The 72,089-nt window shown below is 39.2% G+C and overlaps 4 protein-coding genes across 4 annotated transcripts; 1 reads left to right on the top strand and 3 right to left on the bottom strand.

Annotated features, from left to right (window-relative positions):
- Positions 1-33,097: 33,097 nt before the first annotated feature.
- On the bottom strand, positions 33,098-37,393 carry LOC125233299 (alpha-(1,3)-fucosyltransferase C-like). The gene is made up of 3 exons (XM_048139259.1): positions 37,270-37,393; positions 35,120-36,201; positions 33,098-33,833 (listed from the first exon to the last, which is right to left on the bottom strand). The coding sequence occupies exons 2-3, from the start codon at positions 36,058-36,060 to the stop codon at positions 33,560-33,562; spliced, it is 1,215 nt and encodes a 404-aa protein (XP_047995216.1). The 5' UTR covers positions 36,061-36,201; positions 37,270-37,393; the 3' UTR covers positions 33,098-33,559.
- Positions 37,394-45,745: 8,352 nt separating this feature from the next.
- LOC125233511 (dihydrolipoyllysine-residue acetyltransferase component of pyruvate dehydrogenase complex-like) lies at positions 45,746-50,459 on the top strand. The gene is made up of 4 exons (XM_048139555.1): positions 45,746-45,749; positions 46,453-46,881; positions 47,379-47,615; positions 50,446-50,459. The coding sequence occupies exons 1-4, from the start codon at positions 45,746-45,748 to the stop codon at positions 50,457-50,459; spliced, it is 684 nt and encodes a 227-aa protein (XP_047995512.1).
- Positions 50,460-65,177: 14,718 nt separating this feature from the next.
- Positions 65,178-67,673, bottom strand: LOC125233293 (alpha-(1,3)-fucosyltransferase C-like). The gene is made up of 2 exons (XM_048139253.1): positions 66,627-67,673; positions 65,178-66,107 (listed from the first exon to the last, which is right to left on the bottom strand). The coding sequence occupies exons 1-2, from the start codon at positions 67,619-67,621 to the stop codon at positions 65,828-65,830; spliced, it is 1,275 nt and encodes a 424-aa protein (XP_047995210.1). The 5' UTR covers positions 67,622-67,673; the 3' UTR covers positions 65,178-65,827.
- A 305-nt stretch (positions 67,674-67,978) lies between these two features.
- On the bottom strand, positions 67,979-69,492 carry LOC125233512 (alpha-(1,3)-fucosyltransferase C-like). Its single transcript, XM_048139556.1, has 2 exons — positions 68,780-69,492; positions 67,979-68,258 (listed from the first exon to the last, which is right to left on the bottom strand). Exons 1-2 carry the CDS (start codon positions 69,490-69,492, stop codon positions 67,979-67,981), a joined length of 993 nt encoding a protein of 330 aa, XP_047995513.1.
- Positions 69,493-72,089: the final 2,597 nt, after the last annotated feature.

Below are 72,089 nucleotides of genomic sequence, written 5' to 3' on the forward strand. Positions count from 1 at the left end.
ACCATTATTCCACAGTTCTGTGATATAAAAGAGTAATTGTGACGTATACGGCGATGAGATATAAAAGGCATTAGACGACCGACTATTAACGCTTTTCAAAGCTATATAAACGTATCCTGAAAACTTCATTATACAGCAAAATAGCTCTATAATGGTATTCATATCACTACTACAGTGTTAAATACTGTAGCAGTGTTTTCCAAAGCCACTATATCCCAAAATAGTGGTATAGTTAGGTTTTAATTTCTGTTAAAATACGACTACTAAAAATACTATAAGCGGCTTGTTGGGAACCTTAATAGCGCAAATTTATAGCATAACAGTGATTCCTAACACTATTATACAATAATATTGTTCTTTAGTAGGTTATTTGATCCTGTTATAGACCAGGCCTATAGCGGCTCTATAAAATGGTGATATAAACGTTTACATCACTTCCTAATAACACCTTTTAGCTGTATAACACAACAACTATAGCGGCTTGTCGGGAACCTTAATAGCGCAAATTGATTGCATAACAGTGATTTCTAACACCATTATATAATAATATTGTTATATAGTAGTCATATTTGATCCTGTTATAAACCAGGCCTATAGCGGCTCTATAAAATGGTGATATAAACGTTTACATCACTTCCTAATAACACCTTTTAGCTGTATAACGCAACAACTATAGCGGCTTGTCGGGAACCTTAATAGCGCAAATTGATTGCATAACAGTGATTTCTAACACCATTATATAATAATATTGTTCTATAGTAGTCATATTTGATCCCGTTATAGACCAGGCCTATAGCAGCTTTATAAAATGGTGATATAAACGTTTACATCACTTCCTAATAACACCTTTTAGCTGTATAACGCAACAACTATAGCGGCTTGTCGGGAACCTTAATAGCGCAAATTGATTGCATAGCAGTGATTCCTAACACCATTATACAATAATATAGATCTATAGTAGTCATATTTGATCCTGTTATAGACCAGGCCTATAGCGGCTCTATAAAATGGTGATATAAACGTTTACATCACTTCCTAATAACACCTTTTAGCGGTATAAGCTTATAGAGCTAAAAGGTGTTACTGGAGGCTTTTATACGACAAGCGGTCACGCCGAAAACCTTTATACGACATCTATAGTAGCTTTTGGCGTCGAAAACCAAAATTATAGCACTAAAATGTTACTTGGGGAGTGAGTACCTACCTATTAAGACTAAACAAAAACATACCTACACCAATAATTGAGGTAACTTCGAATCGCAGGAAAACACTTTTTCCTCAGGGTAGCTAGCCTACGTCACAATCGCTTACGCTCCATAGAGTATCGTAGCTATAGCTCTCTCTCTCTCTCTCTCTCTCTATCGCTAGTCTGTACTGGCGCGATAGAGCCAGTTGTGTTTCTATTGTCTCGCAGCGTCAACGATCATTGTCACTTCGGCTAGGCCAGGCCCCGTAGCCGAATGGCATTTCTGTGACGTGAAACGCTACCGACGTTTCGGTAGCGTTTCAGCTCTGTCGCGCCAATACGCAAGAGCGATAGAAATAGATAGCTACAAAAGAAATTTTATCGTGAGCGTTGCGTGAGCGTTTGTGCATTTGGCTACGCACAGGGTGTGTCGCAATTTAGGGATTGGTACTTGGTACATAATAGTAAAAGTTGATCAATACCACCTTCATATACCTGCATAACAATATAATCACATCGTAGCAAGTAGTATTTATTTAGTTTTTCTGAATATTTGTCGACACATACTTTAGATAAGTAGGTACCTACATCAAGCAAGCTTGTGCCATCGCTCAAAATGAACCCAGATTGAGTATACCGGTAAATCCAGAAGCGAATCTCAAATGGTGATCCATCCATAATATATTATGTACTTTCATAACAGATACGGCCTGATTCGAACTGCTATACATACTGTAATTTTTATAACCGGCAATATTTTCGGGACATCGGAGGATGGGTATTTGGTTATAATTTATTTCTGGCCTTTAATTCTGCAATTTTGTCTATCATACCTATATTAATGTTCCTCTCATCTACTCTAAGGTTAGCTGGAAGAGATACCTTATAGGTATAAATTCACCTCTGTTCCTGTCAATTGCATGTAAATCTGTTGTACGCAATAGTGATTAGTTACCTACTACTACGACTATTTCGTTACTTTCAGTATAATCTTTTAATAATGCCCCAAAAAAGCTCGAACACGTACTTCCTCGCCGCCGCACAGCGGTGAGTGGTGACGTCACGCGCGGACCAAGTTCATCGGGTGATTCAATGCATATGGAAATTTTTGAATTAAGGGTAGGTACCTCCTTATATTTTTCCGGTTATAAAAATTACAACCTGTATTGTTTACGTCAAATATTAGATCTAAATACTGTCAAAGTAAAATGTGTAGTCACTGTACTATCACCGTACATAGACTGCCATATCTCGACACAGGATTTGACCTGTTTTGACAATTTGACTCATATTCTTAACTCAAAATTGTCAAATATTAGTCTTAATATTACCGCTATCTAGCCGAAAAAGCCGAGAATCAAACAAGGTGTAGCGCCATAATTTTCCTCAGTAGTTCAGTGGAATATTTTACAATTGTGACAATTGTCGCCTGACAGTGGCACTTCGCTGTTCATTACCAGTTCAACAAGGAAATATTGACTGAGTAACAATGTTACACACACAACAACCGAGAAATAAGTAGGTAGGCACAGAATTTTATTGTCATTTTGTTAAAAAGTGTTATTAATCAAGAGTTTTTTTTTTTAATCTAGCCAAGCAGCAATGTACGCCGTCCAACTTAATTTGACATGACATAAACGTCATGTCGTAATGACGTTTAGGGTATCTTCTTAGTAGTTTGTGCGTTTAGGGAGGTGCGCTAATCGATGTGAACATAATACATTGCGTGCTGAATTATTATATACCTATGAAAAAGAAATCTCATATATTTAAAAAAAACCAAGCGCTGGTGGCTTAGCGACTTTCGATCCGGAGGTCGCGGTTCGAACCCTGGCTCGTACCAATGAAATGTCATTTGATATTTGCCAGTCGCATTTCGGTGAAGGAAAACATCGTGAGGAAACCGGACCAATCCCAATAAGGCCTAGGTACCCTCCGGGTTGAAAGGTCAGATGGCAGTCGCTTTCGTAAAACTAGTGCCTGCGCCAAATCTAGGTAGGTACCCCAGGCTCCCATGAACCGTGGCAAATGCCGGGATAACGTAATAAGGAGGATGATGATGATGATTTTAAAAAAAACCATGTAGTTAGCAATGGCGGCTAGTGAAAATTTCTGCTAGGCAACACTGATTAAAAAGAAACCTACCTTAACATTAGGACTTTACTAGTAAACAATTTTAGGCAAGCCGGTGGGAATCGGCTTGTATGGACCAGCCGCTGCAGCGCTGCTAGTTAGGCTCCTTAGGTCCGATACTAATCGTTACCTATTAAGATATTAATGCTCATATGGAATACACACGCTGTATACCGAGTTACATATGTATTTGCAGATAGTCATAACTCTGATTATATGAGTTGGTTGGACTTATGCCAATTGGTTCCTGTTTGCAGTACGCTTATTTAACAATAATTTTATTGTTATTACCCATAAGTCACAGTTTACTATTAACCTGTTTTGAAAACCGTTGTTGAGTAATCTTTTATTATTTTAGCCCTAAAGTAAACTGACACGTATTAGGTTTTATGTTACTAATGCGTTTTGACGACCGGTCTGCCGCAGTCGGTAGTGACCACAAACTACTAAGAAGATACTAGTAGTGACCCTGCCTGCTACGCCGCGGTCCCGGGTTCGAATCCCGGTAAAGGCATTTATTTGTGTAATGAGCACAGATATTTGTTCCTTACGCCGTGGCTTGCGTGGGCGACGGTCGCGCGATGGTCGCGCGACGGCGATGCGACCCATACGAAACCAAACCTTATCGATATGGAAGTAGACGATGCGATGAGACGCGACGGCGACGGTCGCGCGACGGTCGCGTGACCGTCGCCACGCAAGACACAGCGTTAGTCATGGATGTTTTCTATTATATATTATATTATCGTAGTCTAAGTACCCACAACACAGGCCTTCTTGAGCTTACAGTCAATCGTACTATAATATTTATATAAAAAAGGTACAGTGTGTAATATTTACATATTTAAAACTAAAGTACCATAAGTAAGTATGAAAAGAACTTGCGTACAAAATGTGGTCCCATTTCTTCTCTATGGGTAATTGGTTATTAAGATTATTAAAAATATAAAGCAACAAAGATATGAATACATCCAACTTGCGTACGTACACCGTGGAAAAATATATATACACGACCTTATTACTATACCTACAGGCAACAAAATCGCGCATTTGGCACATTGGATGTGTTCATATTATTTGTTTTGTTGGTGACTGTACCTCCAACAGGATGTGTTCTCGAATTGCTAGACATGATTGCCCACCGCCACTTTTTATCACAGGTCATCTTCAGCAGGATATCTATTCATCCTGGCACCCTGGAGCCTAACTGGTCGAGCCGAGCCAACGTACAGTCAAGAACACAGCTGTGTATAATACAGTCATACATACATACAATCACGCCTGTATCCCATGAAAGGGTAGGCAGAGCACATGAAACTACCCAAGTTTCAGTGCCGCTCTTGACGAATAAGGGGTTGACAGAAAAACGAAACTGTGACATTGCAGTGACAGGTTGCCAGCCTCTCGCCTACGCCACAATTTAACCCATATCCCACACGCCTTCTACGACACCCACGGGAAGAAAGGGGGTGGTGAAATGTTTAACCCGTCACCACACGGAATACAGACAAAGTGACAAAAATATGCATACAACAGCACACACAGTCACACACACAGAGCAAAAAACACAAACAAAAAGCAAAAACGGGCTTTTTCGTGAGAACAGTCACCAACATTTTTTTTTCTAAGGTACAGGTAAGGTACATTTTATATTTTTCCTACTCAGAATCACGAGCCCTTTCAGTCTAGGGCAAAAAACCAAGAGACAAAAAATGGTCTAAAAAAATATTCTATTATTTTGCATTTTTTCCACTTTGTTACCGTTTTAAGTGTTTGAAAAATGGTGGAAAGTGGAAAAATTAAATTTGGAACACTTTTTTTTTTACCTAGTAGGATTGAAAGGGCTCTTGATTCCGAGTAAGAAAAACATTAAATTTACCTATTTTAGAAAAAATGTTTTTGAATCTTTTTTCGTGAAAATGCCCAAACAAGACACAAAAAGTTCACAAGTTCCAGGCAAAAAGTTCTTTATACATATTGTTGGCACTTTGTCTGTATTCACAGCTGTGCTGTTGACTGTACTTTGTTCGTAAGTATGGAAGAACTAAGCGGAATTTCCTCCCGGTGAATGGAATGGGCTCCCTGCCGAGTGTAAAGATTACTACAGATTTCAGAATGGTCGACAATGCGTATGATCCTCTTCATCTGCCTGCGTCCATAGGCGACGGTGATTGTTTACTATCTGTCGGACCGTTTTCCACCGTGTGGTATAAAAAATAAATCTAATTTTTAGCAAGCGATTTCCGTTGTTGAGATCCGCTCAGAATTCATACATATAATGCACAGATGTAGTAGGCCTCGCCTAGTGTGGGACCACAGATATGGTTGTAAAATTTTATGTCTCTTTTTCTAATAAACACATTTTTTTTTTTTATATTAAAGGAAAAAATGGAAAAATGTACGCTTCCGGCGGGACTTGAACCCGCATCATTTCCATTTTTTCCTTTAATATAAAAATGTTTAGAATCGTTAGCAGACGTTTCTGCTTGTTAAAAATAAAACACATTTTTTTTTTATTTATAGTGCGAAAAGGGTTTCCTTCGTATTTTTCCGCAAACGTTCGTATTTGTCATGCTAGTTCAGTCAACGTCAGTACATCTGACTGCAATAGCATGACACGTTCGTACGTTTCCGTAACGCCGTGGCTTGCGTGGCCGACGGTCGCGCGACGGCGATGCGACGCATACGAAATCAAACCTTATCGATATGGAAATATGAGACGCGACGGCGACCGTCGCCCACGCAAGACACGGCGTAACAATACGAAGGCAAATCTTTTCGCACTACATCTGTATCTTCTACTTGTAGATATACTACCTACATAACAGACTTCCCGAGAATAAACATATGAGTCATTTCGGATAAACCCCAACTTATGAATGTTATTTGAGAAGTCTCAGCCAACTCAGAATTTCCTGGAACATTGAATCCATTACAATAATAATTTTTAAGAAAAAAAAACCGCCTTCCTTTGGGGTTCTGGTGATAAATACTTTCAAATGTTGGATTTTGTTATCTATTCGTCTGTATATTTTTTAATGTTTGTTATTCGATATCTCCGTCATTTCTGAACCAATTTTGAAATTTGGATGATTCTGAAGTACTTACAGATGACAATGATTATCAGAACGGAACTCTAACCAGGGGCACAGTATAATAATGAGTACTATCGTACAGTATGGCCACTCCCGCTCCCCGCTGAAAGTGCCGCCCACCCCCTCTCGGTTACCTCACAGTTACCACCTGTCAAAAACGCGAACAGTCGACCTGTCATATGTCACTCATACAAGCATAGTACGTGTTCACCTACACGAGCTTAGACTGTACGCTAGGAACGCGCCTCTTTCATATATTTGATCGCTTGTGTCCGAGATGTGCCAGGGGCGGCTCACTCTTCATCAACAGTTCCACTGCACCAAATGTCACTGTTCTGGACGTAAGTAAGTGCATGCTGTTCTTATAAAAATACCAAAGTCACTATAAGGTCTATAATAAGTGTGCCGTTCAGATTTGAGGAGTTCCGTTCTGACCATCATCAGCAGTTCCACTGCACCAAATGTCACTGTTCTGGACGTAAGTGCATGCTGTTCTTATAAAAATACCAAAGTCACTATATAATAAGTGTGCCGTTCAGATTTGAGGAGTTCCATTCTGACCACCATCAGGAGTTCCACTGCACCAAATGTCACTGTTCCGTACGTAAATGTATGCTTTTCCTTTAAAAACACAAAAATCACCATATGTATGCCTTTCAGATTTGAGGAGTTCCCTCGATTTCTCCAGGGTTCCACCACCAGAACTGGGTTCTGAGAAAAATGGGACCAATCTGTAGGTATGCATAAAAAAATAAAAAAATTCAAAATCGGTCCAGTAACGACGGAGATATCGAGGAACAAACATTAAAAAAAAAATACAGACGAATTGAGAACCCCTTCCCTTGAGATTTGGAAGGCGGTTAAAAATAACTACTGTCTATAAAGATAAATTCATAGAAAAATGTCTAAAATTAAAACAATCACAATTCTCTTACATAATGCTTAAAAACTATAAATATAGGAAATAAATTGTATAAATGCTCCGTTCAGATTTGAACAATTCCCTTGGTTCCTCATGAATAAATAAATAAATATTGGGGACATCTTACACAGATCAACTTAGCCCCAAACTAAGCAAAGCTTGTACTATGGGTGCTAAGCGACGATATACATACTTAAATAGATAAATAGGTAAGTACATACTTATATACATAAAAAGCATCCATGACTCAGAACAAATATCTGTGCTCATCACACAAATAAATGCCCTTACCGGGATTCGAACCCAGGATCGCGGCATAGCACCAAATGTCACTGTTCTGGACGAAAATGCATGCTGTTCTTATAAAAATACCAAAGTCACTATAAGCGTGCCGTTCAGATTTGAAGAGTTCCGTTCTGGCCATCATCAGCAGTTCCACTGCACCAAATGTCACTGTTCCGTACCTAAATGCATGCTGTTCCCTTACAAACACAAAAATCACCATATGTATGCCTTTCAGATTCGAGGAGTTCCCTCAATTTCTCCAGGATTCCATCATCAGAACTGGGTTCTGAGAAAAATGGGACCAATCTGTATGCATATACATTCAATCAAAAAAAATTTTTTCAAATCCGGTCCAGTAACGACGGAGATATCGAGGAACAAACATTAAAAAAAATAAAATAAAAAACCATACAGACGACTTGATAACCGTCCTTCTTGAGAGATATGAAACGAAAAAACCGCCTTCCTTTGGGGTTCTGGTGATAAATACTTTCAAATGTTGGATTATGTTATCAATTCGTCTGTATATTTTTTAATGTTTGTTATTCGATATCTCCGTCATTTCTGAACCAATTTTGAAATTGGGATGATTCTGAAGTACTTACAGATGAGAATGATTATCAGAACGGAACTCTAACCAGGGGCGGCTCACTCTTCATCAGCAGTTCCACTGCACCAAATGTCACTGTTCTGGACGTAAGTGCATGCTGTTCTTATAAAAATACCAAAGTCTCTATAAGTGTGCCGTTCAGATTTGAGGAGTTCCGTTCTGACCATCATCAGCAGTTCCACTGCACCAAATGTCACTGTTCTGGACGTAAGTGCATGCTGTTCTTATAAAAACACAAAAATCACCATATATATATGCCTTTCAGATTTGAGGAGTTCCCTCGATTGCTCTAGGATCCCACCACCAGAACTGGGTTCTGAGAAAAATGGGACCAATCTGTATGCATATACATTCAATCAAAAAAATAATTTTCAAAATCGGTCCAGTAACGACGGAGATATCGAGGAACAAACATTAAAAAAAAAATACAGACGAATTGAGAACCCCTTCCCTTGAGATTTGGAAGGCGGTTAAAAATACCAAATTCACTATAAGTGTGCCGTTCAGATTTGAGGAGTTCCGTTCTGATCTTCATCAGCAGTTCCACTGCACCAAATGTCACTGTTCTGGACGTAAGTGCATGCTGTTCTTATAAAAATACTAAAGTCACTATAAGTGTGCCGTTCAGATTTGAGGAGTTCCGTTCTGATCTTCATCAGCAGTTCCACTGCACCAAATGTCACTGTTCTGGACGTAAGTGCATGCTGTTCTTATAAAAATACCAAAGTCACTATAAGTGTGCCGTTCAGATTTGAGAATGTTCCGTTCTGACCATCATCAGCAGTTCCACTGCACCAAATTTCGCTGTCCCGTACGTAAATGCATGCTGTTTCTTTAAAAACACAAAAATCACCATATATATGCCTTTAAGATTTGAGGAGTTCCCTCGATTTCTCCAGGATCCCATCATCAGAACTGGGTTTTGATAAAAATGGGACCAATCTGTATATATATACATTCAATAAAAAAAAAACATTTTTAAAATCGGTCCAGTAATGAGGGAGATAATCGAGGAACAAACATAAAAAAAAAACATAGACGAATTGAGAACCCCTTCCCTTGAGATTTGGAAGGCGGTTAAAAATAAGAAGACATTCAACTCTTTTTAATGGCCGAATGCTATACAGTGTGTTACCATTACCACCAGGCATGCGCGGATCAAGCTAAATTTTAAGCCAATAACACTGAGGGGTCAATGAGGGTCATGACCCCCCCGGACCTAAGTTGGCCTTTACCACGTGACGCCCCCCCCCCTGGGCACGAAGCTGGAACCGCGCTTGCCACCAGGCGGGCATTTATTTAAACCGATAATACGATTTATAATGATCAATTAAAAATTGTTTGCGTATTATATCACATTATATTCAGCAAGTATTACTTATTCACATAAATGATGCGAGTGTGCACGGGAAAACGTCCCACTTTGTCGAATTGCTATAAAGCCGCTTTATCAGTTTATTTAATTCATATAAAGATATAATTAAATCTCGCGAAAATGGTAACCGACAAAGTGGGACGTTTTATTTACTAACAACACTCACAAATAATCTTTCTGTACATAAACATAATAGATTTATATAAATATAAAAGAAACTAAGATTAAACTTAAAAGCTAGCTGATGTCTAAAATAGGCCCTTAAGTAGTGATGTGCAAGTTGCGGAAACTTTCCAAAAAAATCTTAAATTTCTTGAAAATTTCACGAAACTTTCACGAAAAATAAGGGGAATTTAAATTTATGAAATGGAAAGTTACCATCCATACAATTGTCCATACAAGGTATGGAAAGTTTCCGAAGTTTTAATATGTGAAAATTTCAGAATTATGGAAACTTTCCGTCGGCACATCAGTATCCTTCAGGCATTGTACCAAGGATCCTGGCGACATTTTCTCGCTGTATCTCAATGCAGATACGCAATGTTGTACTTATTTAAATTAAATGCTAAATATTTTTTTTCGAAATCTACTTACATATCTTTAAGTACTTACTTAGGTAAGTGCTTACTTATTCAGCTCTGATTTCAAATAATGTTAAATTGGATCAGAGTTGCATTTATTTGTTTCACCCGTTTTCAAACAAAATAATATGAACACTATTCTACCCACTACTGGTTAAAATATCAGTGTCAAAAAATATCTTTTACATTTACATGGCTGGACTTTATAAGGATCGAATAACGAGTGGTTTAATTTCTATACCCTTAAATGCATGACCTTGACAATGATATGTTCAAATTTGAGTTTTGACATGCTGCCAATAGAGTCAAAAATATGTGATGCATATACATATACATCAGTACATCATGCATCACTATGCATTTAAGGATTAAGACTAAAATGATTCCTTAATTTAACCAATAAGTAAGTATTTAATGAATGTGGAAGTGCAGACTTAGTGTAGTTATTTATTATATAATATATATTATATATGTCACCGTAAAATTGTAAAAACCGTTAGTTTATAATTTCACTAGCGAGATTATGAACTAACGAAATATTGTGAACCGTAACGTACAGTTCACAATTTGACGGATTATTTTTACGTTAGATTATAATCTAACGAAGCGAACCCGTCAAATTGTAAACTGTCATGGCGTCGGAACGAAGCTAGCTCTCTGATTGGTCGGTTTTATAGTAGATCGTTCTGTGCCCATAGAGTGATACAAATTAGACAGTTAGACACTGCAATTGCAAGCTTCTATTATTCCCACACATTCAGCTTGGAATACCGTGCTATGTTCACCTAAGGGCTTGGATATGTGTATGTTTAAGTCCTCTGAGAAGACTCCACACCCTGTTCCCTCCTTTGTTTTTGATCCGTCTGTGAATATTCTTAGGTTTGTTTGGTGTAGTCCTTCCTTTGGATCTTCTGTTAGCAATGTTGTATAATTTTTGCAGAAGATCGTGGTTTTGGGTAGTTTGTCCACTGGCGCTTCTAGCATCGGCAGTTTTGAGATCATATCGCCATATATTCTTTTGTGCGTTGAGTTGAGTTTTGTCCATAGGGTTAGGTCTTTCAGTCGGAGGGCTGTGGCTGCAGCTTCCTTTTGTATATATATGTGTAGGGGTAGGAGGTTAGACACTGCAATGACAGATGCCAATCAAAAACCTTAATTAAACTTTTATTATCAAAATTCGATATATTGTTTAAGGAAACGGTCGAACTTGGCAAAGGAACAAAATTGACATTTATTTTGCTTGTTATGTGGCGGCTTAATTCGTATATTTCTTGTGGTTTAATATTCAGTTTTAGAAAAAAAGTCGTAAGTATATAATCTGACTAGTAAGATTATGAATTCACGAGTTATTGTCAACCGTAACGTTCACAATTTAACGGATTATTTTTCGTTAGATTATAATCTGACGTAGTGAAACCGTCAAATTGTAAACTGTCATATGTGTCAGAAGCTAGCACTCTGAATGATCAGTTTATTGTTAGATCGTTCTGTGCCCATAGAGTACTTAACATAAATAGACACGAAAAGGAAATTCGTAACTCGCGTGTCGATTTAAAGCACTCCCTTCGGTCGTGTTTTAATTTATCGCCACTCGTTTCGAACTTTCTTTTTTACGCACGTGTATCGTACGACGTTTTTCAGAACAGATGGCCCTGCGAAGTTTCGACCTGACAAGAAATGAACCACTTCTCGCACTAGTGCGTAAAAAAAACACCATCTGTACTGAAATAGTATATTTCAGTACTGATGGTGCGATTTTATGGCACAAGTCCGAAATGTGGTTCATTATGTGCCTATGTTGAAACTTTAAAGGGCCATATGTAAGTACTGAAAAACGTCGAACAATACAAGTGCGAAAAAGTGGAAGTTTGAAACGAGTGTCGATGAATCAAAACAATACCGAAAGAAGAGTAATGTACTTATTAATTGACATCTGTAATTGTAGTGTCTGTTTATGTAAAGTACCTACTCTATGGCAACAGAACGATCTAACCTTACGGTTCACAATAACTCGTAAATTCATAATCTCACTAGTCAGATTATAAACTAACGACTTTTTTTCTAAAACTGAATATTAAACCACAAGAAATATACGAATTAAGCCGCCACATAACAATCAAAGTAGCTGACAATTTTGTTTCTTTGGAAAGTTCGACCGTTTCCTTAAACAAAATATCGAATTTTGATGATAAAAGTTTAATTAAGGTTTTAGATTGACATCTGTGATTGCAGTGTCTATTTGTATCACTCTATGGCCACAGGACGATCTACTATAAAACCCATCAATCAGAGCGCTAGCTTCGTTCCGACGCCATGACAGTTTACAATTTGACGGGTTCGCTTCGTTAGAACTTCGTGAACTGTACATTTACGGTTCACAATATTTCGTTAGTTCATAATCTCGCTAGTGAAATTATAAACTAACGGTTTTTACAATTTTACGGTGACATATATAAATGAGAAATTGTAAATTTTAATTGAAATAACGTTTTCAAAAACGAAACTATTATTTACGAAACTAGAATAAAATATTGTTTTGCGGTAAGGTACTTACTCTCGACTGGGGGACCATTGTAACTTATCCATTTTTCCATTATTACACTATGATGTCGAGTTCTACATGTAGCCTTGTACACTGAACACGCCTACCATATATATAACCGGTGAACACTCTATTTAATAATGCAAACATTGTAAAACATGGAAAAAATGGACCAGTTACATTTGCCCCATTTGCAGTCGAGATTTGCCCCGCTGTACCTTATAAGTCAAAGCATTTATTAATAGTAGAGGAGATATAGCGTTGGGGGTCATAATAATTCCCACAGAACCGATGTTTGGTTTTTTTAGTTCTTTGTGTGTGTCTTTATGACATACTAAAAATATAGTAAAATATATTTCTGCAAAATATTTTTTTTCGACCGCCAAAAGTTGTATGAAAAATTACTAGGTATGAAAAAAAATCCTAAAATTTAAACATCGTCTCTGGTATCAACTTATGGGGAATTAGGCTGCAAAAAAGTTTTTAACGTTGATGTTTATCAAAAATATAACAATTTTCCATTATTTTGATAAAATAAAAACAAATAAAAATAATACGTTTGATGAAGGGAAGTGATTCAAACATAACTTTCAGCAATATTATTTTTTTCATAGGTTTCACCATGGTAAATACGGGTACGATCCGCCTGGTGATAAGCGGTCACGGTATCCTATGACGTCTGCCACACTAGAGCCTCCACATGCGCGCTGCTGGCCCTTAAGGATACCTTTCCACCAGAGATGCGCTACGTGGATGTGTTTGATATCCACCAATCATGTTCACTGTTCCACAAAGCATAGCGCTAGACGGAACGGGTTCAACTAAGCTGATGGTGGGTATCAGACGCATCCATAACACATCTCTGGTGGAAAGACACCCTTAAGAGTCCTCAGCTAGCTCGCAGGATAAGCAGCGTCCGCGGGAGAAAATTCCTCCTAAGCCTACATCGGAAACAGATGCCTTAATCTCACTTTTTAAGGCCCTAAGTCACGCGGCCCCGGTAGGCCAAAGAAGCGCTGGCTGGACGTCGTGGGAGCGGACATGCAAGAGAACAATCTCAAGCCTGAGGATGTCGAAGACCGGTCAAAGTGGAGGAGACTGAGCAGAAAAGCGGACCCTGGCGCTAGGCGGGGAAAACGCTAGATTGAAGAAGCCGCAGTGTGCGACCATATAATTACGGGTCCATTAGGGTGTGAGGATGCGCAGATTTATGACTAGAAAAACCGATGATTATTAGGTTTTGGTTTTCTCTCGTGTTTGATATAATACTTTATCGAGAGTTTTTATTTAGGATGCGACAATTTATGTTCTTATATTAAACCTCACTAAAATTCAAGTTTATGGCAAATACGGTTACCGCTAAAACTGCAAAAATCCGGAGCTTTCTCGGGAGAAAATTCCTCCTAAACCCCACAGTGTGTGGTCATTTACGGGTGAAGGGTGGTGTGAGGATGTTTAACATTTTCTCAGAGCACAAGCCACTGTACAAAGCGGAAGAACGTATAACTCACACAGGGAGGCAATTTCACTTTAAACTACTTAAGTTCTCATTCACAGTCAAAGGAGCATTTTTGCGGTAACCGTATTTATTATCTCATAAACTTGTATTTTGGTGAGGTTCAATGTAAGTACATAAATTATCGCATCCCAAACAAAAACTCTCGATAAAGTATTATATCGAACACGAGAAAAAACCAAAATCTAATAATCATCGGTTTTTCTAGTCAGAAATCTGCCATCTGCACACCCTGGACCCGTATATGGTCGCACGCTGCGGCTTAGGAGGATTTTTCTCCCGCGGACGCTCCTTATCCTGGGAGCTAGCTGAAGACTGTTAAGGGTGTCTTTCCACCAGAGATGTGTTATGGGTGCGTCTGATATCCACAATTAGCTTAGTTGAACCCGTTCCCACTAGCGCTATGCTTTGTGGAACAATGAACATGATTGGTGGATATCAAACACATCCACGTAGCGCACCTCTGGTGGAAAGGTACCCTAAAGGCCCAGCAGCGCGCACGTGGAGGCTCTAGTGTGGCAGACGTCATAGGATACCGTGACTGCTTATCACCAGGCGGATCGTACCCTTATTTACCATGGATTAGATTAGATTAGATTTCTTTATTTCATGATAAAAATTACAGTATAAATTTGTTACATGCCAAAGTTATGTTTATCTTCTCATCATGATCGTCGAAAATTACATTATAAATTGAAAATAATAAAACGAATATTTTCTCCCAATAAGGATCGTCATTTACAAATAGAAATACACAAAACACAATAAAATTAAGAAATGAAATAAAATCCGAAGTCAGTGTAATCAAATGCATGCTATCACAAATTCAATTCCATGTACTCATTTACAGAGTACAGAGGGTTATCTAACAAAAGGTTTCTCAATTTGCGCTTAAATGCTTCGTCATATGGCTCATTCCTAAGATCGGCAGGTAAGTGTTCGTAGTAAGTAGGGCCGATGACACGCGGGTTCTTTCTTGAAAGTGCCATGCGACGGGGGACTGTTCTCAGACGGCCTGTAGCTCGAAGCTGTTTGCCCGGACAGGCAACGCGAGCAAATTGAGATATGTTTTGCCTAACAAATAACAGTATATCAAACATATATTGTACGTAGTGCGTCATTATACGTTGAGAAATAAAGAGCTCTCTGCAAGGGTGCCTGTCTCTTACTCCAGCAAGTATACGTATTGCACGTTTCTGCATTATAAGGACTCTTTTTGTATCTGATGAGTTTCCCCAGAGCAGCGATCCGTATGCCATGATAGAGTGGAAATGCGCAAAGTACACCTGCTTTAAGGCTTCTGCGGAGATAAGAGGCTTCAGTTTCCTCAACGCAAACGACGCACCACCCAATCGATCATAAAGATTGTCAACATGGCACTTCCAATTCAGAGTGTTGTCTATCAGGAACCCTAAAAACCAGGGACCGGACAACCCCTTCCGCGCTACAAGCCTTTCATTGGGAATCCCTAACGTAAGGATGACCCAATCGAGAGACTCTCCCTTTCGAACTGCAAGCCCATTCATTTGACTAGCCCTTACAAAAAACTAAGCAAAACAATAAAGCTAGCCCTGTGCATTGGCTTAGCGCTATCCGATACGGCTTACAAGCCTTTAATAAGGGTTACCCTTATTTTAAGCGCTATTTATAAGGCTTTCCCTTTTGTTAAAGCGTAGTCGAGCCTTGCGTAAAAGAGACAGGATTATGAATATAAGCTATTGTAAGAACAGGAAGGAAAATGCGCTGTTGCCACTCCGCACTATGCGCCCCATTTTTAGGGTTCCGTAGTCAACTAGGAACCCTTATAGTTTCGCCATGTCTGTCTGTCCGTCCGTCCGTCCGTCCGTCCGTCCGTCCGTCCGTCCGTCCGTCCGTCCGTCCGTCCGTCCGCGGATAATCTCAGTAACCGTTAGCACTAGAAAGCTGAAATTTGGTACCAATATGTATATCAATCACGCCAACAAAGTGCAAAAATAAAAAATGGAAAAAAATGTTTTATTAGGGTACCCCCCCTACATGTAAAGTGGGGACTGATTTTTTTTTTCATTCCAACCCCAACGTGTGATATATTGTTGGATAGGTATTTAAAAATTAATAAGGGTTTACTAAGATCGTTTTTTGATAATATTAATATTTTCGGAAATAATCGCTCCTAAAGGAAAAAAAAGTGCGTCCCCCCCCCTCTAACTTTTGAACCATATGTTTAAAAAATATGAAAAAAATCACAAAAGTAGAACTTTATAAATACTTTCTAGGAAAATTGTTTTGAACTTGATAGATTCAGTAGTTTTTGAGAAAAATACGGAAAACTACGGAACCCTACACTGAGCGTGGCCCGACACGCTCTTGGCCGGTTTTTAATTTTGCAACGAAACATGTTTTCGTTGGATAAAAGTAGAACACGGCTAGAAATTATTTTTAATGAACTGGGAGACAAGGAAGTGATGGATCGCCTGATGGTAAATGATCATCGCCGCCCATAGATCAGTATGTACGTTCGTACGTATGAATGTATGTAGGTATGTATGAATGTATGTAGGTATGTATGTATGAATATAATTATGTAAATATGTATGTATGCATGTATATCTTATCTTTTTTTTTTCGTGTGGGTAGCCAAACAAACAACACGTCAAATTTGGTAGAGCTAAAATTTAATTTTCGGAAAAATAGTAATTTACATTGTATGAATGTAAAAACTGCTTACATGTGATACATAGATCCTCGTTTGCACCCACAGCAGTTATCAACACTCACATACAAAATTTCAACATCTCACAGTTTCATACACCAAAGTTCAAAGTTCGCAGTTAGTGGTGTACTCCCGAGACACACAATGGATCGCCTGGTGAAGCTCCAGAATAGCATTGATGGGATGAGGGCCATGTTCGAGTCCCGTATGACCTGCTTCGAGAACACCGTGGCCCCCCAGGGGAAAGAAGCGCTGCCAGATGAGTACACTGCCTTTAAAAGCTTTGTGTGGAATGCTCTTTCTAGTCTTCAAGAGCAAATGGAAGTTGTGATGAGCACCCTTGAAGAGATGGAGTCCCGCTCAAGATCCAATATACTTCTTCTGCATGGTGTACCCGAAGAACAGGGAGAAAACACCTCAGCTGCAGCAGCGGCAATTGTCCAACAGACTCTTAAGGTGGAGGGGGTCGCTCTCATTGCATGCTATCGGCTGGGTAAGAAGTTGATACCAACGAAGCCACGGCCTATTCTACTCAAGTTCAGCTGTCAGCGGACTAGAGATGCAGTCTGGGCTAGTAAGAAGCTGCTGAAGGGCTCAGGACAAACTCTGTCGGAGTTTCTTACTAGCACTCGGCATGCGGTATTTCTGGAGGCCCGCAAGCGGTATGGTGTCAAGGACAGCTGGACCAGTGATGGGCGCATAGTGGTGCAGTGCCACGACGGAGTACGCCGCAGAGTTGTTACGATGGCCGAGTTGGAGGCATTGCCGGCCCCGCCAAATGCTGCTGATGTCGTGGGAGGTGTACAGGCAGGGGCAGGAGCGGCAGAAGGGAAAGTATCCCCGGCGGTTGTAGCACCAAGACCAGTTCGCCAGGCAAGGTCTGGGGCGGGCTCCGGTGCCGGCAAGCGTTGAGGACGTCTCCAGTGTGTGTTCGGTGGTTCTACGTCTGACAATTTCACTTTAATTTAGTTTCACCTTTAGCCGTGACGTCACAAGCCTCACTTGCATTTTATTTTTACTACGGTACATTATGGAATCATTTCAGTTTTTGCAGCGGTACCTTTAAAATAAGTCTTTTTTCGATTTGTTATTATACTACCGTGCAGTACTGTCACCTGTCACACTGAACTGACATTAGATTTGACGTCTTCAACGTTTTGTTTCTGCACTGCTAAGGTGTATTTTTCTGATTATTTCAACTTCCAATAATTTTGTGCGTTTTATAACTTAAACTTATTTTTTCATGATGGATGGCGCAGCTCTCTGTGCCTATTTTCCTATTACTATTATTTTCTGTATCTTTGTTCTAAGTTTAAAATGTCTTCAAATTGTACGATTTGTAAAAGCTGCTGGCGAGCAGATGAGGAGGTTTACTATTAAGTTACTCTTAATAGTACTTAATATATATTTTATTTATTCTTATAATACTTTATATATTATAGACAATTTTATATATACATAAAATAGTACAAAACCATACACAATGTCAGATATTTCTAATACTAGTGTGGAAAGCGAGTTCTTCTCTCTTTCTTCTTCAAGCTTTTACGATTCTTTGAGTGATGTTTCAGATATAACTGATTTGGGAGACCGTTTGCAATGTACGTTTGACTCTTCGTATAAAAACTTTAATGTCGTTCACATCAATGCACAGAGCGTGCCAGCACATTACACTGAACTGCTATCAGCCTTCAGCTGGAATAAGAATATCCATGCAATCTTAATTTCTGAGTCTTGGTTAAAACCTTCTCTACCTTCAACACTTTACCCATTGCCGGGGTACTGTTTGATACGGAACGACCGGACAGGCACTAGTGGAAGTGGAGCGGGAGCCATCCGAGGTGGGGGTGTAGCTATTTATATTAGGAGTAATATTGCTTGTCGGATAGTCGCGCAATCACCATCGGTCTACTCGAGTTCTGCAGAGTATCTTTTTTTAGAGGTTATATTACATCACACTAAAGTTCTTTTAGGCGTTTTTTACAGTCCATCTTCCAGTATTAATTATTTTGACACATTACACAATACTTTAATTGACATAACCCCCCAGTTTGACCATAGTATTATCATGGGTGATTTTAACACCTGCCTTCTTAAAAATGACCTTCGCTCTTCAAAGCTACACTCTCTTGCTACTTCTCTAAACCTTAGTATCTTACCTCTCACAGCCACCCATTTTTCGCATAACGGGCCTCCTTCCCTATTAGACCTCATTCTAACTTCTTCACCAGACCTGGTTTCTTCTCACGGCCAATTTAATGCGGCTGGTTTCTCCAACCATGATTTAATATACGCTGCTTTCAGAATCCGTCCTCCAAAACGTAAACACAAAATTATAATGCGTCGCAACCTGCGTGACATGGATCTGCAGGCCTTTTATGCCGATTTATCGAGTGCGGATTGGCAAGGCCTGGAAAGTCTCGCTGATATCGATATGAAGGTGAGGACTTTCAATGACATATTGCTTAGGACCTATGACAATCACGCACCGTTGAAGCCCACACGCGTTAAGCACTTCCCTGCTCCGTGGCTCACACCGGAAATTAAGCTGCTGATGGCGAAGCGAGATCGTGCTCGTGTGAAGTTCCGACAAACTCCTTCTGACAGTAATCGTGAAAAGTATTTATCATTACGTAACCGCTGCAACAAGGTCTGTAGAGAGTCAAAGCGTCGGTACATACACCAATCTATTGAGGAGTGTCCTCCTGATAAGTTGTGGAAATTTTTAAAAACACTTGGAGTGGGTAAAACTCAATCGTTTGGTTCTAATTTCCTAGATATAAATGGCCTTAACATTTTTTTCAGTACTTCGCCGGTTATTCTTGATCCTATAGTTAAATGTTCCACTTTATCACTTCTTGCGGGTACCACTAATAACTTTAATTTAGTCCCCTTTGAAATCGGCCTTATCACCCCACAAGAAACACTTAAAATTCTGAAATCTATTAAAACGAAAGCCGTCGGTGACGATAACCTCAGTGTGGACATGCTTATGCTTGCGGCAGATTTCATTTCACCCATCATCTCCAACATCATCAATTTCTCCCTATCCACTGGAACATTTCCAGCATCCTGGAAGTATGCCCATGTCATCCCTCTTCCGAAAACTTCAAATCCTGCTTCTTTCTCCCAATACCGTCCTATCTCTATTCTCCCTGTATTATCCAAAATTATTGAACATTATGTGAACCGTCGTCTCCTATCTTATCTTAATCAAAACTCACTTTTTAATCCCTTCCAATCAGGATTTCGCCCCGGGCATAGCACAGTTACTGCTTTGGTTAAAGTCACCGACGATATTCGTTTCAATATAGAATCCAAAAAACTTACTGTCCTTGTACTCCTTGATTTCAGTAGCGCCTTCAACACGGTAGACTTCGACATCCTTTTAGGTATATTGAGGAGCCTTAACATTTCCGAAACTTCTTTAGCCTGGTTTCGTAATTATCTTTATGGCAGACGCCAGCGTGTGAGAGTGGATGACAATATGTCCAACTGGTGCGAGCTTTCCGCCGGTGTTCCGCAAGGTGGGATCCTTTCACCACTCTTATTTTCAATTTTTATTAATGGTATCACCACCGCGCTTACGTCTTCGTATCATCTTTATGCAGACGACCTACAGATCTATGCAGCGGCCTGTATAGACGATATTTCCTCATTGATTGCTCAGGTTAATTGTGACTTAGAGTCGATACGGGATTGGGCGAGTAAATTTGGCCTTAAGATTAATGCTCAGAAGTCACAGGCAATTGTCATTGGTAGCCCTTACTATGTGGGCAGGCTCTCAGACATGGTGATACCTGACATTTTGTTTGATGGGACTACTATCCCCCTTTCCTCTACTGTCCGAAATTTGGGTATCACCATGGATCAGACGCTTTCTTGGGCTCCTCACGTTACTCAAGTGAGTAAAAATATCTTTGGCTCCCTCCACTCTCTACGGCGACTGCAGAATTTCCTTCCTTTTCATACTAAGGTTACTCTTGCTCGTTCTCTTTTGCTTCCTCTTATTGACTATGGTGACGTTGCGTTTGTAGATCTTACCGAGGAATTGCTGGACAAACTGGAACGGTTGCAGAATGTCTGTATCAGGTATATATTTGGCCTCCGCAAATACGATCACATCTCTGAGTTTCGTTCCCGGCTTGGGTGGTTACCGATCCGCCGACGTAGAGATGTGCGTGTCCTGTCGTTGCTGTACAACGTACTCTATAACCCCTGTTCGCCAACTTACCTATCTGAGAGATTTAACTATCTGGCTGAAGGCAGTGAACACCGCTTACGTTCAAGCACTAATCTTACGCTTGCCATTCCGACAAATAATACACGTACATATGCAAAGTCTTTCACGGTGCGCGCGGTGAAATTGTGGAATGAACTGCCCCGGTCTCTCAAACAGTCTCAGTCTGTGGCATCACTCAAGACTAATTTGAAGAAGCTTTGGCTTTCCAACCAAGCGTGATCTGGTTATGTGTATTCCTTCTGAACCTACTCCTATTTGAGAAGTACATATTTCTTGCGATATTCATATTTATGTATATATACATTTATATATCGTATTTTATTTGTGTATTCGTGTATGTAGTTTATTTCATAATATTATTTAGTATTTATGTAGTTTATTTACTTGTGGACATTTTGGTTTATTTCTGACCTTTATTGTACTTCTGTAAGTTTGTCTATCTTGCCTACTTTAATGTTCCTCTCATCTAATCTAAGGTTAGCTGGAAGAGATCCCTTATAGGGATAAGTTCGCCTTTGTACCTCTGTTCCTGTAAACTGTATATGAATCTGTTGTACACAATAAAGTGATTACTACTACTACTACTACTACTATATACAGTGTTGGCCGAAAATCAATACAATTAACCATTAACATTACACATTGAAAACGTTAATTGCCAACATAAAAACAAGCCGTTTTCGTCATCCAACTCGCCTTGGGTGAGCAGTTCCTAAGATAGAGCTGATGCTGAACCCTGGCTTTTCCCAGGGGAACGCGGGTTTGGTTTAACATAGGCAAGCGCTGTTTTCGTCATCGGACTTGTTTTGATGAGTACTTGAGTGAGCAGTAACCAAGGTAGAGCTGATGCTGAACCCTGGCTATTCCTAGGGGAACGCGGGTTTGGAGTAACATAGGCAAGCGCTGTTTTCGTCATCGGACTTGTCTTGATGAGTACTTGTGTGAGCAGTAACCAAGGTAGAGCTGATGCTGAACCCTGGCTACTCCTAAGGGAACTCGGGTTTCGTTGAACATAGGCAAACGCTGTTTTCTTCATCGGACTTGTATTGATGAGTACTTGAGTGAGCAGTAACCAAGGTAGAGCTGATGCTGAACCCTGGCTACTCCTAAGGGAACTCGGGTTTCGTGCAACATAGGCAAACGCTGTTTTCTTCATCGGACTTGTATTGATGAGTACTTGAGTGAGCAGTAACCAAGGTAGAGCTGATGCTGAACCCTGGCTTTTCCCAGGGGAACGCGGGTTTGGAGTAACATAGGCAAGCGCTGTTTTCTTCACCGGACTTGTCTTGGTGAGTACTTGAGTGAGCAGTAACCAAGGTAGAGCTGATGCTGAACCCTGGCTTTTCCCAGGGGAACGCGGGTTTGGAGTAACATAGGCAAGCGCTCTTTTCTTCACCGGACTTGTCTTGGTGAGTACTTGTGTGAGCAGTAACCAAGGTAGAGCTGATGCTGAACCCTGGCTATTCCTAGGGGAACGCGGGTTTGGAGTAACATAGGCAAGCGCTGTTTTCGTCATCGGACTTGTCTTGATGAGTACTTGAGTGAGCAGTAACCAAGGTAGAGCTGATGCTGAACCCTGGCTTTTCCCAGGGGAACGCGGGTTTGGTGTAACATAGGCAAGCGCTGTTTTCGTCATCGGACTTGTTTTGATGAGTACTTGAGTGAGCAGTAACCAGGGTAGAGCTGATGCTGAACCCTGGCTATTCCTAGGGGAACTCGGGTTTCGTGCAACATAGGCAAACGCTGTTTTCGTCATCGGATTTGTCTTGATGAGTACTTGAGTGAGCAGTAACCAAGGTAGAGCTGATGCTGAACCCTGGCTTTTCCCAGGGGAACGCGGGTTTGGTGTAACATAGGCAAGCGCTGTTTTCGTCATCGGACTTGTTTTGATGAGTACTTGAGTGAGCAGTAACCAGGGTAGAGCTGATGCTGAACCCTGGCTATTCCTAGGGGAACTCGGGTTTCGTGCAACATAGGCAAACGCTGTTTTCGTCATCGGATTTGTCTTGATGAGTACTTGAGTGAGCAGTAACCAAGGTAGAGCTGATGCTGAACCCTGGCTTTTCCCAGGGGAACGCGGGTTTGGTGTAACATAGGCAAGCGCTGTTTTCGTCATCGGACTTGTTTTGATGAGTACTTGAGTGAGCAGTAACCAGGGTAGAGCTGATGCTGAACCCTGGCTATTCCTAGGGGAACTCGGGTTTCGTGCAACATAGGTAAACGCTGTTTTTGTCAGCGGACTTGTCTTGATGAGTACTGATAAAGCTGATATTGAACTCTGGCTGTACCTAGGGGAACTTAGGTTTGGTGCAACATAGACAAACCCGGTTTCCGTTATAGGCCCTGCCTTTATGAGGACTTGGGTGCGCAGTACCCAAGCCACTGCTGTAGCTGAGACCTGGTGGTACCTAGGGGAACTCAGGTTCGGTGCAATATAAATAAACGCTGTTTTTTGTTCATAGTATGTTTCGTGTGAAATATCTTAGACTCGTCTTTATGACTGGTACTGGTGACTTTTGAGTAGTACCATAGAATCTGTCAAACTATTTCTGTTGATTGTTGTGAATTCTATGAAGATCGTTTGAAACCACAGACCAGCCCCTATAGACATCCATTACAAGACGACTCGCGGTCGCCAGCCTTCCTAGTATTTGCACTGATATAAGCGCGGGCGCTCGCCGTGCCCGATCAGTAGCGACCAAGTAACAGACCCGAAAGCAGTGCGTGTTTTTCGCAGTAAAAAAATTGAAAAAGGGTATTTTGATGTCTTAAAGATGTCCACCTGTAGTGTGAAATGGTGTGGAAAGGTAACAAGAAGCTCAAATTTAAAAACAGACGTCATTACATTCCACATAAAAGTCATATTTATAATTTATTCAGAGCCGGCATAGGTCAACTTACATTGGCCACTTACGCGTCAGTAGAGGGACAGTCCCTTTCATCTGGCGCGACTGCCCGCCGTCCTTGAAACGGCCAATCACAGCGCGCTTAACACATTCCCCGCCCGCTCCTCGCACCCCTGGCACTGGTGACTCGTATCGCGAACAAAATATACAAGAATGCTACTCTATAGGAGGTTCTCTGTGTTTGAAACAGAAATACTTTTCTGGTGGCAATCAAGCATACAGCCCGTCTGATAGTAAATAGTTACCGCAGTCTATGGACGCTTGGAACTCCAGTATTCTCTTTATTCCCTGTGTTACTATTAGTGAAATCGACTGTACTTAATTTTCATATTCAAATGGATATACATACGTATTTTTTTAGACATAAATAAAGTGTTTTATGTATGGAAAATTAATAAATTTGTTCTAACTACTTGATGTTAATATTAACTTCTGGTAGGATTTTTGTTCAGTTAATATTATGTTTTATGCCTAACTTGACATTGCATGAAATATTTCTATATTATAATGCACCGAAACCAGAGTTGCCCTAGATACCGCCAGGGCTCAGCTACAACGCTGTCTTGGCTATTGCGCACCCAAGTACTCATCAAGACAAGTCCAATGACGAAAACAGCGTTTGCCTGTGTTACACTAAACCCGAGTTCCCCTAGATGCAGCCAGGGTTCAGCATCAGCTGGACTTCGGGTACTGCTCACTCGAGTACTCATCAAGACAAGTCCGATGACGAAAACAGCGTTTGCCTGTGTTTCACTAAACCCGAGTTCCCCTAGGTGCAGCCAAGGTTCAGCATCAGCCGGAATTCGGGTACTACTCACTCGAGTACTCATCAAGACAAGTCCGATGACGAAAACAGCGTTTGCCTGTGTTACACTAAACTCGAGTTCCCCTAGGTGCATCCAGGGTTCAGCATCAGCTGGACTTCGGGTACTGCTCACTAGAGTACTCATCAAGACAAGTCCGATGTCGAAACCAGCGTTTGCCTGTGTTACACTAAACCCGAGTTCCCCTAGGTACAGCCAGGGTTCAGCATCAGCTGGACTTCGGGTACTGCTCACTCGAGTACTCATCAAGACAAGTCCGATGACGAAAACAGCGTTTGCCTGTGTTACACTAAACCCGAGTTCCCCTAGGTGCAGCCAGAGTTCAGCAACAGCTGGACTTTGGGTACTGCTTGCTCGAGTACTCATCAAGACAAGTCCGATGACGAAAACAGCGGTTGCCTGGGTTACACTAAACCCGAGTTCCCCTAGGTGCAGCCAGGGTTCAACATCAGCTGGATTTCGGGTACTGCTCACTCGAGTACTCATCAAGACAAGTCCGATGACGAAAACAGCGTTTGCCTGTGTTACACTAAACCCGAGTCCCCTAGGTGCAGCCAGGGTTCAGCATCAGCTGGACTTTGGGTATTGCTCACTCGAGTAGTCATCAAGACAAGTCCGATGACGAAAACAGCGTTTGCCTGTGTTACACTAAACCCGAGTTCCCCTAGGTGCAGCCAGGGTTCTGCATCAGCTGGACTTTGGGTATTGCTCACTCGAGTACTGATCAAGACAAGTCCGATGACGAAAACAGCGTTTGCCTGTGTTACACTAAACCCGATTTCCCCTAGGTGCAGCCAGGGTTCAGCATCAACTGGACTTCGGGTACTGCTCACTCGAGTACTCATCAAGACAAGTCCGATGACGAAAACAGCGTTTGCCTGTGTTACACTAAACCCGAGTTCCCATAGGTGCAGCCAGGGTTCAGCATCCGCTGGAATTTGGGTACTGCTCACTCGAGTACTCATCAAGACAAGTCCGATGACGAAAACAGCGTTTGCCTGTGTTACACTAAACCCGAGTTCCCCTAGATGCAGCCAGGGTTCAGCATCAGCTGGACTTCGGGTACTGCTCACTCGAGTACTCATCAAGACAAGTCCGATGACGAAAACAGCGTTTGCCTGTGTTTCACTAAACCCGAGTTCCCCTAGGTGCAGCCAAGGTTCAGCATCAGCTGGAATTCGGGTACTGCTCACTCGAGTACTCATCAAGACAAGTCCGATGACGAAAACAGCGTTTGCCTGTGTTACACTAAACTCGAGTTCCCCTAGGTGCATCCAGGGTTCAGCATCAGCTGGACTTCGGGTACTGCTCACTAGAGTACTCATCAAGACAAGTCCGATGTCGAAACCAGCGTTTGCCTGTGTTACACTAAACCCGAGTTCCCCTAGGTACAGCCAGGGTTCAGCATCAGCTGGACTTCGGGTACTGCTCACTCGAGTACTCATCAAGACAAGTCCGATGACGAAAACAGCGTTTGCCTGTATTACACTAAACCCGAGTTCCCCTAGGTGCAGCCAGGGTTCAGCATCAGCTAGACTTCGGGTACTCATCAAGACAAGTCCGATAAAAAAAACCGGCCAAGAGCGTGTCGGGCCATGCTCAGTGTAGGGTTCCGAAGTTTTCCATGTTTCTCAAAAACTACTGAACCTATCAAGTTCAAAACAATTTTCCTAGAAAGTCTTTACAAAGTTCTACTTTTGTGATTTTTTTCATATTTTTTAAACTTGTGGTTCAAAAGTTAGAGGGGGGGCGCACTTTTTTTTCCTTTAGGAGCGATTATTTCCGAAAATATTAATATTATCAAAAAGCAATCTTAGTAAACCCTTTATTCATTCTTAAATACCTATCCAACAATATATCACACGTTGGGGTTGGAATGAAAAATATTATCAGCCCCCATTTTACATGTAGGGGGGGTACCCTAATAATTTTTTTTTCCATTTTTTATTTTTACACTGTTGGCGTGATTGATATACATATTGGGACCAAATTTCAGCTTTCTAGTGCTAACGGTTACTGTGATTATCCGCGGACGGACGGACGGACGGACAGACAGACATGGCGAAACTATAAGGGTTCCTAGTTGACTACGGAACCCTAAAAAGCAGCGTTTGCCTGTGTTACACCTGAGCAAAGAAGGAGCCTATCATAACTATAAGTATTTGGTATTGAAAATTGAACCTTATTTTATCTACAGCCGTTTCCATCAAACAGAAACGCGCAAATATCACACACAGTGCCGCCGTAGGTAACGATCGTATGTTATTTCGTTCGGAGTAATGTGTGCTTTATGAGCGAGGTACAGGATTTAAACTCGCACGATATGCTATAAGGGAAAGCAAATAAAACCCAATATAAGGCTCACCCTTATGGCGTTAGGCTGAGCCGATGATAAGGGTTTTGAAAGGGTATTGGGCTATTTTAGGTAAGCGCTTTCGTTAGGGCTTTAAAAGCAAAATGAAAGGGTATCGCGTCAAAAGGGTAGGGTAAGTTAAGCCTAACGAAATACCCATACAAAACCCCGTATAAGGGATAGCGGGCCGGTCCCTGCAAAAACTTACTCTGTTCGCACACGGGCATCGGAAAATTAGCCATGCATGATGGTGGTTATACCTTTCGACCGGAAAATAACATTATTCTACATAACATTATTACATTCTGTATTCTGTACATATAACATGTAAAATGGTGCAATAAAGAATATTTACTTACTTACTTACTTACTTATATTTGATTTAGAAAAATTGAGTAAGAGACCATTTGCTGAAAACCATGCCTGCAATTGCCGGCAAGCATCATTAATTTTTAAAGCCAACTGGTCATAAGTACTTGCACCAACTAATACATTCGTGTCATCCGCAAACAATACAGAGGTTATTATGACCCCTCCCATACAAATACTCGTACAACTCCTCTACTATAAAAAGACAAGTGAATTTTGATTGCCATTGTTCTAATGAAAAAATAGTGTCGAATCCATTGTACATTAGACCGTCAACCAAATCTTGTCACTAAAAAAAAAAAAAATTCAGTCGAATTGAGAACCTCCTCCTTTTTTGAAGTCGGAAAAATCGCGGGCTAGCAACAAAAAAGGCGGCAAATTTGAAATGACTAGCATATATCCGTCCCTTTTTAATACATTATCTAATTCGTAAGGAAGTAATGGATGAGTATACACGTTTCATACGCTTTTTTTTATTAGGGCCCCTTGGTGGAAACCGCCATTGTTTACATTTATATTTTGATTGAAAGTTTGTGATTACGGTTTTTATAGAAAACTGTAAAAAATCTTAATGTGGCTACTGAAAAATATACTAATACGGTTGTGCGTCTTGTTTTTGACAAAGTTTAGCTAAAAACTGATGCCGTGGCAGGCATAATAATGTTTCAGCGATGTGTAGAGGTTATAATAGTTATTTGTTATACAAGGGGGCAAAGTTGTATTTTAACGCCGAGTGTGGAATTGAAAAACGAGCAAGTGAAAGGATTCTACAGTTGAACCACGAGCGAAGCGAGTGGTTCGAGAATAGAATCCTGAACTTGCGAGTTTTTTAACACACGAGAAGTAAAATACATTTGCACCCGAGTGTAACACAAAACTTTTCCTCTCACTATAGCGAGGAAACTACAACGCAAAAAATGCGTTTATCACTGCTTCCAGTAGTTCCATAGGTGGTAAATCATCGTTATTACTAGATTCACCTAATTTTATCAATTTTAAAGCAGTTAATTTGACTTTATTCAAGGTCAAACTACTTTACCCACTAGTGGATAAAATGCGTTTTTACCCGCTGGTATTGACGGACAAAATACGTGTTTCCGAGCTAGTGAGAGGAAAATTTTATTATTGTATGCAAAGTGAAGCGAATTATTCCTTTGTGTTAAACCTTTAAGAGAGAAATGGATGTCAAGAAATCTATTTATAAACTATAGAAATAATGTTTTACATAGCTGGAACCTAATAATACGTTTATTCAGGAACATAATATTGATGCGTATAACATTTTCCCGCCAAAGGATCTTGAAATATTTTAAAGGTACGTACCTACTTAAACATCTAGCAATTATATTAAACATGATCATTATAACTTACTTTATATTGTATATAGACGGAATATTCCCTAAATTCTTACGTACCTACCCTTATTGTTACAGGTTTACAAGAACCTCGTCCAAGAAGAAGCAAAAAGCAAAGAATGAAGAGTACCTAGCCTCTGATGTTAATCTGCAAATTTGTACAGTTACCTATTCTTAAAACATCAACAGCGTGTACAAAAGAAATAAACAACAAATTAAAATATATAATTTGTTTAATTTATTAAGAATTGTACAAGTCACATAATGTTTAACCTGGTTACCTTATATAAAATTAAGGAAATTATATCTTGTTTTCATCCTTAAAGTACGTACGCACAAAATTATTGGATATAAAGTAAATTAAACTAAATTAACACACATAAATAATATAATGAATCACATTTCTGTCGACAAAAATAAAACTCCTACAAGGTGTGGTGTAGAATTTCTCACGTTTTTATTTGTACACTCTTCCACTAGAATCCAATATTTATTGGCCGCATAATCAGCTTCTATGTTGTAATTGTTTAACATCATAACGAAATCTCTAAAAAACATCAAAAACGAATACTTAATTTTGATTCGACTACTATTTCAATTTTAATACTGCAGGCCGAGCGAGCCCCTTAAAAAAATATCTGTGGCTGTTCGACGTTCATTGCTGGTTTTTGTTCATTTCATAGGGATACCATACTTTAGTTTGATGTACATTGCTACTGCCAAAATTTGGTTGACAGGCTATAGTTATCGGTTATCGATAAGGCATGTCTTGACGTATTCAACTTTTTTCTGAGCAGTGTGAGTAATCTTCATTGGATACTGGCAGCTCATAATTCTACAGCCTGACAAAAAAGAGTAAAAAATAATAGGGGCGCTACCGTCTAAGATATAGGGAATGCAATTATAACCATAGCTGAAAAAACCGGTTGTAACCGGTTATTATTGTATGCCTGAAATTTGATGAATTTGACCTTTTTGTGACTAGAAAATACTGTATTTTTGCCTGTGGCTGTCATCTTTGTTATTCTTGTACTTTAGTAATGACAATATAACAAATTTCTTCTCAACAACAAGGGTAGGAAGTTGAATATTACTAACGAAATTCAAAATATCGGGAACTGGTAAAAAAGGACAATAGTAAAGGGCACTTACAACTACAAAAACAAACCCACGGTTCATAAAAAGTATTTGACTTTAACTACGTAAAAGCACAGATTACTTATAACTAAACTATAGTTTATTACATAATACCTCTTCATTATGGTACATGTACATTACTTAGTAAGTAATAGCATGTACTGAAAACTCCATTTATATTATGATTTCCAATTGTATTTTAATTACACTATGATGTCGAGTTCTACATGTAGCCACTGAACAGGCCTACCATATATAACCGGTGGACATTCTATTTAATAATGCAAACATTGTAAAACATGGAAAAAATGGACCAGTTACATTGGCCCCCCAGTCGAGATTTGCCCCGCTGTACCTTATAAGTCAAAGCATTTATTAAAAAGACAAGTGAATTTTGATTGCCATTGTTCTAATGAAAAAATAGTGTCGAACCTATTGTACTAGTTATCGGTTATCGATAAGGCATGTCTTGACGTATTCAACTTTTTTCAGAGCAGTGTGAGTAATCTTCAGACCGGTAGACTACGTCGGAAACAGATGCCTCAACCTCACCGTCCAAGGCCCTAGGTCACGCGGCCGCGGTAGGCCTAAGAAGCGCTGGCTGGACGTCGTGACAGCGGACATGGAAGAGAACAATCTCACCTCAGGATGCCGAAGACCGGGCAAAGTGGAGAAGGCTGAGCAGGAAAGCGGACCCTGGCGCTAGGCCGGGAAAACGCTAGGTTGAAGAAGAAGAGTGTGAGTAATCTTCATTGGATACTGGCAGCTCATAATTCTACAGCCTGACAAAAAAGAGTAAAAAATAATAGGGGCGCTACCGTCTAAGATATAGGGAATGCAATTATAACCATAGCTGAAATAACCGGTTGTAACCGGTTATTATTGTATGCCTGAAATTTGATGAATTTGACCTTTTTGTGACTAGAAAATACTGTATTTTTGCCTGTGGCTATCGTCTTTGTTATTCTTGTACTTTAGTAATGACAATATAACAAATTTCTTCTCAACAACAAGGGTAGGAAGTTGAATATTACTAACGAAATTCAAAATATCGGGAACTAGTAAAAAATGACAATAGTAAAGGGCACTTACAACTACAAAAACAAACCCACGGTTCATAAAAAGTATTTGACTTTAACTACGTAAAAGCACAGATTACTTATAACTAAACTATACTTTATTGCATAATACCTCTTCATTATGGTACATGTACATTACTTAGTAAGTAATAGCATGTACTGAAAACTCCATTTATATTATGATTTCCAATTTTATTTTAATTACACTATGATGTCGAGTTCTACATGTAGCCACTGAACAGGCCTACCATATATAACCGGTGGACATTCTATTTAATAATGCAAACATTGTAAAACATGGAAAAAATGGACCAGTTACATTGGCCCCCCAGTCGAGATTTGCCCCGCTGTACCTTATAAGTCAAAGCATTTATTAAAAAGACAAGTGAATTTTGATTGCCATTGTTCTAATGAAAAAATAGTGTCGAACCCATTGTACTAGTTATCGGTTATCGATAAGGCATGTCTTGACGTATTCAACTTTTTTCTGAGCAGTGTGAGTAATCTTCAGACCGGTAGACTACGTGGGAAACAGATGCCTCAACCTCACCGTCCAAGGCCCTAGGTCACGCGGCCGCCGTAGGCCTAAGAAGCGCTGGCTGGACGTCGTGACAGCGGACATGGAAGAGAACAATCTCTCACCTCAGGATTCCGAAGACCGGGCAAAGTGGAGAAGGCTGAGCAGGAAAGCGGACCCTGGCGCAAGGCCGGGAAAACGCTAGGTTGAAGAAGAAGAGTGTGAGTAATCTTCATTGGATACTGGCAGCTCATAATTCTACAGCCTGACAAAAAAGAGTAAAAAATATATAGGGGCGTCTAAGATATAGGGAATGCAATTATAACCATAGCTGAAATAACCGGTTGTAACCGGTTATTATCGGTTATTATTGTATGCCTGAAATATGATGAATTTGACCTTTTTGTGACTAGAAAATACTGTATTTTTGCCTGTGGCTATCGTCTTTGTTATTCTTGTACTTTAGTAATGACAATATAACAAATTTCTCAACAAGGGTAGGAAGTTGAATATTACTAACGAGGATAATTTTTTGCATTTTTTAATCTTATTTATTGCATAAATGAATAAAACAAATAAAAACATAATAAAACTACTTAAAACTAAATACCTAACCTACTTATAAATAAAAAATTTGCCCTAAATCGCCGTCAATGGGCAAGGTAACTAACGAAATTCAAAATATCGGGAACTGGTGGTAAAAAAAGGACAATAGTGAAGGGCACTTACAACTACAAAAACAAACCCACGGTTCATAAAAAGTATTTGACTTTAACTACGTAAAAGCACAGATTACTTCTAACTAAACTACTTTATTACATAATACCTCTTCATTATGGTACATGTACATTACTTAGTAAGTAATAGCATGTACTGAAAACTCCATTTATATTATGATTTCCAATTTTATTTCAAATTATTTAATTGAATTTTGCCCATTAATCGATAGAACTACAATTTCAGTGTGTAGAAATTCTCTCAATATACCATACTAGCATTTGCCCGCGGCTTCGCTCGCGTTAGAAAGAGACAAAAAGTAGGTACCCAATGTCACTCTCCATCTCTTAAACTATCTCCACTTAAAAAATCACGTGAATTCGTCTCTCCGTTTTGCCGTGAAAGACGGACAAACAAAGACACTCGAATCACACTTTCCCATTTATAATATTATTAGTATGGATTTAATATTAGACAAGTTCACATCTCTATAACACCCACACATTCTCATTTTTACGCTCACATAAGTACAGAGTTTGGCCACTCTCTGTTTTCCGCACAGAGAATACAATCCCACAATATAAATACAATACATGCAAAGCTTTCAAATGGTTCATATCATTTCGACTGAACAATCTTAACGCAGTCGAACATTGAACATTGTCGTTTGAGTCGTCTTAGTGGAACGCTGCGATTGGTTCATGAGCTCGACATGCTCGCATTCGTGCACAACGGAGTCAATGACGACGCTATATTGACACCATTTTTCGTGCCCGTATGCCCTTCTATATAGCCTTATATTGTTGTAGTTCTAAGGCACCCCAGAGGTGCAAAGGGCCTTCACAAGCTCGCGCCGCGCCTTCCTAATGTCTTTAGCGACCCTCGTGGCCTCGTTCCAGCTCAAACAAGCCGATCAAAGCTCATTTTCGACGGAGCACTTCCATGAGTAAACATGACGCCCGGGGCTAGATACGGCTTGCATTTTGCGGTTTCCAACCGAAAGCAATGCTCACGTTATTTCTTTCCCCTCTCCGAATAGTGTGACTAATCCATCTCCATTTTTGTAAAACGTTTCGTATCCGTTTAAATGAATATTAAATCAATGAAGACAGTTTATTAGTATTAAAAACATCGACCATTTGGGTCATTCCACCAGTATTTAAACTTCTCATATATAGACGTTCTTTTCACCATCTCGTCGTTGTTCAGAAGAGCACAGAAGCCACAGTAATCGTCCGTCTCTGGATTGTCATTTCTTCTATAGTAAGAATAATGGTTTTTCCATCGGAAATATTGTTCATATTGGTCGGGATTGTCTATTAGGTATTTCATTTCCCTTGCCAAAGCTGCGGGTCCCAGCTTTCGTGCGTCCAAGTAAATTCCGTCTGGCATGAATCTGAAAAAATATAAAATGGTTTTAAATTTCATGTCATGGTAAAGTATGTTTTTTTTTTCTAATATTTTTTGCATCTCCTAAAAACACAGGCCGGTCGATCAGATCTATTTTGCTTGTGGGCAACCAACTAACCACATCAAAACTCGGTAGTTATTGCTTCGGTTACATACTTGTTACCTAAGGCCCACTTGCACCAACCACTTAACTCAGGGTTAGTGAGCTGTCAACTGTCAAATTCCATATAAAATGGTGGGTTAACCCTCGGGTTAAGCCTCCATTTTCTTTGGTGCAAGTGGCCCTTACAGTACCAAATCATCAGGCCCACAAAATTTGATCGTAAGTTCCACGATTTAAGGGTACCTAAATCGATTTTTAAATTGTATGTTCCTTTAGTATTTTAAATAGTAAGGTGGCTCATGTCTCCTGCATAATAATTCTTTTTGATAAGTAATACACTGTATAGTACATCAGTAGGTACTACTTAGGCTAAATGGTAAATTATCTGATTTAAGGGTTCCATGGTCAGTTCGTCTGTAGCTCAATGATCGATGGTCATTAGTATACATATTACCTACTTCAAAGCTGATTTTTGATTTGGCACGGTTTAATAGTTAAACATACAGGGACATGAAGGGAAAGTGGAAATATTTTTTTTATACTATGTTGGCGGCAAACGAAGTATACGGCCCGCCTGATGGAAAGCGGTCACCGCAACCTATGGACGGCTGCAACTCAAGGAGCATCACATGCGCGTTGCCAACCCATTAGAAACTTGTACACTCCCTTTTGCTGTGTTAAGTACACTGCAAAAAGGAGTGTACAAGGCCAAGAAGGGTTCGGGTGTAAATAAGGAATTTTGCTGAAATAACACTACGTTATGATTGACTGACCGCACAACGAAACACAACTTGGATTGAAATTTAAATTTTAAAGTGAAACCAATCAAATTAACTTTCATTAGCGCGAATGTCCCATTAGGACACTGCACGGACACTGTCACTTTCTGAATAAACGAGACAAACAGCACGCCCCTTGTGGCGCCATTCAATTTCGACGTAGTTACATGTTGTATCAATGGAGGGCCTACCGCGAACCACGTTCGACGTGTTGCCTCTCTTACTTACTTGCAACAAGTGCGACAGAGAACCAAAACGTCGAAAATTGTTCACAGTAGGCCCTCTGATGCGAAAAGTAAAACGCTAATAGAATAAAATTCACAGGAAGCCAAACGGTTGCATGCTGACCAACTAATTTAAATGCGTAAACACAATGAATACGCAACTTACCTAGTATAATTAGCACCTCCGTAGACAATAGGTATTGCATTGTACTTCAATGCAGATAGCAGTTTTTCAGTCACATAGTCTTCACTTAATGAATTTTCGAAAGAAAGATAGAAATAATAATCTGTTTTTATTTTTTGAAAACAAGCTTCCTCGTTGTCTCGGCTGCAATTGTAAGGTCCGCATAATCCGTACACGTCAACCGACAGGTTGTAAACTCGTAGCTCCTTCTGCAGATTCATTACATACTTCTCCCTACCACTTCGCGTGTGACAGTTGGACACAAACCATGCTGCTGCCCTCGATTTATTTTTCAACTCCATGCTTAATTCTTCACTCACTGAGTCCATATCTTCTAACCTCATCCAATGCATATTTTTCTTCGGACCTATTACATTATTATTAGCATCTCTTACTATTATGTATCCCCATTTAGTCTCCGAGTCTAATCTGTACGTCCATGTCCAGTTGAAGAAGTTATCCAAAAAGTATGAGCAGACAGGGTAGTTGTCAGCTGATTCAATGTTAGTAAAAGCATATTTTTGATGCGGCGATCTTATTTTAGGTTTTACTTCGGCAAAAGGCAACCTGATGATGTCAGTTCCCGAAAACGCAATCACGTCGAACTTAGAAACGTCCCCAAGGAAACTTCTATCGCTAGTGACGTAGCAGTTGGTAAACTGGCATTTCCTCTCGATGAACGTTTGCTGGCCCACACCCATATACACAAATGGAACCATTCTCGGATTAGTCCATTGTAAAATATACTTCAGTTTGGGTTCACTATTTCCAGGTTTTTCAGCATGTTTTGTCCAATTTTCTCCTATTTGGAAAAGTTTGTCTAACCGTTGTTCTGAATGTGTCCATTCTCTCAAGGTTACATAAAGGAATAGTATAACGAAAAGGAAGGATGCTAAGATGAGTACTTTCACTAGGTGTTTCATTGCGGAGATCCCAGATGCACATGGTTACTATGTGCGGGAGTGAGACGCGCGCGCCGCGACGCTCAGACTGGCTCAGACTGAAGAAATAACACCGAAGTAAACATGGGGTATCTATAATCACCAAGCCAATCATGACGTAAGCTGAAATGTGCCGAAAATATTAGCCTAACGGTTTACTATAGTTATATGTATTTGGGTGCTGAAGCGCGCTTGTCACAATACGAAAGGTCATCTATTCGTTTGCATTTTTAGGAATAGTGCAGTAAAAAATAAAAAGCAGTAAATCATACGTTTGCATTCAGTAGGTACGTGCTTGCATTGTTCTGTAGATTACATACAAACTGATATTTTTTCTTTATTTTCCTTTCGTCTAGCGTGAAATGGTCAGCAAAATAATTTGCTGTAGTGACGTCACGCACTGAGTCATCGCCCTGCTATTGCGGGTCCAAGGTCAACACACCAGAACCGCTTAATTTGCGAAAAAGCCGCTGTGCGTTTCCTCCCGACCTACGGAGTGAACTATATAGTTCAATAGATACCACGCATTGTATATCAAGCGGGAGGCTTATAAAAACGATCGTCACGCAACTTTCAACAGTGAATACTGGGTGCCTAATTTGTACGCATTGCGAATGGTTTGTTTATTCGACTGTGACCTTTAAAGCTTAGACGTTATGGACTAGTAAAACATACCCGCTAGAACTATCAAGTTTGTAGTTGCCAGACATCGTGGAACCATAGGAGTAGGTATCTACTTATACAGACGGAAGAACGTCCTAAAAATGAGTCTTTCCAAATTACGGTAATATTTTAGAAGTCAAAATTTTGGCCCGGTATTTTGTGCATTTTTCATATGCTGGGTGTCACTAAAACCAACACCAAAACAAAAAGGGGTGCTAGGACATCTCATTAGCTATCACATTAAGCGAATTTGATGGAGCCACCGACCGCCGCGGGGCGGTACGTTAGTAGGAAGGTCAAAAGCGTTTTCCAGAGACACGATCCCTGTGGCATTCTCCAGATCCACGGAGGTCACACGTCCTGAATGGAGATTATGGTGAGCGTACCACCATTTGAATCTTGTTGGTCATAAATGAGGAGACCAAAGAGAGAACTGGGCCCCAAATCCTGTGGAACTGGAGTTTGACGACGGTGATGGCATGATCGGCGGTATCGAAAGCGCGAGAGCAGTCGCAGCACGGTACGTACTTCACGCGCGAACTCTGCAGGCGCCACACGACTTCTCGAGCCAGATGGTCTAACATAATATTCCTGCTTACTACCTCAGCATTAATTGTAATATTAATTTGAGCAGGCTTGTAGATGGGTCGTAGCAAACGATGCTGCTTTTGGCTACGATGTGTATTAATGCATAGTAGCACACCGTCAGCATTGCAATTGTGATTGATTTTTTATGACTTCGTTCCAGTCAACAGACTCAATCGCGGATAAGAAATTAATTTTATTAGTGAATGGACGGTGAGGGAAGGGTAATGAATCATATGAATGGATTAGGTGAAAAAGGATATGAGAAAAAAAGGAGTGAGTGTTGAGATGACGAAAAATAAAGGAGAATGAAACAGGAAGATAAGTTGTACCGGCCCCACGTCATATCGTGGGAATCACCGTAGAATAAGGGTAAGAAGAAGAATGTGGTAAAAAGAGCGTTTTGCGCGCACACAAGTACCCTCAGGGTCGCCTGGCGCCAGGCGCGGGTAAAATTGCAATAATATCAAATTAAGGCAGCAAGTCATATAATATGTTGAAATTTTGCCTAGAGTCGATATACTAGACGAAAACTAGCACAATGACCCCGTGTGGTTTTCACAATGTAAAACATAAAACAGTATCTAGGTCTTCCCAACATGTTGACTAGTAATTTACATATATTAATTAATTATTTAGATAATTAGGTACACTATAAATTATAGGTACCTATATACACTATAACTTAGGTACCTCATGACCTTGGACGCCAAAGTCTTTCTGCAATTTCGGGTATGATATGGAACATTGCCAATTTATTTATTTTAAAATAATTCAAGAGTAGCTGGCAACATGAATGCAATACATTACCACTTTGATCTCGTTTAACATAACAAGTGGCGATATCATGACGCGCACTGCAAAAGAGAGGAAATTCTTGCTAGCCTGCCATCCATACTAATATTATAAATAGGAAAGTGTGTGTGTCTGTTTGTTTGTCCGTCTTTCAGGGCAAATCAGAGCGACAAATTGACGTGATTTTTTAAGTAGAGATAGTTGAAGAGATTGAGAGTGACATAGGCTACATTTTGTCCCTTTCTAAAGTGAGCGGAGTCGCGGGCCGGAGCTAGTCGTCTATATTTCCCAGTTCATACAACCCAGCAACCATCAAATCAAGGGCGAACAGGCACCCGAGCTCCATAGCACACCTCGGACACTGGCGATCAAATATATGAAAGAGGCGCGTTCCTAGCACACAGTATAAACTCGTGTAGGTGAACACGTCCTAATATGCTTGTATGAGAGAAATATGACAGGTCGACTGTTCGCGTTTTTGACAAGTGGTAACTGTGAGGTAACCGAGAGGGGTGGGCGGGACTGGCCATACTGTACGATAGTACTCTTTATTATAATTATTATACTGTGTTCATCCATAGTAGGCCACTTTTTCGCCTCTATTAATCTGTGTGCATGAATTTATAAAAAAAGTCTTATAAAGTTATACTCCGTTTCTTCATGTCAAATGTCTTCGCTGTTTCATCAAATAGAACTTCAGTCAGAATCTCTAGTGCATATATTTATGCAAGCTATTGACAATAACAACTCGGACAGGTAGAAAGCTGAATGGTCTATTTACTGCTAGGCATGAAAAAGAGAACAACTATGTTCCAGAAAAATCCATGTGGATTTTATACACCGTGTTTTTATTGAATTCCGTTAACTTCAGCATATATTTAGGTCCATTATAGGAAACATAATGGCATAGTTAGTTTTCTTAGATTCGTATTTTTTTTGCTAAAAAACATACACCTGCGATAGATGTTACTTCAATTTGTTGTTGAGAAACGGGCTTTACAATTAACTCACACTAAGTAAGTGTCAAAACATGTCAATCGTTTAGCGAACATACAAAGCCCGTTTTTTAACAGCAATTGATGTAACATCTATCGCATGTGTATGGTATTTTTCAGAATAAAAGTTACGAATTAAAAAAAAACTAACTCTGCTATTCTGTTTTCTATAATGGACCTAACTATATTTTTTTTTATACTACGTCGGTGGCAAACAAGCATACGGTCCGCCTGATGGAAAGCGGTCACCGTAACCTATGAACGCATGCAACGCAAACAGTGTCACATGCGCGTTGCCACCCCATTAGAAACTTGTACATTCCTTTTTGCTGTGTTAAATACACAGCAAGAAGGAGTGTACAAGTTCCAAGGAGGGTTCGGGTTGCCGACGACTCTAAAGGACAATATACGGAACAAGTTAGTTCCGTAAGTCCTCCCGTCATCAGCACCGCACCCTCGTTGAGCTCTGGCAGCCTTACTCACCGGCAGGAACACAACACTATGAGTAGGGTCTAGTGCTATTTGGCTGCGGTCTTCTGTAAGGCGGAGGTACTACCCCAGTTGGGCTCTGCTCTAGATTCGAGCGAGACGATATCCGCTGTGCTGTGCCCTACCACACAAGCGGAATATCATTCGCTATGCCCTACCTCCTACAGAATGCCGAAGTTAACGGAACTCAATAAAAACACGGTGTATACCTTGAAAGATCTGTACTATCTGGTATACCATCTAATCGCGTGTGGAACTAAAAATATTATGTAACAATTGATTGTTTCAGGGGCAAAGTAATAAATAGTATTAAAAAATAGGCTTAAATTGATCTAAATGGCGGCACATTGTAACCACTTACGTGACTTCTGAGTATTTTATGAGAATAAATAAATAGGTTTAGCAACCTCACACGGGTCTGACCTAGCGGGTAACCCGCGGTTCTGGGTTCGAATCCCGGTAAGGGCATTTATTTGTTTAATGAGCACAGATATTTGTTGTGTTGTCATGGATGTTTTCTATGTATAATTACTAGCCTTTGCCCGCGGCTTCGCTCGCGTTAGAAAGAGACAAAAAGTAGCCTATGTCACTCTCCATCCCTTCAACTATCTCCACTTAAAAAATCACGTCAAGTCGTCGCTCCGTTTTGCCGTGAAAGACGGACAAACAAACAAACACACACACTTTCCCATTTAGGCCCACTTGCACCAACCACTTAACTCAGGGTTAGTGGGCTGTCATCTGTCAAATTCCATATTAAATGGTGGGTTAACCCTCGATTTAACCCTCCACTAGGCTTGTGTCGTTCACGAACTATGAACTGTTAGGAATAAAATCCCATCAATGACCGAAATGAACTGAATCTTTCCGTGGTCTGAGAATCGGTCTTTGCTCATTTAGTTCAGTATAGGATCGGCGAGCGCGAGCGGTTTGGATCGAGAACGAATGTGTGACTGCGCCGACCGAGAGCGAGAGCTACTTAGCAGAGCAACAAAAAAAGTCAAGTTTTCATATTATACTTCGGTCACTTACAACCTTTGGGCCCGGAATGTTACTATCTGTGGACTATTCGTATAATTTTGACACTATTCGGTCCCATTCGTTCTGATCTTTCCGACCGCAGTGGTCGCTGGTCTGGCTGAACTAAATGAGCAAAAGACCTAAAAGAGCGAACTAGTTCATGGGAGCGATTGAACGAGATCGGAGCGCTCCGATCAACGAACGAAACGGCACAAGCCTACCCTCCACTTTCGTTGGTGCAAGTGGCCCTTATAATATTAGTATGGATTGTCTGCATACTCACGTCACAAGCCTTCTTGAGCTTACCGTGAGACTAAGAGAAAAATGTCCTATAGCTAATATCTATTTTTTACTTACTTAGGTACAGGTATGGACGCTTTTCGCTACATTGCGCATTTCCCCTTGTAATCGGCTACGTTCGTAGCGCGTAGCACGAGCTGGCACTGAATCTATAACGGCCCAGCCACGACATTGGTCTAAGCGCGACAGCGGTGAGCGGCAGCCATACGTGCGAATGAAAAGTCCTATCGCTGTGTCTCGCTCCAATGTATGGCCGCCGCTCACCGCTGTCGCGTTTAGACCAATGTCGTGGCTGAGCCGTAACACCGTGCCTTGCGGACGACGGCGACGCGACGCGACGCGGCGCGACGGTAATATAATAAATAATAATAGTTATTTGTTATACAAGGGGGCAAAGTTGTATTTTAACGCCGAGTGTGGAATTGAAAAACGAAAAGGATTCTATAGTTGAAAATAGAATCCTGAACTTGCGAGTTTTTTAACACACGAGAAGTAATAGTTATTTGTTCTTCTCGTGTGTTAAAAAACTCGCAAGTTCAGGATTCTATTCTCGAACCACTCGCTTCGCTCGTGGTTCAACTATAGAATCCTTTCACTTGCTCGTTTTTCAATTCCACACTCGGCGTTAAAATACAACTTTGCCCCCGAGTGTAACACAAAACTTTTCCCCTCAATATAGCGAGGAAACTACAACGCAAAAAAAGCGTTTATCACTGCTTCCAGTAGTTCCACAGGGTGGTAAATCATCTTTATTACTAGATTTACCTACTTTTATCAATTTTACAGCAGTAAATTTGTCTTTATTCAAGGCCAAATTACTTTACCCACTAGTGGATAAAATGCGTTTTTACCCGCTGGTATTAAAGGACAAAACACGTGTTTCCGAGCTAGTGAGGGGAAAAATACATTTGCACCCGAGTGTAACACAAAACTTTTCCCCTCACTATAGCGAGGAAACTACAACGCAAAAAATGCGTTTATCACTGCTTCCAGTAGTTCCACAGGTGGTAAATCATCTTTATTACTAGATTCACCTACTTTTATCAATTTTAAAGCAGTTAATTTGGCTTTATTCAAGTACAAATTACTTTACCCACTAGTGGATAAAATGCGTGTTTACCCGCTGGTATTAAAGGACAAAAACGTGTTTCCGAGCTAGTGAGGGGAAAAATATAATAAATATTGGGGACACCTTACACAGATCAACTTAACCACAACTAAGCAAAACTGGTACTATGGGTGCTAAGCTACGGTATACATACTTAAATAGATAAGTACATCCATACTAATATTATAAATGGGAAAATGTGTGTGTCTGTTTCTTTGTCCGTCTTTCACGCCAAAACGGAGCGACAAATTGACGTGACTTTTTAAGTGGAGATAGTTGAAGGGATGGAGAGTGACATAGGCTACTTTTTGTCTCTTTCTAACGCGAGCAAAGCCTCGGGCAAAAGCTAGTACTTATATACATAGAAAAGATCCATGACTCAGGAACATATATCTGTGCTCATCACACAAATAAATGCCCTTATAGGTGAAAAACTTAAGAAAGTCACCTGTTGTATGTGTGAGTGACGTGTTCGAATAGGACTTTTGTTTTGTTTGTGTTACTAATTTTAAATGTGTTCTCTATTCGAACACGTCACTCACACATACAACAGGGTGACTTTCTTAAGTTTTTCACCTATACCATGCTTAGCAGGCAGGGTCTACCGACTGAGCCAGACCGGTCGTCAAAATATCAACCTTTGATCTCTTTGGAAGGCCTATGATGATGGCGATGCGATGCGTGGACGATGGAACGACTGTATAATAAATCAGTGAACCTACCAGCAGCGGCTGGTCCATACAAGCCGATTCCCACCGGTTTGCCTAAAATTGATTAGTAGTAAAGTACCTAATGTTAAGGTAGGTTTCTTTTTGCTCAGTGTTGTCTAACAGAAATTTTCACCAGCCGCCACTGGAACCTACCTGCCGTTTCACTTGTGTGTCTTCACGACCTAAATCAGTCTTTAGTCTTATATTGACCGGGATGAAGACCGTGATTACCTTTTTGATTTTTGTCAAGCTCCCGATATTCCTTTCCGCGAAGGGAGGTAGATCGCGCGCTGTATGCGCAACTTTGACATCCACCCGCCTTTTTCAGTTTTCCGTCATCATGATGCATGCAACTGCGTCGGGAGCTGCAACCGGGAGCTCGACAAAAATCTAAAAGGTAATCGCGGTCTATATCCCGGTCAATATAAGACTTTTTTTTAATACCACGTCGGTGGCAAACAGGTATACGGCCCGCCTGATGGAAAGCGGTCACCGTAATCTATGGACGCCTGCAACTCAAGGGGTGTTACGTGCGCGTTGCCGACCCATTAGAAACTTGTACACTCCTTTTTTGAAGAACCCCATACTGTAGTTCATCGGGAATACCTCGACAGGGAGCACATTCCACAGCCGGAGCGTTCGTGGGAGGAAATTCCTCTGAAACCGCACGGTGCGCGACCATTTAGGTTGTAAGGTGTGTGGATGAAATTTAAGACTAATGAAAATAACCGTGAATCATTCAACTCTAAATCAGCCTTGTTTAAAGATATCACTTGTATCGTAAACACAGTAGGTATGTATGTAAATTCGACAACCATTTAATGAAATCCGTTAATTATGGTCATTCTGCGCAGCTTTTACTTTAATCACAAAATCAGGAAAATATCTTCTGATAGTTTCATATGTTATTACTTAGTTATAGTTAGGTTTATATTTCCTAACAGAAAATTTTTATTTCGCTAGATCTACCTAGATATTTATCATCACAGGTGCTTTGCTTACATGTAACGCCTGTTAAAAACGATTAGCAAAAATCCATTGTAGTATGGCAGGTTTCCAATCTTCGGAAAGCGCAGTGGTGAAGTGAAAACGTTCCGAACCCAGTGCCACAGTATAATAAAGAGTACTATCGTACAGTATGGCCACCGCTAAAAAAAAAATTAAAATTAAAAAAAAAATTGAACTGTTTATTGCTTTCAAATACATTAATCATCATCGCTGAAAGTGCCGCCCACCCCTCTCGGTTACCTCACAGTGACCGCCTGTCAAAAACGTGAACAGTTGATCTGTCATATCTCACTCATACAAGCATGGTACGCGTTCATCTACACGAGCTTAGAATGTGTGCTAGGAACGCGCCTCTTTCATATATTTGATCGCCAGTGTCCAAGATGTGCCAGTGCGCTCTCAGCTCTTACAACGGAAATGAGGGAATAAAACGCCGGAGTGGGTTTAGTGCGTAGGACCGTTTCTCCTAGAGATGGGCCGAATATTCGGTATTCGGCATATTCGGCAAGATTTTTAATGTACGTATTCGGCCGAATATTTCGGTAACATTGCCGAATATTTACGGAATAAACAAAGTAAAGAAATAGCGTAAGTTGTTTCGTAATTCATCGGATAATGACATCCTATTTCAGCATTCTAAGGAACTACCAAAGGGAGTTAAAAATGCGTTGAAATACAAATACAATAACATTGTAAAAAAAATAAAAATAACGTAGTTTAAAAAACAAAATTCAAAATTTTCTTATGCACTAAATTATAAGAACATTAAGAGCCTTTAGTAAGATAAGTATACCCCTTACCAATAAATAAAATAAATAAATAAATAAATATTATAGGACATTCTTACACAGATTGACTGAGTCCCACGGTAAGCTCAAGAAGGCTTGTGTTGCAGGTACTCAGACAACGATATATATAATATATAAATACTTAAATACATAGAAAACATGCTCATCACACAAATAAATGCCCTTACCGGGATTCGAACCCGGGACCGCGGCGTAGCAGGCAGGGTCACTACCGACTGCGCCAGACCGGTCGTCGAATCATTGAAAAGTTTTTAACTGTAAGCCAGAATCTATTAATATGGCGCAACCGAATATTCGGCCGAAAGTTCGGTTCGGTAACAGCTGAACCGAATGTTCGGCCGAATATTCGTATTCGGCTAAGTCCGTATTCGGCCCTATCTCTATTTCTCCCCTTCTCGCCAGGAGACGGGAAAGTGCCGACGAGTCCCACACAGCGTGCGCAACTGCATTCCCACTCCGTAAAAAAAAAAGGTTTCCAATCATTTTTCACCATAACATTTAATTCACCGGCGTTGCAGGTTGTGAGCAGTAATCGTGCAGTTACAGTTTGGCTGCAGTCCATCTGTTAGCCTTAATTTAAGCACACCTCAGACACTGGCGATCAAATAATACGTATATGAAAGAGGCGCGTTCCTAGCACACAGTCTAAGCTCGTGAAGGTGAACGCGTACGATGCTTGTATGAGTGAAATATGACATGTCGACTCGCGTTTTTGACAGGCGGTAACTGTGAGGTAACAGAGAGGGGGTGAGCGGCACTTTCAGTGGGGAGCATGAGTGGCCATACTGTGCGATAGTACTCTTTATTAAACTTCTGTGATTCGCCCTTCGTGATTACACTGTACTTTACATGTAGTAGCACGCGAATGTGCTGCCATCGTACACAATTTTAGAGTAACATTTTTAACAAAAAAATATCTCGCCTAAATTGGGGGTATTTCATACACGTTTTGTGTGGCGGCCATCGTGCACGTACTTTTCCTTTGTTAGTGAAATAATTGTGTTTTTACTAAGTTTAGTGTAGTGTTTTGTGTTTGCGGATAAAATGGGAAAACGCAAACATCGTGAGGAAGATGAGGAAGATTACTTGGAAAGAAAAATCCGAAGTCTCGAGAGGAAAAGATTGAAGATTCGTCGCAGGCGCCGTCATCGTAGTTATAGGCCTAGTACGAATAAGATAATGAATATGAGTATGCGGACCAAGATATCGGTGAACCCGATCCCTTGCTAGAGGATTCGCAATATGAAGGTAAGATTTTCAGCTATCTTCGTCTAATCATTTGATAGAATGTGTCTTATGTACATGCCAGCTTTGTTTTATTAAATAGATACATTGTGCAATGAGTATAGTCTGTAAGGCTATTACCGACCCTAATTTATACCTTCAGTTCAATCCGAGAGGTTGATCGCTGTGTAAAAGGGAAGCACATATATTCCTAGAGCATAAGTCCGTGAGGCTATGCCGGAATACTATAGGTAAAATACCTGGTTGCGGCGAATTGTCAATGCTATCAGTCTAGACTACAGTCCGCGAGACTGTAGCACGACTGCCTAAGATATGTTTAAGAACATTAATTACGTTAATTACAACGGCTTATATGTACTATTTTATACGTAAGTATATAGATATGTAGATACGTATGTAGATACGTACGTAGTTATAGTATAACATCCAACATCGAGGAAGTAGGCGGTAGAAACACTACCTATTACCCTACCAAATGGGCAATTCACAAAGATCACCGAGCCGCTTATGATGTCTGACCAGTATAAGCGTTGGTCTCTGATTGAAAACATCATGTCTAGAGATAAGGGTCAAAGATAATGGACACTTATTTTTTGTTGCTGAAATTAGAGCAGCATTGTGAAGGCTATTTGACCGTATTGTTATAGAATCCCCATTGACCAACAATACTGTATACGACTTAACTGATGATGAGGCCGGTGCTTCAACGTCGGGTGCGCTGCCTGCTGCTGGCGGGCTGCGATCGGTGGTCATACAGAATGGAAGCGCCGCCGGGCCCCGCGCGGTGGACGCGCCGGCCCCCGCGCCCCCTCCCGCACCCGCCGCCGCCGCGCCGGCGTGCGCGCCCGCGGCCGCGACCACCACGCCGGCTGCGCCCGCTCCCGCGCCTACATCCGCAGCTACCACCACACAGGTGACCGGTGAACAAATTGGTTTACAAGAATCTACGCCGATTGTGACCGTGCTTGATCCCGGTTTATTATGTTTGTTGGGCGATGAGCCCGAAAAAGAAGAAACATTTGGTCCTTGCATTCACGACGATATCTCAACGAGATGGTCCGACATTCTAGTTAATGGTATGAAGGACGATATTAAGAATGATATTTTAAAACGTTACGAAATACCAGAAAATTTAAAATTAGCGCAAGCTCCTATACTCAATCCCGAGATTAAGGTCGCGTGTAATGATAATGTTTTAAAACGGGATAATATTCTAAGTGACAAGCAAAGGTTGCTCTCGACTATTATAACAGGAGTTGCCAATACATTGTCGAATATCTTGACAACAGATTCAACTTTAGACTACAACAAACAGGGGATTATAAAGTCACTGAGCGATACAGGTAGACTATTATGTCACTTACATTTTTCAGAGACTCAGAGCAGGCGTAATTTCTTGGTGCCTAGTTTAAATAAGGAGATCAAGGATAATATTAAGGACTTAAAGCGCGATAGTTTGCTTTTTGGTAAAGACTTACAAGAAAGTCTGAAGTCAATAAAAGCAATGACTAAAACCGGAGCAGAATTGAGACCGACTGTCACAAAGCCTAAATGGACGCCCAAGCACCAACAGGCAGGAGCAGGACCGTCGACATCGAGGGCTTTAAACTGGAGGGGGCAGCCGTCGTCGGCGTCGCGGCCGCCGCTTCGCCAGAGTCGCCAGACGCCAGCGAGGACGAGCTACACGCGTGGCGGGCGCAGACCGCCGCCGCCGTCCCGCCGCGCGAGCGACCGCCGAGCGCCGCCGCCGCGGCCGCACGCCCGGACCTCGCGCCGCTAGCATCGGATGCCGATACACAACCTCAGGCTGGTAGACTTCAATTCTTTTATAAAGTATGGTTAGGCATTACCAAGGATCCCACCGTATTGTCTTGGGTCCGTGGTGTGCGTATTCCAATATCGGATTGTATATCTCAATCGAATATTCCTGTTAACAAACCCGAGTCGGTTGCACACGAGACGATTATGAACGAGGAAGTCAAAAAACTTATTAGTGCTGGTGCCATACAAGAATGTGATCCGTGTCAGGATCAATTCTTGTCCAGTATTTGTCTTATTAAAAAGAGTAATGGAAAAAATAGATTCCTTCTAAATTTACAATCATTGAATAAGTTTATATGTACCTCGCACTTCAAACTCGAAGATTATAGGACAGCAATGAGACTTTTATCACAAAATGCTTACATGTGTTCAATAGATTTGAAAGACGCCTATTTTTCGATAAATATTGATCCTGATTACAGAAAATATTTACGATTTCTTTGGAAAAACAAAACATACGAATTCTTGGTATGTCCATTCGGCCTAAATATTGCTCCGTACATATTCACGAAGTTAATGCGTCCTGTTGTGCAGTTTTTGCGCAATCAAGGTTTTTTATCAGTCATTTACTTAGACGACTTGTTACTCTTCGGTGACACGTATTCTAACTGCTTACATAACTTTAATGTAACGAAAGACTTGTTAGAATCATTAGGATTTACAATAAATGCTGCTAAATCAATAGGTACACCAAGTCGAACGGCAAATTTTCTTGGGTTTAGTTTCAATTCTGCAAATTTGACAATTAATATTCCATGAGAAAAACGAGAGAGGATTAAAGACGAACTTTTATACTTTAAATCCATTCGAAGATGTAAACTTCGTAATTTCGCACATTTGATAGGATTATTAGTTTCTGTTTGTCCGGCAGTACCATACGGCTGGTTGTATACTAAGAGATTGGAAAGAATCAAATTTCTTTATTTAAGTAAAAATGATGACTATGATCAATACATTAGCATTCCGGGTAGCTTAGATGATGATCTAGATTGGTGGATATATAATATAGAAACATGTAGTAATCCGATCAAGACAGGAAATTATCAATTAGAGATATTTTCTGATGCGTCGCAAGCAAGTTGCTCAGATATGACAGCCAGTGGTCAGTGGTCCAGTCATGAGCTTGGGCAACACATTAATTGTCTAGAGTTAACTGCCGCGTTTTTTGGTTTAAAAATATTTGCTAAAGATTACAAAAATTGTGAGATTTTGCTAAGGATAGACAATACCACTGCGATTTCATATATCAATCACATGGGTGGTGTTCGATTCCCACATCTGAGTGAATTAAGCCGACAGATCTGATATGGCAATGGTGCGAGGAACGCGACATACATATATTTGCTTCGTATGTTCGTTCAGAAAACAACGATATAGCAGATGCAGAATCACGCCGGAAACATGCAGACATTGAGTGGGAGCTAGCCGACAGTGCCTTTCGGAAAATTTGTAATTTTTTAAACAAAAGTCCAGAGATTGACCTCTTTGCGAGTCGAATAAACAAAAAATGTACTAGATTTGTTTCGTGGCATCGTGATCCTGACGCGTACAATATCGACGCGTTTACCATATCTTGGTCGTCGTATTTATTTTACGCTTTTCCACCATTTTGTCTAATACTTAGGATGTTGCAAAAGATAATAACAGATAAAGCGGAGGGCATTGTTGTTGTGCCACTATGGCCTACACAACCCTGGTTTCCTCTTTTTGAGAGATTATTGATTTCTGAACGAATAGAACTCCCACCTAAACCAAATTTATTGTCCTCCCCTTACAGTGTCGAACACAAGCTGCACAGGAGCCTTACCCTGGTTGCCGGAGTGTTGTCCGGGCGGCGTTCATGAGGCAAGGCACTCCTGCAGAAGCGGCAGACATCATGCTAGCGTCACTTACAGAAACCACACTTAAGCAATATAATTGTTATTTAAAGAAATGGTATATATTTTGTAAGGAAAAATGTTATGATATTTTTGATGTCGGCGTAGCAGAAGTATTAGATTATTTCACATTACTTTTTAATCAAGGTTGTCAATTTGGATCATTAATACTGCGAAAGCAGTTTTGTCATTAATATTGAATAAAAATGTTATAAATAATCCAACCGTGAAACGTTTTATGACGGGAGTATACAAACTGCGGTCTCCAAATCCACGATATGATTTTACTTGGGACCCTTCAATCGTTCTTAATCATTTAAGTTGTTGGTATGAAAGTCAAATGAAAGCCTTTCTTACGAGCATCTTTCTAGGAAGTTAATAACTATTTTGGCATTAGTTACGGCACACCGTGTGCAAACCTTATCGTTAATCACGCTAAGTAATATTCATAAATGTAATAAAAAATATATTATTAACATTACAGATAAGATTAAGACATCCACAGTTAATCGCATGCAGCCAAAACTGATTCTGCCTTATTTCGATGAAAATCAGTCAATTTGTCCTGCAAGGACTTTAGAATGTTATTTGGTTGTCTCATCTACCAATCGCCCAAGCGATTGTGATTTTCTTTTTACAAGTTTTAAAAAACCATTTAGAAAAGTGTGTTCACAGACCTTGAGTCGATGGATCAAAACCACTTTGCTCGAGAGTGGTATTGATACATCGATCTTCAAATCGCATAGTACGAGACACGCAAGTACGTCAGCAGCCAACCGGCTCGGGGTTAATATAGAACTGATTAAGAAGACCGCCGGTTGGTCAGATAATTCCTTGACGTTCGCTAGGTTCTATAATAGAGATGTTCTAGCGGACTCGTCCGAAGTATTTGCTCGTACAATATTACATGGTAATAATAATTGAAGTGTCTGTTGATTACAGTTAAACTGACGTAAACGTTTGTTTTATTTACATTTTTCAAACATACATGTTTCATTTAATCTGCTATTTCGTGTAACTCTAAACATCTACATGTAAAGTACAGTGTAATCACGAAGGGCGAATCACAGAAGTTTAATAGATAATCAAACGAACTTACCTGTAAGTGATGTTCGATGACTATTAAACGATGTGATTCGCCCGAGTGATTACAACCCTCCCTGACCCGAACTGGTCAAGCTCCAGATTCTACCCAATTGGTCACGAAATAGCACACGTATTTGATGGCCTTTTTTATAAGAAACGTGTATGAAATACCCCCAATTTAGGCGAGATATTTTTTTGTTAAAAATGTTACTCTAAAATTGTGTACGATGGCAGCACATTCGCGTGCTACTACATGTAAAGTACAGTGTAATCACTCGGGCGAATCACATCGTTTAATAGTCATCGAACATCACTTACAGGTAAGTTCGTTTGATTATCTATTATACTGTGATATAAGGCGACCAAAATAAATAGTGACTAAGTTTTTGATGAGGCGAATGCGAACTTTAAGATGGGTAGGATAAGGTAAGCTAGGGGAAAAGTGAAGGTAGTTTCTTGAGGGGCAAGATGAAATATGTTCTGTATAACGAAGCCTTACCGAAACCGAGGGTTCGGTTCGATTCTACATACAAACATTAAATAGTACATTACGATACAAGTGCGTAAAAAAGGAAGTTCGAAACGAGTGGCGATAAATTAAAACACGACTGAAGGGGCACGAAGGGGGACCGAATCGACACGAGTTACGAATTTCCTTTTCGCACGTATATCGTACGACGTTTTTCAGTACAGAATACAGATACCTCCGAAGTTTCGACCTGGTATATAACTTTGAAGGCTCATCTGTACTGAAAAACGTCGTACGATACACGTGCAAATAGGAAATTCGTAACTCACACTTGTATCGTAATGTACTATTATCTTTGTTCCTATCGTGTTATAATTTATCGCCACTCGTTTCGGACTTCCTCTTTTCCGCACATGTATCGTAATGTACTATTACGAATAAAGTGTGTCGTATCTTTATAACTATAACCCCATTGATAAGTAAGTTATTATCCTTCATATATCGATTTATTATCCTTCATTATAAAACGCGTTATCGATAAACATTCTGTTTGAATTGAGTTATACGTGCTAACAGACAAGTATAATGTACACAATAATTAATTACACAGTATTGTCGTTATCTGTGTAAATATCAGCAGGTGCCTTCATATGTTTTTCTACTCCCGAACTGTTAATCGTCATTTACAGGGTCGTGCACAGATATTTAAAACCCTATATAAAAGTCTATTCCCCAAAGCCAGCGACCGTCGGCTCCCGCGCATGCGCGCAGTAACGAAAAAATCGAAAACGCATTGTTTGGCTCTGTAACCATGGCAGCTCATTGTTATAACGATACTGCGCGAGTGCGCGGGAAGCTGGCGGGGAATGGCTTTGGGCAGCTACGCTGGCAGTGCAAACCTTTGCGTCAAAATACAGGAAACAGTGTGAGTTTCACGAAAGTTATAGAAAAAGTATTGTATGCGATGGTGTTTAACTGAGTCAAAAAATACTCGTGACGTCTTTTTTAACAATTTTCGGCGTCGCCTCAAATTTTCCCTCAAAACCCACGCCACTCATCTTTTTTCAATCCAAGAAACGCAAAGGCCTCCCATCTTTTCCTCCACTCAACCCTGTCATTTGCACTTTCCACGGCGCCCCGCTGATCGGAAGGGAGTGTTCTGAATCCACGCGACTTACAAATTTCCCCTTTGCATGTCTATCGTACGACGTTTTTTTTAGTTAGTACTTATTTTGGACCTGATCAGAAATATTCTAGTTTGCGAAGTGGTGCCGGAAAAAAAACACCATAATTGCAAAACTACCGCGAGACAATGACATATTAAGACGATACGGTAGGGGTCAATTTTCCATACAAATGCTCTCGACTATTTCCTCCCTGGTTTTTGAAGATAGAGCAATGATTTTTTCAACACAGTCGGACCGTTTTAATTTTTTTGATATCCTGCTTTTTAAAGATTCTAGAGCCAATCAAAAAATTCCAAAAACGGCCTTTTTCATTGTGGCGCAAAAAAAGGTGTGATACTCAAGATTGGTAACAATTAACCAAAAAAGCTAAACGGTCCGACATAGATTATTTCATTGTTATTCAGATTCTCAAATTTCGTTCCGATTGATTAAGTTTTGAAGGAGGAAAGAGTCGAGAGCGGAACCTCGATTTTAAAGAATTTTTTGAAATATCTTTTGACTGAGCTGTTCTTAATGGACATTTTTTTTTCGATAAATCTAGTTAACAACACTTGTATATTTAACTAAAATTCCCAAGTTGAAAGGGGGGCTCATTTCCATTTTAGCATTTTCGCTACCGTATCCTCTTAAACATGTAAAATCGAATCACTCACCAGCATCAGCGATCTTCGACAATTTCACGTGAGTGACCCGATGTTACATGCTTAATAAACACCATAATGTCCATAATTGTTTGCATGCACCATTATGACATGCCATGCATTTCTGTCCGTCTTATGTACTCCAAGGACATTTCATGAATTGCTTAGGTACTTCATACAATGTTAGTGCTGGTAAATAGCTGCTGACCATAATAATAACTCATGTATAATAATAACTCATGACCATAATAACTCATAATATTAAGACGCGAGTTGGTGCAGTGGCTTAACAGCCACTGGGCAGAAAGCGGTGTACACCTCTCGACACCCTTGAGTACTCACACCGGTGTTGCCCTTGAGCCATCTTGGATGTCGCTTTTTGTGGAGGCCCATCTTGTGGGGACGAGTCACCGTCTGCCGGAAATAAAATTGGATACCGTTTTATTAGGCAGGCGTCCGGTTTGTATCCATAGCCCATTTAGTCCATCACTTTCATCAAAATAGACCAGTTCATTTTAGATTCCATTAACTCTTAAATAGACCTTACACCCTGGCGGGTGTTGCCTCTGCGTGTGTCCCGTGATATGGGCAAGGGCAACATCCGCTCGGTGTACCCCTTACATTTCATTAAAGTGTCGAAAGGGCCTCTACGCGTTGGCTTCGGCCCCGCGCACGCCTCCCAAAGGTCCGGAATACCATTGTTCCGTGATGGGAAAGACTCATGTATTATTTATTTGCATACCCATCACTCGATTCGGATTAGTTAAGCGTAATTTTGAAGCTAAATACCGGAAACATATTATTGTAACATTTGTAACATATTATCACAGCATACATTATGTCATAAACATCATCATTAATTTAATAGGCTGTTTTAACACGTTTTCATCACATTTGCTGTTTAAAGGTCTCATTGCGTCTATGTGTACTGAAGAATAATGTACTAATTTTATTCCCAAGGGAGTAATGGATTTAGTTTTAAAAATTAATACAATCCGTACAATACTTCAGGCAAAGGATGTATCAATCAGCCAAGGATTTTTTGTGGACAACTAAAATTTGACTATTACCTATTAAGCTATAAAAAAATATGATACGGTATGAAAAATGCATTTTATTCATGTTTTACGATTATTTCAGTGTATTTTACATTTAATTTGTAAATTTCATGTAGATAAATAGTTATAATTTGCAATCTGGCAGGAAATTGTGACGGCCATCTCGATTTGCGCTTGATCGCATTGCCATAGCAACGGGCAGTACGACACCGCCATTCATTGAAGGTTTTGCCTTATAATTTTTTTCTCTGTGTTTTCCTCTCAAATGTGATGAAAAAAACTCAGGAGGTAAGGATTTTGTAAACTCGTGTCTATAACTCTCTCCAGCCTGCGGCTGTTGCGAGTTACTAACACTCGTCTACAAAATCCCCCTTACCTCCCTTGTTGCACAATATACTATTTCGCTTAGCCCGTACAAATGATTTATAGACATGCCACTCATTATGCACCAGTCATATACAGGGTTGGGCAGATTAACTGTCCTATTGTAATACATGTCGTTATCTATTTAAATATACACATACACATCACACATACAATCACGCCTGTATCCCATGAAGGGGTAGGCAGAGCACATGAAACTAATGTTTCAGTGCCACTCTTGGCAAATAAAGGGTAAATAAATATAACTGATTAAATATAACTGATTTTTATTGCCTGTGTATCATTTTAAATCAACAATTTCATCCCCTTCACGGATCCTAAAAGACACTTCCATTACAGCCTGTTTAATTATTTTTTTATAACAAAATTGAAAAGTATTACAGTTAGAAAATTTGACAGCGAACATTGCGGATTAGGCGAAATATTCAACTAACTGAAAAAAGTTAATATCCAGTGTTGCTTTGATATTGCATACCAAAAATCGTTTATAGGAGTCTTTTTCTTCTGAAATCAAGTAAAGATTTTGTAGGAATTGGATGGTTTGTGCCAGTAAAGTAGCTACAAATAACCATGGGCGATTCATACAAAATTGTGCTTAAAATTCTAAAATATTCAATAATAACATAATATAATTGAAGAGGGGACAACATTTTGCATACTGCAAAATAACCATGAACTAAGGAACCTAAACATAAAGAATAATTTATGTATGTACGCTGTATCTTTAAAAAATATGAGGGCTAGATACAAAATGCTATTTACGCGGCACGATGGCCATTTTGCAAAGAAAATGCATTTTAATTTCAGGAGTTCAACAAATGTCAGACTGATGTTGAGTTTTTTTTTTTTTTTTTATACTACGTCGGTGGCAAACAAGTATACGGCCCGCCTGATGTAAAGCGGTCACCGTAACCTATGAGTATGATGTTATATTAAGGAATAGAAACGAAGATATTTTAGCCATAAATTTATTCAAAAGAGAAACTCAGTCAGACCACATCTTCATGAGGAATAGTGGCATTTTCGTACGTTTAAACGTACGCTACGCATCTTGAAGTAACTGATAACTATTAATATTTTCATATAAAAATAAATTCAAAGTTTTATTGAGATGGCAAAAGGCTAAAACTGGCATTTATTTTGGGGTCGGGTAGTCAAGTATTGCAATCCTTAGCAGATGAGGTCGTGCGTGCCGGATCAAATTCCTTCTACAGCAAAATGCCCAAAATTATCCAAGTAGAAGTAAATAAAATATATTACATAACACATTAAAATATAGAATGTTATGAATATATAAATCATAGCACAACTTTTCACATTATCGTGTTTTTAAAATTGTATACCACTTTTTAACTAGGACAGTTACTCTGCCCAACTCTGTAAATAACTATTTGATGTCATTGGCAAGTCGAAAAAAAATATGACAAACGATCAGAGTCGCATCGTGCATCGCCGTCATAGTCGTCGTCGACGTCAGAATCACTTACTCTCCATAACGTAGCATAGCATCATAGCATCATAGCTCATTCAAATCGATCGTATCGACTACCGACAATGTGATGCCGTTAGATTGAAAACAACACAAATTTTATTTCAGCTGCTGATAAGTAAAGCTAAAATAATAGCAACCGGTAATACTTAGTGATACGGTAGTACTTAGTGATATGATAGTACTTAGTGATATGGTAGTACTTAGTGATATGCCAATCAATATCGGCCGGCCAAGCAGAAGTGACAATCATTGACGGTACGTTGCGATCGAAACGCAACTGGCTCTGTCCCGCCAACATGGAAACACGATAGAGAGAGTTAAATACGATGCGCTACAAAGCATAAGCTATTGTGACGTAGGCTAGGCACCTATTCCGAAAGGTACATCCAAGCATGTTGAGATTCGGCGTGTATATTATACTTGATGCCATATATCTCTCGATACAGAAAGGAAATGAAAGAGACGCCATCTTGCACGGATGTTCATCAAATAGCCTAAGTATATGTACGTTCTCAAGCAAAAATTACCACATTGGCACTTACTACAATTATACTTACTACCATGTGGACAAAATTTAGGAAACGAATAATCTGTTAAAGAGTCCATATTAATCTTATTATGCTTAAGCAAGAATGTGTTATGTACCCTTTACTTCAAAATTGTACACATTATGTGGATGCAGCATTAGATCAGGGATCACCAAATAGCGGCCATCGGCCCGCGGTCCGAACCGGGACCGCCGACCTATCAAATGCGGATCGCGTTTTGTGGTGCTGCCTTCTGGAATTCCGGAGCGAACCTCGACTAGTATAGTGTACTTCTCGGGAAAATTCCCTCAGTTCTCTATGAAAGGAACTTTATAGGGAATATTCTCTGCTTGGGCAATTTTCTCAACCGCGACATGTCACTAACCACGACGAAACGGTTCACTGGCAGTAAAGGTATTAACCAAAATAAATCTTCTTGCAAAGATATAAAGCTATGTCATTCCTTTAGTATAACATACTTAATTTAACACTTGAATAACAATACTAATTGGTGTTATTTTTAACACTATCCGTGCGCAATGCAACAGTTAGGAACAGTTATTAGGAAAATGGTTAACGACCTGACGTACACTACAACAACATATACGATATACAACATACATTAAACATGCAAAATCGGGTAACTAACGTAAAATTGTCGAAGATCGCTCGACATGTTTCGCTCCGTAGCGATCGCGCGTGTTCAATGAAAATGCACCTCGTTACGGAGCGAAACATGTCGAGCTATATTTGATTTTTTTACAAGAGTTACCCGATTTTTACCTGTTTAATATGTCAGTATGTCACGGCCATTGCGAACATCATATTACGGTTGCTCCGACAATAAAAATAAAATAATGCGGAAATAAGTGCTGTGGACTATGTGAAGTGCTAAAATAACGCGAATTAGGACTAACAATTTATCCAGGACAAATAAAAACAGTGCTAAAACTCCATAAAGTGAAGAAAAAGTCTTATCATTGTGTGGCGGCGTCTGCCGTCAAACATACAAAGGAGGATTGTTTCGTGCATATAAACAAAGTGCAGCGTAAAAATATTATTCTACATAGACATTACCACTAAATCGAAAAACCGGCATTAACAAAACAGTGCGAAAATACTAACCTCGAAAATAAATTTCGATCTGTGAAAACGATCAGTCATACCGCCATTACGAGACCTGTGCTGCCATCTATCGGCAAATCTGAACACTACGATTTGTCACCTACAAAACGTCAAAATGACAGACGTCAACCTCGAAACACTAGAGAATCTCATTAAGGGTTTAAGAATAGATCTGAAAAAAGACTTACAAGAATCACTGAACGACACAGAGACCAAACTTTCAAAGAATATAAAGGAACTAAATGAAAAATTGCAAGATACGTTTACAAACATCCGAAAAGATATAGAAAATGTCAAAGAAACAAACACGAATCTTGACAACAAAATGTGTGATATTGAGAGACAAATACGGAAAAGAAATAATAATATAGTGTTCTTCGGAGTGGAAGAAGCCGAAAACACATATGAAGAGCTGGAGAAAAATATTATTTCAATAATCACAGAAACCGTGAAAGTTGACTGTAATCATCTAGATCTGGAGATAGTGCGTAGAATAGGAAGAAAAACTGAAAATAAAATAAGACCAGTGAAAGTAACTCTCACAACATTCGGCAAGAAAATATATATTATGAAGAATAGTAGAAATTTAAAACAGACAAATATTATGTATATTAAAGAAGATTTTACCCCACAAGTACTTGAAACCCGCAAATTACTTCAAGACCAACTACAAAAGGCTAGAAAAGAAGGTAAAAAAGCTTTTATACGCCACGACAAATTAATTATCAAAGAACCAGATAACAAGCAACAGACAGATAGAAAAAATTCCCCTCGAAACTCAAAAAAAAGGGAGTTAGAAGTAACCCCGCCAAACCAGGTAGGAAGTTCTTATCACAGACAGGAGAGCTCGAAGAGGCAAGTAGCCAAAAAGAACAGAACACAACTAGAGAACCAAAACACCATACTTAGCTATATGAAGAATACTGAGATTGGTCCGCACAACCGTTCACCTTCAGTGACATCCATAGAAGATAGCGAGACATAGCAATTACTAAGGCCCCCTTCAAAGACACTAGCCCAAAAACCAAAATCAATACAACATTTAAAATCAAGTTCAGAAAACCGCAATAAAAACCCTCCCCCAATACGGCTGGTCACCGCGGGGGCAGTAGACTTCAACCCTTCAAAGCAAAATAATCCAAGCTGCCACATGATTACACAAAGTACAAACAAAACTAAATTAGAAGAAAATAGCAATCAAATGGCAAAACACAAACAAAAACAAATACTATATGTGACAACTTACAACGTCCGGACACTGTCATCTCACGAGCGACTAATAGAATTAATAGAAGCATTTAAATCAATAAAATATGATATTATGGGAATAGCAGAAATGCGACGTTTGGGAACAGAAATCCAAGAATACAAAGATTTCTTACTCTGCTATTCAGGCCAAACACCAGGAAAATATGGAGTGGGCTTCCTAATAAAAAAATCATATAAACAGAATATCGAAAGCTTCGTGGGACTAACAGAGCGCGTTGCCCTCTTAAACCTCAAGTTTGAAACACACAACATATCTATCATTCAGGTTTATGCCCCTACTGAAGCAGCCACAGATGAAGAAATCACTTGTTTTTACAATACTGTCACTCAAGCCATAGGAAAGGCCCACAGAGACTATATAATAATGGGAGACTTTAACGCAAAAATAGGGCACCCGAAGCAAAATGAATATCTGGCGATGAAACAGTATGGGTATGGTGACAGGAATGAGCGAGGACAAGCCTTGATTGATTTTGCTATGGAAAATAAACTACAAATACTTAACACCTTTTTTAAGAAAAAATCAACCCGGAGATGGACATGGCGCTCACCAAATGGCCAGTATTATAACGAGATAGACTATATTCTATCTAACTGCCACAACATGTTCCAGAACATTGAAGTACTAAGTGTAAATTTTCCTTCAGATCATCGGCCTGTCCGAGCAAGTATAACACTTACAAATACCAAGAAATGCAGAACCAGCTTTAGAAATAACTCAATTACAACACTGAAAACGGATGAAGAAACAAACGAATATAGAAAACTACTAGCAACCTATGTAAACAATCGGCAAGAAACGAAATGTGTCCAGAAACAGTATGACATGCTAAATGATGCAATTACTCTAAGCCTTAGAGAAGCTCGCTCAGTAAATTCCAATCAAAGGGAGCATGGAGTATTATCAGAACGTACATTAAAACTTATGGACAGAAGAAGAATGCTACATAAAACCAAAAACAAATCACGCAGTGAAAAAAATGAACTCCGTGCCTTATACAAGCTAATCAGTAAGTACATCAAGAAGGACTATACAGAGTACAGGAAGAACACCCTCATGAAGCATATAATGCAGGCAGGAAGTACTAAAAAGGCATTCAAAGACCTAACACAAAACAAAACATGGATCGGAGAACTGCATTCTTTGGGAAAGTCATCGCACAACCGAATTGACATTATAGAAGTAGCAACTACATTTTATAGAGACTTGTATAGTGAAAAAACCGATAAAAACTATACAAATAATATTATATCTACATCCATATCACAAAATTTAAAGAAAAAATTGGAACCTATCTCTGAAACTGAAGTAACAAATGCTATAAGAAGCCTTAAAAGAGACAAGAGCCCAGGCGCAGATCAAATCAGCAATGAAGCTCTCAAAGCTGCAGGGGATATCTTAGCTATACCTATATCAATATTATTTAATAATATAATTGAAACCGCTGCAATACCATTTCAATGGACAGAATCAAATATAATCCTAATATACAAGAAAGGAGACCCTAAAAACATCTCAAATTATCGGCCGATAAGTCTGCTACCTGCAATGTACAAACTTTTTTCATCAATTGTCAATCATAGAATAAGTGCCACATTAGAAAACAATCAACCAGTAGAACAGGCAGGGTTCAGAAAGGGCTTCTCAACCATCGACCATATACACAGTTTAGAACAATTAATTGAAAAATTTCAGGAAAAACAAAGAAGTCTCTATATTGCCTACATTGACTACCAGAAAGCTTTTGATACAATATCACATAAATGTATATGGGAAACTCTGGAAAGCCAAGGAATAGAGCAACAATACATAGAAGTCATCAAAAATCTATATAAAAACAGCACAGGTAGAGTGAAATTAGAAACTACTGGCCCTCGCTTCCCTATCAAAAGAGGTGTAAGACAGGGTGACCCTATGTCCCCAAAACTGTTTATAGCAATCCTAGAAACTGTATTCAGACAACTAGACTGGAAGAACAAAGGAATATATATAAATGGCACATACCTAAACCACCTTCGTTTTGCAGACGATCTGGTAATACTAGCAGAGACAAGCTCACAACTACAATATATGGATGCTGATAAGCAACAATGTGTCAACCCACACGCCAACTATTTTGAGAAAATGGCGTCTAAAGATTTTTTCTCATTTTTTTGTGTTTCTCTTAAAAAAAATGTTTTTATATAGATTGTTGTGTTTTTCAGCTATAATACGTTCAGTAGTAGTGATTATTGTAGCTTAATTTCAAAACAAACTTCAATTTGACGAAATAATGCCCTTTTCTTTTATTGCGAATTGTTCGACGACGTCAAACTTTTTCAAGACTGTGTTATGATACTTAACCCACTTTTGCTAATTGTTTAAAAATATCTATGAGTCTTAAATAAACATGTTAAAGCACATAAATTGTTGTTGTAAAATACTCTACCTATGCATATTTTTAACTTTATAAGTGTTAAGTAACATATCAGTCATGGTCACTTATGTTATTAGGTATGTAGGAATCAATACATTATTTATTAATCAAACCTTTTAATGATTTTTCTACTCCCGAACTGTTATTCGTCATTTACAGGATTCTGCGTATCGAAAAAACTGAAAACGCATTGTTTGGTTCTGTAATCATGGCAACGCATTGCATTAACGATACTGCGTGCGTGCGCGGGAAGGCTTTGGGCAGCTGAGCTGACAGTGCAAACCTTTGCAATACAGGAAACAGTGTGAATTTCGCGAGAATTATTTAAAAAAAACTATTAAAAACTAAGTGCATGGTCTTTGTAAAAGTATTGTATGCAATGGTGTTTAACTGACTCCAAAATACTCGTGGAAAGTACGCCACTCATATTTCTTGACCTCCTTTAAACGCCTGTTGAATAAAATACTATAAATTGACTATTAGAGTAATGATCATTTCTAGACACATATTTAAATTATCTGTGCTTTTTCAACAAAAAATCGTTACAAAAACCAAATAATCATCTTTAAAAAAAATAAACTACTTATCTAAAATATACAACAAAATATTTTTTTTACGCTAAGAAATAGACTAAGTCATTTAAATTATGAATAACTCATGACTTGTACAAGAACAAAACATAAAATATCTTTAACAAAATAATAAACTACCATTCAGTAAGTATTCAAAAATCAAACAATATTTTTATACATACATTAACACGTCTTAATGTAATTAGTAATTATAAAAAAATAGTAGCTTATATTAGATTTTTATATAAACACGTACTTGTAAAAAATGTTTGCAAATTATAATAACGAATATGTATATTCATGACTTAAAATGTTCAATTTCGTACTGAATTTACCATTCATGTGCAAAAATATACTAATGGACTAAGTCATAACTTATTCAAACATAAATTAATATGAACAGTTATATTTTACAATATAGTGTCATGGTACTTACACCAAAAACGAACAATTTATGACCCGAATATAATTTAACAATAATGACTTATGTTTTATAACACGGGTCGTAGCATAAAACAACGAATAAAATATCATTTTGCAATAATCATTCAAGTCTCATAGTGGGTAACTATGCCATTTTTTGCGTTTTGCAAAAATGAGTCAAGTGTAAAAAAATTGTTGAGTCAACCCTCATAACACATTATTGTAATTTAAATATGTCTTCTGCCAATTACTATAATAAGTTAAGGTTCTTGACACATTAATGCAAAACAGGCAACACACGATAAAGGATTTGTGTTAACCTATTTTTTTACTTTTGGGATAGTAAAAATTTTCAAAATGAAAAGGTCATTTTTGCAAATAAAAGTTTAAAAATCCAGCTATAACATGGCATTAAAATCTCAATTTTTTAGTTTTTGTGGGTTGACACATTATTGCTTATCACCATCCATATGATTACCTCGCTACATTCAGCCAGCGTCCAAGTGGGACTAGAAATGAACCTTTCAAAAACTATGGTAATGACAAATGGAACTGAGAGAACCATAACAGTAGGAAATGAACCACTGACTTACACAAAACAATACATATATTTAGGAAAACAGATAAGTTTCAATAAGATGAACAACTACTTAGAAATTGAAAGAAGAACACAACGGACCTGGAACAAGTACTGGCAACTCAAAGAAGTATTCAAGAGCAATATGCCTGTCAGATTGAAGACTAAAGTCATGAACAGCTGCCTCCTACCCTGTCTGACATATGGCTGCCAGACATGGAAGTTTACACAAAAAGATATGGAAAAAATAAGAACTTGCCAAAGAGGAATGGAGCGCAGTATGCTTAACATCAAGAGGATACAAAAAATCAATCACATAAAGATAAGACAGTACACAAAAAGCATAGATGCTCTCAGCTACGCCAAAAAACTTAAATGGAGGTGGGCGGGCCATATAGCTCGTATCCAAGATAGACGCTGGACACTAAGGCTAACGTCATGGAAGGGCCCCCAAGGAAAAAGAGGTAGCGGGAGACCCACTACGAGATGGCAACACGACATCACCAAAACTGCCGGGCCAAATTGGATACAAGTGGCCAAGGATAGAGATACATGGAAGGCTTTGGAGGAGGCCTTCACCTGTGAAAACGGGGTTCTTGAATAATTTAATAGTAACTTACATTAATACAAATTAGCAGATAAGAAAACTTGTAAAAAATTCAAGAAATAAAAGGCTTTTTATTTTTATTTTATTTATTTATTATGTCACGGTATGTAGTTTTGTTATTAAAATGTTACTTGTTAACAGCCAGTTATCATCTCTAATTCTCTATTGTTAACGATAATTATCATTTCATTTCATTTAACACATACATAGCACAACTTACCCTTTTGAAACGGGTCCCAACCATGTCAAAAAGTTTGTACGTTGTGTTTTTTTTATATTTTCCTTTTTTGTGTGTGTTTTCGAATTAATTATTTCTATTATATCAAACTCCGTAACCAATACTTCAAAAATGTTACGTTATCATTCAATAATATTAATAATTCGTAGAAAACGATACACATTGCTATCATTTCAGTAGATTACAATTAGTTTCGGTTCGCTTTCTACGAACGACTGATATCTTGGCTAAGCCCTTTTGGCTACAAAGATATCTCGTGTAAAATCACTGTGTTTAAGTAAAAGTAAATAATTAGAATGTTACATCTATATTTTTAATCTACTTACAAAACTCTTTCATAATATGAATAGCCAACATTGGATATTTTTAGTATAAAAATAGTAAATAAATAAGTTACAATTACGAATTCACTTTAAATGAAAATTTAAGTACCAACAGCCTTGTACCACAAATCACTTACAAAACTCTTTCATAATATGAATAGCCAACATTGGATATTTTAGTATAAAAATAGTAAATAAATAAGTTACAATTACGAATTCACTTTAAATAAAAATTTAAGTACCAACAGCTTTGTACTTACAAATCAGCTATTCTTATATTACAGCTAATTAAATCCTACATATCGATAGAAATTAAACGGTATGTTCATACTAAATAACTACGTAAATAACTATGATAAGTATTGTTCGACATTGTTACATATTTACTACCTACTACTAAACATATTCACTTTTTTTAAATGTTAGATTATCAAGTTACAAAAATGGTATTATTATTTTAATATTTAACCCCTCAACTACCTATCTAAGACGTCTACTGCCATGCACGCCTGCGGGCCGATTTTTGAGTCTCACGCGTTCGAATTCAGAAAATTGTCACTGAAAATAATAGGCAAGCGTTTTCAACCGGTATTTTAGTGACAAAATCCCATATGCGAGATTCAAAAATCGCCCCCCTGCACGGTTACAGCCCAATAACATTTTTCGTTCATTGCGATTTAAGGGTCAAGATGAACTCAACACAGCCATACTTAGGGCCAGTTGCATCAACCACATTTGACACATCATCGTCACGCAGTCAGACGTCTATGGAACTTCCCATACAATAAAATTTAACGAACACACAGACGGTTTGATACAACCGGCACTTAATGAAAAAATTTACCTGTAAAAACCTTACTCAGAGCTAAGAAAGCTAGTCACTTCCCACGTCGTTTATATTCATACTTTTCCAGTTGTACATGGACTTCATCAAGTGGCTAAAAATCTAATAATTCTAAATAATTAATAGTTATTTGTTATACAAGGGGGCAAAGTTGTATTTTAACGCCCAGTGTGGAATTGAAAAACGAGCAAGTGAAAGGATTCTATAGTTGAACCACGAGCGACGCGAGTGGTTTGAGAATAGAATCCTGAACTTGCGAGTTTTTTAACGCGCGAGAAGTAAAATACATTTGCACCCGAGTGTAACACAAAACATTTCCCCTCACTAAAGCGAGGAAACTACAACGCAAAAAATGCGTTTATCACTGCTTCCAGTAGTTCCACATGTGGTAAATCATCGTTATTACTAGATTCACCTACTTTTATCAACTTTAAAGCAGTTAATTTGACTTTATTCAAGGTCAAATTACTTTACCCACTAGTGGATAAAATGCGTTTTTACCTGCTGGTATTAAAGGACAAAACACGTGTTTCCGAGCTAGTGAGGGGAAAAATATCCTCCTACATTGGACTCCGCTCCGTTAATTAACAAAGAAATGCTATCTTAACTTTTGTTCAAGGAGTTCCACTTCGGGTTGCTGTAACAATGCATAGACGAGACGTAGCTAAGGTCACTATCGCTTTCGCTCCGACAACATCACACTTCCATAAGTGCAATAGTCACTGTTGAGTTTCAATAGCCATGGATTTCTAAACGACTGTTAGCTAACGACCTTGAGATCTACAGTATCAGACTCGACACAACCTCGTAATAAGGACTATTTTTCGATTTAGAATTTGGAACTTTCTTCTTTATAATACTAGCTTTTCCCCGCGGCTTCGCTGGCGTTTGAAAGAGACGAAATGTAGCCTATGTCACTCTCCATTCCTTCAACTATCTCCGCTTAAAAAATCATGTCAATTCGTCGCTCCGTTTTGCCGTGAAAGACGGACAAACAAACAGATATACACACTTTCCCATTTATAATATTGGTATGGATATTAAGAGTTCAAAACTCGAACTTGCACTTGTACAAGACTTTCGAATTAGTCAAAACCACGGCAATGCTCAGGATCGTTCCACCATTCCTTAAAATTTTTATATATGGAAGTTTTTTTCACCATTTCTTCATTGTTCAGAAGAGCACATTGACCACAATAGTCATCGGTCTCAAGGTTTTCGGCTCTTCTGTAATAAGAGTAGTGATTCGTCCATCGGAAATATTCTTTGTATTCTTCGGGGTGATCTATAAGATATTTCATTTTTTTAGCCAGCTCTTTGACACCGAGCTCTCTTGCATTCAAATATATTCCGTCTGGCATGAACCTGGAAAAAAGATTGTAAAATGAATCAATTCTAATTAACACAAGTCAAATTATATTCTATTAAAAATATTTCAACTTAACCTATGGGGGGCAAGAACCATAACGTTCTGCCCTAGGGATGGTCAGAGGGCGCTACGAGTCCTTGTATAGATTACTCATATGAGAGATAATTTCGACCTCAGCACCTGTGACCTAGGTGGCCGAGTGGAAATAGGCATCTGCCGCGATTGCAGGGTACGCTGGTTCGATTCCAGCCTCAGGCACTGGAGGCTTTGGTCACTTTTTCTTACATATGTGTAATTTATTTCGGTTTTAGTAAAATGAATCGTTGGAAATAAAATAACTTATTATTTTTTATGTTTACTCGAGGTTTACCCATAACCTAACCACAAAATTAAAATTTTGAAAAAACCCTCGACGGACGGGCGGACGGACAGACAGACAGACACGTCAAACTTATAACACCCCGTCGTTTTTGCGTCAGGGGTTAAAAACAAAGTTGGCCTATTTATTTTATTACCTTGTATAGTTAGCACCGCCATAAACAATTGGAATTGCATTGTATTTCAAGCCATGTAACAGTTTCTCGGTCACGTAATCTTTACTAAATGAGTTCTCGAACGACAAATAGAAATAATAGTCCCTCTTTATCATTTGGAAACACTCCTCTTCACCTTCACAATTGAACGGCCCGCATTTACCGTACACATCTAGTTTCAAGTCGTAAGATTTCAATTCTTGTTGCAATTCCTTAGCGAATTTCTCTCGAAGATTTCTTGTTCTACAGTTAGAGACGAACCAGGCTGCTCCTTTGGTTTTATTTCTCAGTTGTACAGCTAATTCTTCGCTCACGGGATCCATTTCTTCTAACTTCATCCAATTCATATCAATATCCGGACCAATTATTTTATTTTCAGCATCTCTTATAATTATGTAGCCCCATCTACTCTCAGAGTCTAAGCGGTAGGTCCATGTCCAATTAAAAAAGTTATCCAACCTGTTGGAGCAAATCGGGTAGTTTCCTGCTGATTCTATACTTGCAAAAGCATACTTCTGATGCGGAGAGCGTTTCGGAGGCTTAAGTTTCACTGTAGGCGTGTAGGCGACTTCAGGCCCGGCAAACGCGATGACATCGAACTTGCTAACGTCCCCGAGCAAATTTTTATCACTTGTGACGTAACAATTAGTATACTTGCAATTTCTTTCTATAAATCCTTGTCGACCTTGCCCCATATACACAAATGGCACTCGTTTTGGACTAGTCCACTGCAGAATATATTTCAAATCACTATTGTTGACCGCTTCATCTTTTTCTTCTATATGTTTGTATTCAATTTGTTCACCTTTAGCTTTATTTTGTAACTCTTCCACCATTTTTTCCAAGTTTTGTTCTATTTCCAAGATTTTGTTCGTTTGCAAATGTTGCGTCTTTTTTATTTCTTTTAAAGTTTGATAAAGGAAGAGAACGAGAAACAAGAATGCCAATAGGTAGAAAGATCTCGCTAGGCGCCTCATGTTTGGGGCGGCGTGTGCGCATGATTCAGGGCGAGATGTCCGAGACACGCGCGCCGCGGCGTTCCGGCAAGCACTGGCTGAAACCAACACGATATCTAATTACTCTTAATATCACACTAGCATATTAGATCATCCACAAATACGAAAACTATAGCTATTTATTGCTCAATAATGCGAGAAATTAGAGATAATGATAGCGCTGATACACATTTTTAAATGGCATGTATTTAACCGGTCAGCTAAATAATCCAATTTCGGCAGGTCACAAATACGAAAATGGATAATAATAGTTTGGCGACAAAAATGGGGCCTCAAAATATTGTACATACTTGTACAAGTACACCGGAACTTACGAAGTTAGTCAAAATCAGGACAATGCTCAGGGTCGTTCCACCATTTCTTAAAATTCTTATATATAGACGTCTTCTTCACCATTTCTTCATTGTTCAGAACAGCACAGTGACTGCAATAGTCATCAGTCTCAACGTTTTCGGTTGTTCTGTAGTAAGTGTAGTGGTTTGTCCATCGGAAAAATTCTTTGTATTCTTCGGGGTGATCTATAAGATATTTCATTTTTTTAGCTAGCTCTTTGGCTCCGAGCTCTCTTGCATTCAAATATATTCCGTCTGGCATAAACCTGAATAAAAGATTGGAAAATGAGTCGTTAGAAAAAGTTATGACGCTTATTTTTTTTTTACTCGTGGTTTACTCTAAAGAAATTCAAGTACATTACTGGTAGTAAAGATTGGACCTAAACTGTCTCATTTGAGACATTGCCATAGAATGATGTATTTGTCTTAACCACAACACCACCTAAAGGAATGGAGTAAGTACATTATTGTTAGTACTTATTTAGGTTGCCGAACTGTTTGAGTTTTCTTCATTGCATTTGAATCCTTTTCACAAAAGTGTTCCTTCCACAGTCCACGCATTTCTTCAAAATAATTATAGACGTTTTGGTACTTACTCATTTTACTCAGAGTCATTTACACTTTCGTTCATGCAAGTATAACACAAAAAAGTGACGATTTGGAAAGAAAATTTTTGGACCCTTTTTCATGCAGGTATAACATGTGAACGTATGGTGAAATTATAAACTATTCAGAGTAATATAAGCCCAAAAAGTGTGTGTTTTTTAAAGGCTCATTTATTTATTACCTTGTATAGTTAGCACCTCCATAAACAATAGGAATTGCATTGTATCTCAGGGCATGTAACAGTTTCTCGGTCACGTAATCTTTACTAAATGAGTTCTCGAACGATAAATAGAAATAATAGTCAGTCTTTATCAATTGGAAACACTCCTCTGTACCTTTGCAACTGAGCGGCCCGCATCTACCGTACACATCTATTGTCAAGTTGTAAGGTTTCAATTCTTGTTGCAATTTCTCAGCGAATTTCTCTCGGCGATTTTTTGTTCCACAGTGAGACACGAACCAGGCTGCTACTTTGGTTTTATTTCTCAATTGTACTACTAACTCTTCGCTGACGGGATCCATATCTTCTAACTTCATCCAATGCATATCAATATTCGGACCTATAATTTTATTTTCCGCATCTCTAACAACTAAGTATCCCCATCTACTCTCAGAGTTTAAACGGTAGGTCCATGTCCAATTAAAAAAGTTATCCAACCTGTTGGAGCAAATCGGGTAGTTTCCTGCTGATTCTATACTTGCAAAAGTATACTTCTGATGTGGAGACCGTTTCGGGGGTTTTAGTTTCACTGTAGGCGTGTAGGAGACTTCAGGTCCACAAAACGCGATGACATCGAACTTGCTAACGTCCCCGAGTAAATTTTTATCACCTGTGACGTAACAATTAGTATACTTGCAATTTCTCTCTATAAATCCTTGTCGACCTTCACCCATATACACAAATGGCATATGTTTTGGATTAGTCCACTTTAAAATATATTTTAAATCACTATTATTAACCGCTTCATCTATTTCTTCTAGATGTTTGTGTTCAATTTGTTCACCTTCACCTTTATTTTGCAGCTCTTCCTGCATTGTTTCCAGGTTTTGTTCTATTTCAGAGATTTTGTTCGTTTGCAATTCATGTTTTGTACTTTTAATTTCTTTTAAACTTTGATAAAGAAAGAGGATTAGAAACAGGAATGCCATTAGATACAAAGATCTTGCTAGGCGCCTCATGTTTTGGGCTGTATGTGCGCATGATTCATTGATGTCCGAGCCACGCGAACACTGGCTAAAACCAACACGATGTCACGCTAGCATGTAGATCATCCACATAGAGGTATACGAGAACGATAGTTTGTTATTGCTCAGTAATGGGAGGAATTAGAGATATTGATAACATTTCATATCACAAATTCACAATTGAGATACATTTAGACACATTGTTATAAAACTAGAATTATTTTTTCTTAATTTGATTTTCGTGCAAGATTTTAAATATATAAATAACAAACACAAGTTTGAACTGTTTATAGTTTTACGAATCATTTTATTTCTGATCCTGTCACAGTGATCGTGTGACATATAAATGCTCAAACGTCTTTTTTCTGTAGAAAATTTATAAAGAGGTCGTAAAATATCACTTTAGTTAATATTTGGTTAATATCTATGAAATTACTAACGAGTTTGAATAACAAATACATTCCATATGTTTTGTTCCATATCATAGACATATCTTATTAAAACGGAAATTTATTAAACTATGAAGTGGAAATGTTAATAATCGCAACTCGTGTCAATTTGAAACAGTCCCTTCGGTCGTGTTATTGGCAGGGTGCAAAGCGGGTGGAGGGGGTAGCTAAAACGATCACAGCGCTCACTACGGCCAAAATTGACATCGTAGTCGCTGACTTGCGCTGTCAAATCCATATTGCAGTAAACATTTTCATGTCGTTCTTGAGATAAATTGAATACGGGCCTAGTAAAATTTGTTATTGCGAATTGTAATAACTCCAAGAAAAGTAGCGACTAAATTATAGCTATTTCCAAAACCGTGGTGGAAACGAAACCAACGTTTAAGTGAATAGTTGCCGTAAGAAGAAAAGTGTCGTCCAATCTCTGAAGTTTTACTTAAAGTGCGTAATCATTTGATACAAGTATTGAATTGAATTTACGGTGAATTTATAGTGCAAATTTTATTGGAGGTAGAAAAGCCGACGTAGAAGCCAATCCCAGTTATGTTCGAAAATCATTTTATTTGTTTCCTCATGTGTGCTCCTGTTTACAAATCGAAACGGATTGACGAAAATGCGTAAATATCGAGGTTTCAATGGGAAGAAGGAGCACGAGAACAATAGAAGCAGAAGCAGTCCATCCACTGAAGGCTTATCACATTTTAAATAAAATTCCTGAGAACTTATTTCATCGCATTCATGATTGTATTTTATGTGATATCTGGTAAACCACCAATATTTTCAAGTAAATGAAACAAGTTTTTGTAATGTATATTATAATTAGACGTTATTATAGCTAGTTTGTTTTTATTTTACAATAAACCCTGTGCCCTGCAATGATATTTATAATACCTATAGTTAGCCTATGAAAATGACAGGATAGCAGTGAACTGATCAACTATTTCAAAAGCCAATGATTTATTTATATTTTATTGCACATAGGTACAAATGGTGGAATAATGTCTTCAATCTGTAGAAAATGCCCAGCTAGCACCAATTTATTGCCTTTATTCATCGTCTCAGGTTGGAAAAAGATTTCGTGAGCGATGGCACGAAACCCCGTTTTAGTCACCAGTTTGTTAATTTCTCACTGAAAACAACGATTTTAATGTTATTGGCGATAATGTTGTAACCACCATCGTCCAAAATTGTGTAATGTAGTAAAATAGCACAAGATTTCATTAATGTGTTCGTGATTTTTTCACAATGTTTACTTACTTCTCGCTTGACAGCGGATACAATATTGTCACTGTCACGTGGCGTTGTCGTCGCACTGTCACCCCATACATTAAGCTGGGTCCACACTTGTGACAATTTGCCGAACATTATCCCGTGACCGTATCACAAACACGTGTCAGTACCGTTAATGTGGTCGTCTTTTGTTACGCGAACAATTTGTTACAACCTGCAGTACGGCACAATCCAATCCATTCCGAACACTGGAAGAAACTCCCGGTCACAGGATAACTGGCCGGACAATGTATGGAGTTACGATCTACAATCCAGGCCCAATGTGGACGCTGATCTGTGTATTGCCACGCATTAAAGTTACGTGTTTCGAGCCGATCCATCGAAAGTCGGTTTTCTTCAAAGGATGTTCGCTATTGTCCGCGTGACCAGGACACGTCCACACTTGCATTTTTGACACGTGTCGAAGTACGCCAGATGACACAGATACAGACATGGGAAAGACACGGGATAGAAGTGGATTACGTCAAGACGTGTCCTTGCGATACGTCCACTACGTCTCTCGCAGTAGGCTAGTTTCCTACTAGTCAAATCAGCTTCTTTTTAACAACTGTCAAAATGATTTGC

The sequence above is a fragment of the Leguminivora glycinivorella genome, chromosome 14 (genome assembly GCF_023078275.1).
Source record: "Leguminivora glycinivorella isolate SPB_JAAS2020 chromosome 14, LegGlyc_1.1, whole genome shotgun sequence".
Taxonomy (NCBI): Eukaryota; Metazoa; Arthropoda; class Insecta; order Lepidoptera; family Tortricidae; genus Leguminivora; species Leguminivora glycinivorella.

Coding starts and splice junctions, on each gene's coding strand:
- LOC125233511 (XM_048139555.1), top strand. Junction 46,882..47,378: donor GTCCGACATTCTAGTTAATG/GTATGAAGGACG, acceptor AAGCACCAACAG/GCAGGAGCAGGACCGTCGAC.
- LOC125233299 (XM_048139259.1), bottom strand. CDS start 36,060: ATGAAACACCTAGTGAAAGTACTCATCTTAGCATCCTTCCTTTTCGTT. Junction 33,834..35,119: donor GGAGGTGCTAATTATACTAG/GTAAGTTGCGTA, acceptor ATATTTTTTCAG/ATTCATGCCAGACGGAATTT.
- LOC125233512 (XM_048139556.1), bottom strand. CDS start 69,492: ATGGGTGAAGGTCGACAAGGATTTATAGAGAGAAATTGCAAGTATACT. Junction 68,259..68,779: donor GGAGGTGCTAACTATACAAG/GTAATAAATAAA, acceptor TCTTTTATTCAG/GTTTATGCCAGACGGAATAT.
- LOC125233293 (XM_048139253.1), bottom strand. CDS start 67,621: ATGAGGCGCCTAGCGAGATCTTTCTACCTATTGGCATTCTTGTTTCTC. Junction 66,108..66,626: donor GGCGGTGCTAACTATACAAG/GTAATAAAATAA, acceptor TCTTTTTTCCAG/GTTCATGCCAGACGGAATAT.